This window comes from Stylophora pistillata, chromosome 4 (assembly GCF_964205215.1).
Source record: "Stylophora pistillata chromosome 4, jaStyPist1.2, whole genome shotgun sequence".
Classification (NCBI taxonomy): domain Eukaryota; kingdom Metazoa; phylum Cnidaria; class Anthozoa; order Scleractinia; family Pocilloporidae; genus Stylophora; species Stylophora pistillata.
In genome coordinates, this window is record NC_142522.1 from 3,481,690 (window position 1) to 3,551,864 (window position 70,175).

At 38.5% G+C, this 70,175-nt stretch overlaps 5 protein-coding genes and 1 pseudogene across 9 annotated transcripts in view; 3 read left to right on the forward strand and 3 right to left on the reverse strand.

Moving 5' to 3' along the window:
- Positions 1-300: 300 nt before the first annotated feature.
- On the reverse strand, positions 301-16,008 carry LOC111321681 (uncharacterized). 3 transcript variants are annotated; one of them, XM_022924632.2, is made up of 16 exons: positions 15,672-16,008; positions 11,568-11,678; positions 7,428-9,337; positions 6,973-7,113; positions 6,482-6,727; positions 5,028-5,840; positions 4,611-4,733; positions 4,169-4,375; positions 4,008-4,092; positions 3,865-3,926; positions 3,506-3,640; positions 3,155-3,286; positions 2,861-3,018; positions 2,049-2,214; positions 1,585-1,626; positions 301-1,257 (listed from the first exon to the last, which is right to left on the reverse strand). In XM_022924632.2, the coding sequence occupies exons 2-16, from the start codon at positions 11,668-11,670 to the stop codon at positions 1,255-1,257; spliced, it is 4,326 nt and encodes a 1,441-aa protein (XP_022780367.2). In that variant the 5' UTR covers positions 11,671-11,678; positions 15,672-16,008; the 3' UTR covers positions 301-1,254. The 3 variants fall into 3 exon arrangements, with proteins under 3 accessions (XP_022780367.2, XP_088613264.1, XP_088613263.1); XM_088757138.1 differs by having other exon boundaries at positions 11,940-16,008; XM_088757137.1 differs by lacking the exon at positions 15,672-16,008 and having other exon boundaries at positions 11,568-11,917.
- A 138-nt stretch (positions 16,009-16,146) lies between these two features.
- LOC111321682 (kinetochore protein Nuf2-A) lies at positions 16,147-24,718 on the reverse strand. Its single transcript, XM_022924633.2, has 18 exons — positions 24,553-24,718; positions 23,994-24,065; positions 23,166-23,248; positions 22,780-22,841; positions 22,065-22,092; positions 21,725-21,794; positions 21,138-21,211; positions 20,905-20,941; positions 20,763-20,819; positions 20,461-20,523; positions 19,556-19,645; positions 19,301-19,414; positions 18,919-18,977; positions 18,704-18,788; positions 18,104-18,210; positions 17,872-17,959; positions 17,675-17,749; positions 16,147-16,664 (listed from the first exon to the last, which is right to left on the reverse strand). The coding sequence occupies exons 1-18, from the start codon at positions 24,673-24,675 to the stop codon at positions 16,599-16,601; spliced, it is 1,353 nt and encodes a 450-aa protein (XP_022780368.2). The 5' UTR covers positions 24,676-24,718; the 3' UTR covers positions 16,147-16,598.
- Positions 24,719-26,373: 1,655 nt separating this feature from the next.
- LOC148732053 (uncharacterized) lies at positions 26,374-36,293 on the forward strand (annotated as a pseudogene). The gene is made up of 13 exons (XR_015999858.1): positions 26,374-26,381; positions 26,979-27,123; positions 27,315-27,446; positions 28,144-28,342; positions 28,575-28,679; positions 28,814-28,949; positions 29,270-29,532; positions 29,837-29,968; positions 30,234-30,356; positions 30,564-30,641; positions 30,765-30,839; positions 31,050-31,106; positions 31,463-36,293. The product of XR_015999858.1 is annotated as an uncharacterized LOC148732053 (transcript).
- Positions 36,294-40,342: 4,049 nt separating this feature from the next.
- On the forward strand, positions 40,343-49,672 carry LOC111321664 (uncharacterized). Its single transcript, XM_022924607.2, has 13 exons — positions 40,343-40,567; positions 40,972-41,106; positions 41,443-41,614; positions 41,833-42,093; positions 42,416-42,577; positions 43,401-43,475; positions 43,597-43,671; positions 43,782-43,843; positions 44,093-45,545; positions 46,017-47,689; positions 47,858-48,090; positions 48,552-48,758; positions 49,214-49,672. Exons 1-13 carry the CDS (start codon positions 40,385-40,387, stop codon positions 49,584-49,586), a joined length of 5,064 nt encoding a protein of 1,687 aa, XP_022780342.2. The 5' UTR covers positions 40,343-40,384; the 3' UTR covers positions 49,587-49,672.
- A 1,602-nt stretch (positions 49,673-51,274) lies between these two features.
- LOC111321752 (histamine H2 receptor-like) lies at positions 51,275-54,375 on the reverse strand. Of its 2 annotated transcripts, none has more exons than XM_088758482.1 (2): positions 54,213-54,375; positions 51,275-52,789 (listed from the first exon to the last, which is right to left on the reverse strand). In XM_088758482.1, the coding sequence occupies exon 2, from the start codon at positions 52,549-52,551 to the stop codon at positions 51,592-51,594; it is 960 nt and encodes a 319-aa protein (XP_088614608.1). In that variant the 5' UTR covers positions 52,552-52,789; positions 54,213-54,375; the 3' UTR covers positions 51,275-51,591. The 2 variants fall into 2 exon arrangements, with proteins under 2 accessions (XP_088614608.1, XP_022780453.2); XM_022924718.2 differs by lacking the exon at positions 54,213-54,375 and adding an exon at positions 53,107-53,276.
- Positions 54,376-61,835: 7,460 nt separating this feature from the next.
- The window catches only part of LOC111321766 (uncharacterized), an 11,561-nt gene continuing 3,221 nt past the window's right edge, over positions 61,836-70,175 (forward strand). Inside the window, exons 1-6 of the mRNA XM_088758337.1 lie at positions 61,836-62,019; positions 63,682-63,969; positions 64,717-65,031; positions 65,959-66,273; positions 69,440-69,496; positions 69,834-69,890. Of these exons, the coding sequence (XP_088614463.1) occupies positions 61,986-62,019; positions 63,682-63,969; positions 64,717-65,031; positions 65,959-66,273; positions 69,440-69,496; positions 69,834-69,890 (1,066 nt within the window). The 5' untranslated portion in view covers positions 61,836-61,985. The remainder of the gene's footprint in view (positions 62,020-63,681; positions 63,970-64,716; positions 65,032-65,958; positions 66,274-69,439; positions 69,497-69,833; positions 69,891-70,175) is intronic.

Here is a 70,175-nt window from a genome sequence, read left to right on the forward strand (position 1 = left end):
AAACAAAAACAGTCTTAACTAATGCATACATGTAGAGCTTTGACAGTAATCCTGCTTATTGTAATAACCTCAAAGACGGAAACGCGGTTGGAATTTAAGTTCTGTCCAGGCACGTTAAAGAAAGGCCGACCTAGAAGTATCGAGTAGTCTTGTTTCTGTCGGGGTGCCAATCATTTGTAAATATTTGTTCCGCCGGCACATTTAATTGAAATTAGGGACGTACACAACTCGACTTAGAAGTCCAACACAGAAAGCAAAGGGGTAAATTGGGTTAGAAAGGCATAAAAAACAACTCAAAGATTCGCTATCGAAAAAGGTTTATTGAAAAAAAAAATTACTATTTACAAGCATAATCAACCTCGCCTTAATGATGTCATGACGTGTACAAAGCGAAAAGTTTCTCGACAACAGCAACTCTTATTTCATGAATTATTTACTCTGCGATCACTACGCCTCGAAGTAATCGAGCTTTCACGTAGCATAACTCCAGGAACTTCTTGTAACATCGCAGATTTGTATAATGCAGTTTTTGAGGTTTTTTTGAGCAGTAAAGCAGTAAAGAGAAACTCATCAACGGAAATACAAAATGCGCGGTATGAAAAGACCGTTGACCGCGTGGCTTAAATCGTTAATCATAAAGTTTTTTTTTTATATAAAGGCTGATAGTTTCTAAAGAAACTGTTTAGGGCTGTGGGGGTAACGAAATAATTTGGATATTGGCGTTAGCTCCGACGAAGGGCTAACGCTCGAAACGTCAGCTTTTGAACGTCAGCTTTTGTAATCGTTACGGTGGCCAATTTACCATCTCAACTTTGTTGATATATCCATAATATTTTCTATATACATGTCCTGCTGCCTTATAGCAAAGCCAACTAAATGACAAAAATACTGCATATATTAAAAAGAAAAAAAGAATAAAAATAATGTGACACGAGTGACCTTGTCACTTGCGAACAAACTCTCGCGAGTCATCGAGTTATAAGTATTTCTAAAAACTATTTCATGGTTCTTCGTGGAGGTTAAAAAAACAAAAAAAGAAAACAAAAAAAAAACCAAAACAACTTATACAGCAGTTGTTATGTGCAATTAAGGCGATCCATGCCTCAAATAAAAAAGAAAATACGGAAATGGCACTCTCTAGATTGAATGCTACCGTGTATTTGTCTATCCTTATATGTAACTTTAGCGTCAGTTTGGAGGATGAAACTAATAGTTTTCAGTCCTTTTCCAACCAAATCCTTCAGAGGCAAAGTTTTACTATAATAAGAAAAAATGAAAACAAACCATTAGTCGGAAACTCATCTTGGACCAAAAAATTAAAATAAAATAAATAAAATCGAAGAAATTTGAAATTAAAGGCTGTTAAACCTTTCTGAAACCGCTCTCCCTAGATTATGACAGAAGGGACTTGTTAAATGACTTAAAACTCCTGACAACACATCACACACAATTTCTCAGTGTCAATAAAACATTGTTTCTCTTTCGAAGGGACCGGTGTAATTTTTTTTAATGCCCTTTCGGTAAGTCTTACAACCGACTGTTATGTTAATTGGCACCCGTTGGCAGGATAGCAACAAAGCTTACCTCAGCCGATTTGTCGTAGTTCACAGTGTACTCGTAGAGAGCCTAAAAATAAATTAAAATATGAATAAAATGCGTTCATTACCTTTAACAGCATACTTGTATCTCGCAATATTGTTCCCACACACTGTCCTTACGTAATTTGAAAATTATGCTCACAATCTGCACTTCATAAAGTATCATTAGTTAGACTTTCCCATTTCTTGTTGCTACTAAAGTATTCTGTAGACTAACGACACAAAAAAGAAAAGCACAAAGATAATTCTCCTAAATTTGCCACTTTGCTAGTATTGTATCTATTTACGCTCCTGCTCGAAGACAAGTGAAGTAAGAGCATAATGCCTCGCTGTAAAGAACTCCAGAGAACGATCACAACTCTCACGGTAACCCAGCTTTTAAAAGGGTATTTCACTTTTATCATTCTCCACAATAACTACCAACAAAAGCTTTGAAGTAGTTTCTCTTACCTGGTAAATGAAGTTATAGTGCTCTAAGGTACAAACAATGCCATGGCGATCACGTCTAAGGTTCTTGGACAACTCAAATACGTCAACAACTGATGTTTTACTTTCTTTGTGACTTTTAACACCGATATCCACAGCAATATACACACCAGTGAAGCCCAGGCCATCACTGCAGGAACAATAAATAACGTTTAGTTTGGTGCCAATAGTCAAGACTAATTTCTAAATGACTGCTGAAAGAAATGCGAAATCGCATAGGTTTTGTTTCACTTCGATCTCTTGGTGGTCCCGAAAACAAGGGGATCATATTCATAAGTAAAAGCAATCTAACATTTTTATTGTTACTAATTTCAGAAACGCTTTTAACCAGCAGTGTAACTTAATTTGTATTTTCAAATATTTTTTCATGTACCCACCTGGTGACAAACCCAAATTTTGATACGATCGTAAACAGGTTACTCGCATTTGAATCTTGCGCCTTTGTACGTTTAAGTGTATTCACTTTAAGTTCGTTGTGTCCTTTGCAATGTTTTTCTATGTCATAACTGGTCACCTAGATTATTTTGGTTACCGGTCTTTACGATCCTAAATTGAAAAGCGCAAAGCATCTCAAACTTGAGCAAGTGCATGTGAATACTGTTCGCTCTGGTTGCAATTGTCAGGTGCGCGGACAAACCGTTTAAGTCATCTTGTTTTCCACCAAAAGTCGACAGATCCTCAAAGTAGTTTCCTATGTGTGCCTCTAAGTTATTTTCCAAACAACAAAAAGCTAATTGATCATTATGGTTGAATTTCACGTCATTACCAATACCAACCTGCAGTGCACAAGAGTTGGAACCTTAGTGCCACCATACTTCTTCCTCGCTTCCTGTGTGGCAGTCACGAACCCAACAAACAGAGCCACGTTAGGCATGGCTCGTTCTTTCCACGAAGTGAATTTCAAGTGCGTAACCTCGCGCGAGGAGGCAGCATTCTATAACGTGGATAGACAACAAAAGTTCAAAAGCAAATTTCGTGTTCAATAAGCCATCTCTTGGACACTGTGCAACGGGAACATAAAATTATTATTGGGAAAAGGAAAAAATACTAAATAAAAAAGGTTTTCTTACCTTGCCTTCGGTAATGCTCAAAACAGTCATGAAAAAATCCGGTTTTTCTGTTATTTGTTTAACTGTAACGCTGAAGCCGCCAAATTGCCTGGAGGTCCCTTCTCCTTTCGGAATATAATCCACAAATTCAGCCTAAGGAGGATATAAAAAAAGCGAAATATTGTTAACACAAATCCGATACGGAGAGAGTCGGTAGTGTACTTCTGTGATCTCAAATGGTGAATATGGCCATTTGATTAGGCACTATATATTGCACGTGAAATACACCGGTTAAAACTGTTCAATTGTTGAAACTGACGTAACAAATGAAAAACCTGATTTGGGTCTTTGTGAGAAAAAAATCAGTCTCACCGGTTTCTCTTTCTCTTCGTCGTTCACCATAACAACCGTTTGAACTCTTTGGTCCCACACCATTTGCCAAAAATCCCTAACAGTTTCTGTCATAGGATGTTGTGTAGCAATGTAGCAGACTTGCCCCTTGTGGTCCTTCAAGGAAAGGAATTAAGAAAATGAAGTGAACAGTGACCAAAAAGGAATAAAAAGTCAGCCAGACTATTTCAAAATTAAAAGACAGTCACATTCGCATGTCACACTCCTCTAAAACATTTTCTTGCTTCCGCCACAATAATCGACATGTACTATTGATTAATCGATATTCAATCGACTCATATTCCCGGAATTCTAATGAGTTTTAAGTCACTGATTCTTACCCTGATCCAGTTAGCGTTGATATAGTCTGGAGAAGAGGATAACTTCACACGAGTTCTTGGTGCTGCAAAAGATATCATTCCAAACGAGAGGTTATTCACGATAACTGCAATGAGGAGTAAAAAGCGCTGAATACTTAACTCACCTGGCAGGACCTCTGGTGATCTGTTTTTGTTGGTAGTGTCCGGGGGATACTTCACTTCCTCCTTGGGAACGTCCTTGTCCAGGTTCTGGAGAGGAGAGGCTCGAAATAAATCACTTTATAAATTCGATTAGTGGTCATATTCTGCATCTTTTATGTCTTACCTTAAATTCTCTCTCCTTCTTCGTCTCATTTTTGTTCCTGAGAGCCAGAGCCACAATACCGACGGTTCCCGTTTTATGAGTCAGCGGTACATCTTCATCCATGGATGAACGAACACGTGAGCCTCTCCTAGCACCGTCTTTTGGACTGGTGTCTGTTTTAAGAAACGAAGTCGGACTGGCCTTGGACCCATTATAGCTGTCTTGACACTGTTCAAAAATAACGTGAAGAAGAATAATGAAACAGGCAGCTGAAATGTAATTGAAAGATGATTTTAATTTTTTTTTTTTTTTTAATGAAGGCGGTATTATTAGTTATGTTTAAATTTCTTTCAAGTTCTTATGGCTTTTTATTTTACTGTTCGACGCAGAAGGGTTGGCCAATCAGTCCTGGAAAATGACAAGAGCCGTAATTCATAACACATTCTGATTTAATTTTCCTTACCTCTCCATTTTCATAAGCCCGGGAAGAAAAACCATCGGCATCCTTATTACCTGCATTTGCCCCGGTCCCCCTACTTCCACCACCTGTTAGAGGAGCACTCGTGTTTACCAACGGCGTAATGTCCTGAAAGGAATGTAGCGTTTTCTCTATATCATTTTCCTTCTTTTATTTGAATTCTACAAAATGCTTTTGTTTCAGTAGTTAAAACATTCTAGGCAATAGATGTAAAAGTGGGATCAATTACGATCGAAAAGGGACTTATTTAAAGAATTTGTTGTACGTGCAAGACCAAAAGAAAAACATTATCAACTCACTTCAGAAACTGAAACTAACACTAAGCATTGCAAGCTCTGACGGTATCGTTCCTGGGTGTCGGTGAATGTTGCATAATGTGGATGCATTTGCTATTTTTCTAACCTTCTTGTTACCAACGCGAGAGGAATTGTGATCTGACGAACCACCACTTTTATTCGATCCCTTGCCACCTCTTCCTGTACTTTTATCACCACCGGTGGAAGTGGCACTAACTGTAGTAACATGCGCTGAGTACATGTAACTGTCTGCTCGCCGAGTATAGAGATCTGGAGAAACATCGCTTTTCCCCTTTCCATCGCCACCACTCGCTGTAACTTCATCACCTCCAGTGGAAGTGGTAGTAACTGTAGTAACATGCGCTGCGTACGTGTAGCTACCTGCTCGTCGAGAAATGAGATCTAAAGAACCCTCACTTTCATCTTTTCCATCGCCACCTTTCGCTATGACCTTCTCACCTCTGGTGGAAGGAGAGGCAGTTACTGCAACCCCATGCGCTGCTTTGCTTCCAGCTCGCCGTGAACTGAGATCTAAAGCATCGCCCCCTTTCGCTATGACCTTATCGCCTCCGATTGAAGGAGGAGCAATCACTATAGCTGCACGTGCTGTGTTGTTACCAGCTTTCCGAGAATTGATATCTGAAGAACCACTTTCACCATTTCTGAGGACTTGGTTAGTGTCAGAGGATAAATGAGCCATTGTTGCGCTTGCGTTGTTGTTTTTGTCGTTATCACTTTGGCTTGTTGTTGTTCTCCCGGACTCTCCAATCGCTTGGTAGGTGTAATCACCTACACTATCAGTGTTGCTCAAGGATTGGTAAGTATTTCCAGTGCCATCACTGAGGCTTTTGGTTTTACTTTGTGGTGATTTGCCTTCGTTTCTTTCATCGCTGGAGCGGTTGTCATTCCCGTCGTAATTCTGTGTTATTCCGAAGAAAAGGACAAAGATTTACTATTTTTTTAAGTATTTCTTTGTTTTCGTTTTCCATCTTACTTTCATTCTTATAAATGAAGAGGGTGATTTATGTTCAATTAACTGTAGGAATAAATCAGGGGCTCTGCTTATGCTTCACTACGCCATGACTACATGCTCAAATGTTTCAAAGTCGCCTTTTGGTAACATTAAGTCATGAACTGGTCGCTGGATATACTGTTGTTCCCTGTATCGTTTGCATGTGCAATTTCTGCTGTTCTGCTTGGTTACTGACTAAGTTCTTCTAGGCTTAACAAGATCAATCAAAGTAAGATCTTATACCATTTAAACACGAACAAACAAACAAAATGAATAAGAAAAAAAAAATGTAAAACAAGTGGCAAACAATATCAACTACGGCATTTGTCGTAATACATGCTTAGAAAAATGTTTCAACATCTTTGTTGTTACTGCTGTCTAGTGCTGCTTGCTAGATTGTTGAGCTTTGGGAGCAAAGTTTACATCTATCCTAAGTTTAATTCGTTACAATCTCAAGGGATCAGAACCCTATGTAGCCTCTGACCGGCAGTAGGAGCTTGGTAACTACAGTCGCAGAGTTCCAATGTACGTTTTATATGACTATTTACCTTGTTTTTCGAATCACAATCGAACCCACCATTGTAATATCCCCCTTTCTCGCTATCGTCCTTCAGGTGTTTACCATCATCATCTTGCGCTTTCGTAGTATCGAATTCAGAGTTGTTGTGCTTACCATTTTTCTGTTTATAGCGCACAGACCCATTGCTATCAACGTGGACAACTACAAGTGCTTGAGGCTGATCTGCATCATACTCCCGCCTTCTCCTACGCCGTCTTCCACCGCAGCAAAATAGCTGTGAAGCAAAAACAGTAAGTCCACAAAAAAATATTTTTCTCCAACAACTATTACCTTGGAGAACTACGTAACGCTTTGTCAGATGTCAAAAAGAGGGCTTTTCACGATTTAAGAGATTTAAGAGAATTTAGGAAAAGTTGTGATTGAGGCGGCCAACAATAGTATAATTGAGTAAATAGATGAAAAAATAAATAGATAAAGAACTAAACTAATGAATAGGTAAATGATTAAAACTTTACTTACACAACAACATGCCAGTATCATAAGAAACAATCCTATGGCACCAGCCACAGCTAGAAGGATTAGCAGCCACAAAGGCCATTTACACTCTGAGTCCTTTTCGTATTTAGAGGCATGACTTCCCCCTAGCTCTACATGCAAAACCTGTAACATAACACAAAAATAAGAATAGTAAGAGATAGTTGGAGCCTAGCTAGTATAGTCAAGACCATTCCTGATGTTTTTTGGGGAAAGAGGATCACAGAATATAACGTTGGAAACGGCAATGCTCCACTCCAAGAGCCATCACCAACCTTCAGCCTGTAGATAACAAACCAAGTTTTAAGACGACAACCTGCAGGTGGGGGAGGGGGGTGGGGGGTTTTGAGTCAGCTTATATACTTGAGATTTTTGCTTTGGTTCCTTTCGTGGACACAGCTTTTCGTCTTCAAAAATAGTAAAATCTCCTCAAGGATTACCTTTTCTTGAAACTCCGATCCCAGCTGTTTGGTGTTCCCATTATCAAAGAACATTTTAAACAGGCTGTAAACCTTGAAAGTAAGATACTCGTTGATCTGACTGGAGTCAGGCTCAGACACGTAAAACCACACCTCAGCCTGTGTCTTCTTATTACTTGGGTCCACACAGTTTCGCTCCACATTGATATAGATTATTCTGTCGGGAGAGACCCTGGAGTCGTTTTTGTCGCGTACGTTCCACGCAATGATCTCCTTGAAAGAATCCTGCTTTGAGCAAAATTCTTCCCAGGTCATTCCGAGCTTCACCTTGGCGTATAACTCTGTTTTTGAGGGTAACGTGGGAAGTATGATTTCGGTTGTTGGCGTGCCTGTGGTTTGAGCTGTAGTTGGTTTACCAGTGGTTTGGGTAATACTCGGCTTGCCTGTTGTTTGGGCAGTAGTTGGTTTGCTGTTGGTTTGGGCAGTACTTGGTCTGCCTGTTGTTGTACCTCTGGTAGTTGGTGCAGGTCCATCCGTCGGGTTTGTCGGCTTTGGCCTTAAACAGGAGCCACGAGTCAACGACACGCCGGCCAAAGACCAAGACCACGTTCCCTTCGCCTCTGGCGTTGTTGGAGTCCTAAGAGATATTTTCAACCCATTGTCGTAGATTCCTGGCTCTGTGTTACACTTGTACAAAGCCCCGTTTAAATTCGCTATCTTATCTTCAGTGCTGGGTTTCATGTACACGTAGCTATAGCCCTTGACTGATGTGGAGTTTTCACATTCCAGTTTGGTCACCTCATTACTCAAGTAAAATTTACTGTTGAGTGAATGAGCTTTCATATTGGTGTGTATAAACTTGGTAAATATTTGGCCGAGTTCTTTGTAATGCGAACTGTTGGTATCCGTAAGATCTGCTTCGACACAGCTTGGAACATACTTGATGAAACTCACTTCGAATATTTTTCGCGTTAAAGATTGTATGTCGATGGTGACTCTGTTCTGTTTTTTGTTGACTTTGACGCCCCCAAGATTTCCTCTGGACAATTCGTTTCCAATAGGAGAGAGTGCCATGAAAAGAATCGGTGACGTGGAAGAACGCATTCCAATCTCCAGAACGGCATGATTGCTATCCGGCATGACAACATGGACATACCTAAAGTTACCGTAATCTCTAAAGTCGTTTTCTATAAACTTCTGAAGTTGTTCTTTGGTTTGCGTCGTATTAGTAGAAGCAGGCTGTAACTCAACACTCACGTAGAATACTTTTTCTCCAGGGATATAGGATCTCCATTCAGGAATCACAGAAAAGCTGCCGAGCTTACCAGTGTCAACTTGAGTTTTCAAACTACTTAACTCTTCAAATGGATTGGTTGCCGACGAATCCTTTATCTGAACTCGTGTAGTTACCAAGGTGATGTTGTCTGCCTGAGAGCACTCGATACTATAGATGGTGGCATTGAGAAAGCCAGCGTTACCAGACATCACGCTGTTAATGGTTTTCATAAGTTCATCTTTTTGAAGAAACCCTTTGTCTGGTAAAGACTCATTACAAGGGAATTTCATTTTGAGAATGACTTCAAAGATTCTTCCTGAATAAAGAATAGGATCCACAGAATATCCTCCAAGCTGTCTGTCTTTCATCTCTGATTCAAGTAGGGTCTTCATGGCTTTTTCATCTGAACTCGATGCGGTTATTTTGATTACAGCGATGACACTTCCTGGTTTGAATTCCAGGACTTTAACCTGTCCATTCCCGACCTTTTTAACGACATCAAGAACCGCTGTCTCTAGGTTTGTTGCCAAGGAAATATACTCGGTACTCCTGTTATTGAAGAAATCTTCGGACCATGGCGTTTGAGACAATTGGATGGAAATCTGAAAGGAGTTATTCAGCGAAAGACTACGTCTTGTCCTCGAGATTGCTGCCGCTATTGAAAACGAACAAACACACCAATTGGTCAGTTAACAATTTACGGGGCAGTTTTCAGTTGAGCGTCGAAGAAACCAAAACAAAAATTATCACAGCGATTAGTTAGAACAAGATTAACACCATCCATAATCTCTTGCATCATCATAAGCCAATGAGATCTAAATACAGCAAAAACAGGATAACTGCAAGAAGCTGAGGAAAACGCGGGTGAGTTATAATTCGAGGCAAATGCTCTCAATTTTGAATCCGATTGGCTGGGAGGCTAACGCGGGTCTTCTGGACCAATCACAGAGCGACGTAAAGTTAAAACTTAAGTAATTCAAAATTACCTTCAATTCTCAAGCGAAAATTGCTATTAAGCAACATAAATGTAAGTTTATTGAAATATTACTTAGGAACTGATTTCTGAACACTTCAGATGGTTTCCAGACGAACATAAATTGCTCCCAGGTGAAGATTAAAAAAAATTAAGGACTTCTCTCGAGTGAAAAATAGGATGAAACGTACCCATAAAGCCATTTAAATGAACTACTTTCAAAGAGTTAGCATGCGTTCATCGTCTTTTCCTGCTCTACCTTGCTCTCCGATTAAAATTACCCAACAACTTAACTATTAATATATATATATATATATATATCAGGGGAAACAGGCTTGTAAGGATGAACTTGTAGTTTTTTTGTTACTTTTTTCCCCCCACTATATATCCATCGCTCTACTCCTATGTATTGAGCACTGTTTTACGAAAGTCAAAATTTTACATTTTCTTATATATATGTTGTAGTTCAATTTCATCCTTGGTTCAAATTTTATTTTCCTTTGTTCTCGGTCATGTTAATGTATGATAATGAGTTTGAAACAAAGGAAAATAAAATTTGAACCAAGGATAAAATTGAACTACAACTTATATATACTTTATTTTCAAACCCTAGGCACAATCGCCAGACCCTACAGTCGCTCCGATGGCAAGGTCATAGAGAACCGGATAGAATCAAAAAGCGAAAACAAATCATAACCAGAAATAAATGGAATAAGGTTCTAAGGAAACCGCGCTGATGCTTTGGCGAACATCATAAGATAATTGTCTTCTTAACTGAGAAAAGAGTTTCTGAAGCTGACATTTCGAGCGTCAGTCCCCCGTTAGAGCGTAAGAAACAAAAAAGCATTTTACGGTAGTTAAGCTATTTTGGCATAGACTGTTCGAGAACAAAATTGAACATATTTCAGCTCATTAAGCAAAAGAAACAAACAAAAGAAAATCAACACGTTTACGTCAGTGATAACGGAACATGCAACAACCTGTCTAACAAACGCAAGACGAAATTAGCCTCATACAAACTATACAAAAATAGAACGAGTAAACAAAAGGCTAGACAGCTATTCACTAGAAAACTCGCCGCTTTTTAAAGTCAACAACAAAACAATACATGTTGCCGATATCAACATAATCGTAAACATACTTTTCGATCGTCGGTTAGCGAACACAAAGGTTCCAATTAGCCTTATTTGCAGATATTTCTGGAAGACTGAAAAAATACACAAGTTTTCGTTTCTAGGCTGATTCGCAAATGGTACCCTACAACCCAAAGAAACTGTATGCGCTAAAAAAGTTTGAATTTAGAGGGCTTGTAAATTAATAAATCATAAAATCTCAACCCCTAAATAAAGTGTTGTGCCCTAGTTTACATATACCTATTCATGTTTAGGAGACCAGTGAACCACACACCCTCTCTCTTCTCACGATTGATGTCTTAGTCCAAACATTCAAGCAAGAGGTACTCACCTCAGCTTACTTTCCGAAAAAATAAAATGACTTGAAATCATGTAAGGCTAATTTCGAAAACCAAAACATTAAGATCCTGTTTGCTACGGCGATGCTGAAATGCTAAAGAAGAAGGGTTTGTATACTCAACCAGTTCAATACTGGGCATAAACTTCAGTTAAACGAACGGTTCTAAATAAAAATGTGTCGTTCTCAATGAAGCTGCTGTATTGTTTTTTGCTAAACCATCATTTATTGTCTATTTGGACATGCACGTTAAGCCAAAGCATTCGCTCTTTTGTGAAGATTTGCCTGTTTACGTTTGATTTTGCTATGGGAGTGGTAAGGCTCGAGCAAACCTGCTCTTTGTGGCGTTCGTCTTCTATATCCCGCATACATACTTCGTCCTGTACCACTTTCTATTCCCCCCCAAAAAAGTAGAAGACGAGAAAAAACAGATGATACTTACAATGTCCTTTTGCCGCAAGAAAACTGAGTAGCAAAAAAAGAAAAGCTTTTCCTTTGACCGATTGGACTGCATAGCTCTGTAGTCCTGTCCTCGAAAGCATCATCAAATCCTCTGAAAAAAAAAAAAAACACGAATAAAGACATCTGCTCACAATTCCACTCATCAACTCGACAAAAGAAAATAGTTCGTCACTAATACTGGTTTTTCTTGCTTAACAGAATCTTGAAACGGTCACTTATATGAAATAAAAGCAAAGCAAATTTGAAAATAATAGTAAATTAGTAACTTTAGTTACGGCAACCTTCACTTTAAAACTTTGCAACTATCATGTATTAAAAAAGGATGTCCGTTTTCAGGCAATCACACCATTACCTTGTTATAACAGTTCTTCACTTTTTCTTTCCAAAAGACCTGTGCTCTTTTCGATTCGACCTAATTGCACAGAGGTTTAAGCGTATGCACTTTTTGACGTCTTTCCTGTTCAATCAGTAGCGTGTTTACTTAAGCCCAATGTCTGTTGACTTTCCCGAGTTCTGCACCGTAATAAATTGTTCTTTCACCGGTGTGTGCCCTGGAGCCCGCTTTGTAGTAACAGGGTCTAGAAGAGGCCTTAGGTTTCACCTACTATGCATTTAAATTTAGCTGCAGCCACAAATTTCCCATCCGCGTGAAGGGACCTATTGAAGCACTTTTGCCCAAACAACTTGCGTCCGAAATGTGCAGAAAGCCATCGCTGATAGACGGAAAGGACAGAATGGACAGGTTCAGGTTAAGAGTTATCTTTATCTTTGCATTGAAGAAAAATGGAATGCGCTTATTCCCTGCGAGTATTTACTTTATTTTAATTTTTATGAAAGTTTCGAGTTGTAACGTTATCACTAAGAAAACAAGACCTGAATGAGCGCTGAATGAAGTGCGGAAAAGATCGGATGGGTGGAAGTTTAGCACAATCCAACCCGTGAAACAGTTTGTCGCAACAAACTTAGAAGTAAATTGATTTAACAAAAATTGAAATTAGTAAGCATGTGATTGAAACGAACGAGCCATGTCGACTTCAATAAAAAAACCAAAACAAAAACAACGGTTTCCTTACTAAGGTGCGGGAACTACTGTTGATTGGCTATTGTATTGAGGTGAGGAAATTCCTTTTCCTCTACATTCCTCAGTCTTAAGTATCGTGAATTCACTTGGCAGTCGCACAACCCGCAGAACTGAGAGAGTATCAGAAACACCCCAATGTATTAACTGATTAAAAAGCTCGGAAATCAAGAGAGACCTGAACAGCTTTTTCAATCTACTTGTCGATCCAACTATTCACATTATATGCAGAGCAAAAAAGAAATTACCATAAAACCGTGATTGCACTTCTTTTTATTTCTCTTTCAAAAACAAGTCATAGGTCAGGGTAATTGAAGAAGAAAGTGCTCTATTTTTTTTTTATCATCCTTTGAAACCAAACAAACATTTTGTGTCGAGTTCGGCGATCAGTCTGGAAGGAAACGTTCCAAGAGAAACTTATATTTTTCTTTTAGTTCGATATAGTATTCTAAACCTAATAAAATACAGAAGCTTTGCGTATTTTCTCATTAACGAAGCTTTAATCCGTTACTTCATGATGTTTTCCTTGTGCCAGACAAAAACATTACTAGTCTGAGAGTCTTTATTAAAAACTCGCTCAACGGTTTTTTTCTCGCGAAGTCGCTAATAGGCTGTAGAGAGCGTAAAGTAATTTAACCATAGGATGCTCACGAGCATTATCTGACTCGTACAAATGATTAAATCTATGCATGGTTTTCCAATGTACCAGTGTTTTTGTTACTGACACCTGACATTCAACTGCTGTGGTTTGAAAATAGTCTTGTTGCTCTTCACCTAGTCAGCTAACAAGCGCGTCCAATCAAAATAAACCCGTGCATGAAAGATTTCGTTTTCGATTTCTTCTCGTCATTTTCTATTGGTGCTTTCAAATTCTACGGCTGAAAGGCATCTAAGCTATATTGAACAAACGTCGGTCATTTTTTTTTTTTTTCAAAAATACTGTAATTAATCTATTATGAACAGTTTATGTTGCCCTTGATATCATCAAATTTCCATTTGCCACACAAGATCCTGTCAATAACTCATTCACCTCGCCCTATTTCTTGCCTTTTTTTCGGTGTTGCTGCCATTTTTTCGCGCAACTTACGCCGAGTTTGTTACAGAACTCAAAGATTTTTCATCGCGGTTAGAACTAAATATTTGGATGGCTGTTACCCGATTTCATGTTTGCAGAAGGGTGAAAATCTCAGTATTCCCTTTTCGTGGTATATGAAGGTGATTATGGGAAGTGTTTATCGTCATATAGTTTTCGAAGACTGCAAAGAGATTACATTTTTCCTGATTTTGTGACAAATAGTTTTCAAGTTCCTATAGAATTTCTATCCTTATCGGGAAAATCAGCGAAAACTCGGCAGTTCAAAACTTACCTTGCGCTTCCTGCGAAGGAAGCTGAGATGACAAAAACGAATTCCAAAAGTTCTTCAAGTTTTAAGTCCTGCTGACTTGATGTATAATTAATCTTTAGAGTGCTCTTAACAGCTGTTATATAGCACACTGGAGTACGTCATAAGAATGGTATGTAACTAATAGCAACGGTTTTGTGTTATCATCCGATTAGCTCTTGAATGTACTTGTCGACTAATCTTATTTGCCAACGACGAACTTCATCTCGCATCGCAAACGCTATAATAATGTTGCTTAACAGCAATTATAAAGTTGAATGTAATAAGATGAATTGCTCCTATTTGATGAAAATGCGATTATGTAGTGATTAGGCGAGTAATTTTCTTCATCGATTATTTACGAAACTTCGTGCACGATTTGTTTCTGAATTTTTTTGCAAAAGGGCAGTTAGTCTTATCAGTTTCACCTTTAAGAAAAAGGTCCTCGAAAACATCTTTAGATTTAACAAATAAAGGAAAAAAAACAATGAAAATAATAAAATACAGGTTTATTACCATAGTTTGCATTAGCTCGCACAACTGATAAACCTCTCTATATACATTTTTATATCTTACATTTAGCGAAATGATAGCATTGGAATGGGAACGAACGGTCGCATTTTAAATCCAAATATCTGAACTACGATTTAATAGAAATGAACAGGTGTCTTTTCTCTGAATCTTGCCAGTTTCCAAGGTTGGTTTACGTTCGTTTAGTTCGATTTTTGTCCTCCTGTAGTTCCCTCTGTGAAATTATTTCCCAAGGTAGGGTCAGTGGGCTTGGCAAGTTTGTTTTGATCAAAAAACTTGCTCAGAATTTGGGTCAAGAATGCGCCTGTTAACATCCCTTGAAATCCTTCTATTTCACCTGTTGCGCCACACAAACATATAACAAGGACTCAATGTACTTGTTCGGGCTACCTGTGATATTACAGACAGTCCAAAATTATACCAAATAGTTACGTAATTTGACATTCTCGCACCAATCGTGAAGCAAATAAATGCGCGGAAAACCAATAAGATATTTGCAACAGCTTTAATTGAGTACAAAAACCAAGACAAGCATTGCACTTTTGACCAAATTTCTTGTTACTACTTTCTGTTTCGAATAGCTGGCTACCCGTAAAATTACAATGCACAATTGCACAATCTTGTATAAGAAAAATAGCGTTCTTCCTCTGCACCTCTTGACACAACGTGCTTTCACCGCGCTCACCGTGCGCGCCACACGCAACATTTCGTGCGACTGTCGAACGCGGCCTTCAATCTTAGCAAATTAAATTTCATGCCTTTTGAGCAAAGGAAAACAAACGTCGTTTTTCGCAAGTTACGCGAACAGTGTTTCGTAGACGCGACGAAAAACATTTCACTCGGAATCTTTACATCATTAGCATCGTTGTAATCATATTAGTATTCTTCGTTTCCAATTGGTTCTTCGCATGTTTGTCAAGAAAAATGACGCGCATTCTGGGATCCATTTTAGAAAGACTGATTCCGCCTTTTTTGAGACTACTGCGCATTTCGCACTTTCTAGAAGTAATTAGCGTCCAAGAAAGGACAAAATGAGACGTCAAGTTAACATTAACGTGGACAACAAATTAAAAACAATTTTTCCGATACTTACCAGAGCAGTGTCCTCTTTACCAATGCTTGGAGATGCTATCCTGAAAAGGAGCAATTTCATACGGAACTCTTTCCTTCGCCTTACACGCATCAATTGAATAAGGTTAGCAACTATTGCATTATGGACCCTTGAATGAAACGTACTGCGCGGTACGTCAGGAGTCAATACTGCACGCAATCTTTCATGTGAGATGGAGCCTTGCTATTACAAAACCCTGAACTTGCTAATTAAGTTTCAAAGAGACCTGCTTTTCAGCGCTAATTTTTTGAACTGTTAATGAATCTTCTAGTCGTCTAGTCGGCACTTGGCTAAAACTCGATATTTACAAAAGAAAACGGGGTAACCAAGTAATCATTCTTTTACATTGCTTGGTTTAAAAAATAATAACTAAGGCTAAGAGGCAACAACATAAGAAATGCGTGTTACTAGTTGTTTGACCAAGACCAAAATCATTAAAAATCAGCTCAAAGAGAAGTTGCTGAACTCAATGTATTTCAAACTTTTCATATGTTACATAAATCCGAAGTCTAATACATGTAGATCTACAGAGATATTACATAACACCTTCAGACTGAAGAGAATAGCTGAATTTGTGTCCAAAACACTGCACTTTTTCTCAGCTATGATTTGCGGAAAAGACGTTCCTATAAATGTACAAGTGGTCCTGTGAACAACAATAATCATGAAACTATGCATTGTAGCACTTTCTTTATAGCACCACATTCCTTACGCGACTGTGATTCTAATGTTGCACTGTTTGCATTCTTTACTAGCGACACAGTTCTTCGAATTAAGCTGGTCTGGGCATGTGCATTCCAACACCATCACTAGCCGTGTACAACTAATAATACGATGTTTTAAAAAGATTTGAAACAATTCAAACTTCATAGATTAGCGCTTTTTTTGAACAGATCATTGCTGTAAAGCTTATCTGCTACTGGCTTTTATCACTTTGTCCCAGCCTCTATTGAGTCCTTGGTGGTAGCTTTCAAGCTGAAAACAAGTTTGATAAACAATGTTATGAGATAGCAACAGAACTTCTGGTGGCTCAAAATAATCTCTTTATTTTAAGATGAACCGATTTATAGCACTACAAACTTACGTTTACTTCCTTAAAAATGGTATCAAAAAATGCCCATTCTATTTCATTTCTTAAAAGTCGGGATTTCATCACATATTGTGGACATGCCAACATTCCAGCCTCTTAATTTTGTGTGAAGTCTCACTCAAACACGGAGATGAGAAAAAGACTAGTGAGATTTTTCTCCGTCACAACGAAGCAGCCAAGTTGCTAAGCACCGATGCCACTGGTGGCATCGGTGGATAATTTTTACCACATTTGACGACAATTTTCGAAAAGCTGGTAACCTCTTTGGGATCTCACAATTCAGCGAGGGTCATTCTTTTCATATTTAGATTGTATTTGTATAAATTCCATAGCATTCTATCATAAGTGCTGCAGTCTGACGTTGTCACTCGCTGTCGACAAGTAGCGACTCAGGGGAGTAGTCTAGCACAAAATGCATTTGAGAACAAAAGAGAGAAAAAAACACGAGGATGTCATGATGTTACTTGAACATCTGTAAGTTGGACAGGTAAGTAAGGTAAATGGGTTTTTTGAGCTTTGTCAGTTACCCATTCGCTCTGACGAAGGGCTAACGCTCGAAACGTCAGCTTAAAAATTCTTAACGCTGGCAAATTTACATTATCAACTCAGTTGTTAAACCAAAATTACACCTGAAGTTGACTTTAGCTTTGCCATCATCTATTATCACGCAGTAGAAATCTCGAGTTTATATTCTGGTTGTTTTATACTGGAGATGGAAAATACAAATGTACATGAATTCTGGAGCATTCACTGTACTTCTCCTTTGATCGAACGTTATGATTCTCTCAACAGATTAGCAAGGAAATGAATATCAGCCGGGAAGGAGAAGTACAGATAGGATCACTGTACAAAATGGTTGACATGTACACGTAATGACGTACACGTACTGACATACCTGTGCTAACAATTGTTGGTATGCTGTGCGTAGCTTGTTCATGTCTTGTTCATGAAGATCTTCCTGTTCATTGACCTTAGGAATTTTTAAAAGAGCATTTACATGACCATCAATTGCAGGTTTATGTCACCGTATAAAATCATAGTTGAGTGGTTTGGTTGAACTTGAATACATAGGTAAAAAGTGAAAACACTAACCATTTGTATTAGGTTGTTTATCTGGTTGTCAAGTCCTTCCAAGTAATCTCTCTTTTCTGCTAATTGCTTTTCTAAGTACGCTTGTTCCCTTAAAAAGATAAATTCAATGTAAAAGATAAAAACATAGTGAGTGTCTTACTGCATGGAACTACGGTCCATCGGAAAAAAACAAAACAAAACTGTCAGTAGCAATTAATCATCGAAAATTAATGGAATTTTTTAAAGTTTTTACCTTTTTATCTGACCATTAGCATCATGTGTAGCAGTAATCTTCTTATCATGCTGCCGCATCAGTCTTGAAAGCTTCTCCTGTTTGGAAGCTAGCTGTCGGCGTAGTTGCTGAAACATTAAAATTGCATTAGAAAACCTAAATGCATATTTACATTTTTTCATTGTTTGTCCCTGGGATTTTAACTTTTTTTTTCTCTAGAGTACATGATGATCTAAGAAAATAATAATAAAAAAAAAATTCAAGCAAAATCCACAACAACAAAATGACAGGCACAATAATTATTTCTACGTGAAAAAACAAAAGAACAAGAAAATAGTATTGTCCTGCAAGGCTGTGCTCTAAGGAAAATTGAATGGAGCCCAGTGCTCTGAAACTGTGAAATCCAGGGTGCCCAGAATAATTATGCTTTGTATGAAAAAACTAAAATTTCCGAGTCGCCCAAGAACAAAAGTAAGGCGCCAGGGGTCACCGGGCGCTGCTAAAGCACAGCCTTGTCCTGGAATTCATTCACTCATTTCGCACTTAGGCTACAACTAAGAGATGAAATATCGATTTTCCATTCACTCAATTATAGGAAGTCACTAGCTGTAAATGCTTTACCTCAATCTTGGCTGTCAAATCTCTCAGCAACTCTTTTTGGCTGATGTTCTTATCTTGAAGTTCCTCAAGCTTGGAGGTCAACTCACTGCCAAAACAAAAACAAGCCATGCAAGTCAAGAATATCTGTATGCACAACAGGCTACAAGATCAAAAATAATTATGCAAAATTAATGTATACACCATGTAGAAGTAAAGAAGAACAACAATTTATTTACCGCAGTTTATCCATGTCGCCACCAATCCCACTGATCATTTTTATGGCTGTCTGTCCATCCTGTTGGACATTGAAGGGAAATGAAAAAGAGAGCATTTACTTGAAAGACCCTTGCCACAAAGGCAGAAAAATTAGTGCTTGCCTACACATCTCCTCCAAATCTCAATTAATCACCCTCCTATGCTACTCTTATCACCCCAAATTTAAAATGAGCAACCCTTCTTAACCAAATTAAATGGAAAAGTACTAGGACAATGACAGTACGTTGTAAGTAGCGAGGGCAGTTACATAATTATTAAGTATTTCTTTACAGGTATGTATAAAGGGTCGTATGACGGCAATAAGGACTGAGGAGTCAAAAGAGTGGTAAAGATAGAACTGACCTCTGTATACTGCAAGTTGCTATCTTGCTGTGTGCAAATCTCTTGTAGTCTAGCACTTCTTTCATCCCTGGCCTCTCTCACAGACTGCAATGCAATTGTCAGACGAGCCAACTCCTAGCGAGGAAAAAAAAAAAAAAAAAAAAAAAAAAAAACCAGAAATGATAGGAAATTCATGTGTTGGTCATAAAATTACTGAAAGTGCAAAGTAAAATGAACCTGTCGAAAAATATGAAACTATTTTAAAGTTCACGTTACCCCTTTAAATCTCTCAGGTGACTGGACTATCTTGGCTGCAAGATTATCCGTGTCTTGCTTTAGAGCTGCTATTAGCGCTTTTCCCTCAGCCTGAAAACAGTTTGGAAAAGCACAATTAAATGTTAACATTATTATAATAATACAAATTTTCTACATGTAATTGAAACCCTAGGAGAATCAACTGATACAAGTTTGCAACTCGTTAATGTAAATGATGTAGCTAATTAAAAGTAGATCTATTTCAAATAATTAAATAGCTTGCCTAAAAAGTTTTTCCTTATTCAAGGATTTTGGTAAAGTACAGCGAAAAAGGGAAAATAATTTATATTAAGTATAATTACATGTTCTTTAACCTCTTCTTTTACCTCCCAAGATCTCATTAGTACATGTAGTGTGTAATTCACTTTGCTATCAGTCTGCCATACAGTACTTATCATGTTTGTTTGAGAATTAGGTTTTGGATCAACTGATAATCTCCTAATTGATACTTTCTTTAATTTTCATTGCTTGTGTGCATGATATCATTAACTGTTAATATTGTAAGGAGAAAATGATAATTATCTTGGTCACTCTTAGGACTTACAGCCCTGGTTAACTTCATACACTCCAGGTACAGTTAATATGTTAATGTTTCATAGAGTGTTAAAAACAAAATATGTAGCACAATTCAATACACAGGACATACCGTACAATGTACCTACATCAAGGCTGTGGTCTAACAGCGCCCGGTGGCCCCTGGCGCCTTACTTTTGCTCTTGAGCGACTCAGGAAGTTTAGTTTTTTCAATAAAAAGCATATGCTGGGGACCCTGGATTTCACAGTTTCAGAGCACTGGGCCTCCTTTCAATTTTCCTTAGAGCACAGCCTTGTGCATGGTTTCAAAATCTTGCATCATAAAAACCTACCTTTTTGGAACAGAGTTCTGCATTATTGGTCTTCAGTTTTTGAAATTTCTTCACCTCAGTGGCCTTTTGGAAAGGCAACACAGTAGTTAAAAAGTGCACCAGTGATTTTTATCATAAAGTGAGGAGTTCTTCTTAACATGGAAATGCAGTTCTCCCTTACTTTAAGCACAAGTACAAGAAATTTCCAAAACAGAAGTGCAATCACTTTACTTGAGAGGCACTACAGGCAGTAAATTTTACCAGTTATCGCCTGAAAACGAGAACACTGAGAATGAAACAATAAAATTTCACTTTTGATATACCTGTTGTTTATTCAGTTCACTGACATCATTCTGTAACTCTTCCACTTCACTCCCGAGCTAGTTACAAACAAAAAAGAAAAATTAAATCTTAACAGAAGTAGTTTCAAAGCAAAGTTCAACCATAACTTTTAAATAATGTCACCTGTTGTACTTGCTGTTCCTCCTCAGCTTGTTTTGCTCTGTGGTATACAAATCACAGACAAAAAAATTAAGGTTCACAGGGCTCAAAAGTTCTTAACTCACTAGCCAAGTGGCTTCGCTCCGACGAAGGGCTAACGCTTGAAACATCAGCTTTTATAATCGTAATGGTGGCCAATTTACCATTTCAACTTTGTTGATATATTCAAATTATTTCATAAAATAATGTTGTCTTACTTGAGCTCTGAAATCTTTTTCCTCAGTTCCTCGTTTCTTGTGAGCAAATGTCGTTGCTGCTCAGTAGCTGCATCCTTAAAATTTAAAAAAGTTAAAAAAAAAAACATTTCCACAAGATTTGTCAATGAATGTTAACAACCCGTGCATCTTTGATTTGTTCAAGCATTCGCTAAAATGAAATTGCATGCACTATGTGGAAAAACATTCTGTCTTACTTTGAAATGCAGACAACCATAGACAACAGAAATAATTATGGAATGTGATAGTGCTTCGAGGATAAAGCTAATCAGGTGACCGGGGCTCGACACTAACAATAAACAACTAGCCACAGACTAGTAGAAATTCAGTTTTGGCTGGTGGTTTTCGATTTCAACTGGCCAGTTTGGCTAGTAAGCAAACTGAAATTGTTGTAACATCTAAGTTTTCACTAGCCACTTTGCTAGTAAGTTGAAAAGTTGGTGTCAAGCCCTGGTGACAGAAAGAAAAATATGTTGTAAACAAAAACACTAATAAAATAATACCTTTCTGAAGAAACATCAGGATGAAATGTTTTAACAATTAAGAACTGTATACTTATTGATTCTTACCACTTCTGCAACAGCATTTTCATAAATATGCTCCCTTGATGCCTTGAATTTGGTGTAATTTACAATGGCACTGAGATACAACAAAGCAGCAAGGTTTATCAGTGTGCTTCATGATGAAATGCAAACTAAGTAATTGAAGAACCATCAGCATCATATGTAAGTTTACAGTCATGTTACAAATGTGAAAATTTTTTACAAGTACTAAAGGTATGACCTATACACTCTCTTACTGAAAATACGCTTAAAACAATCAGCTTAAGATAGCTGTTTGCGATGGTACAAGCAGGGCTGGGGTAATTGCTTTACAAGATGTAAAATGCAAGAAGAAAGAACTACCTACCTCACACAATGGAGAGTACGCTTTGGTTCTGAAAGTAATCAGTTGAATAATTTTACAATACCATGACAACAATCAAACAATGTAGATATTCACTATGTACAGTGTTCTTTACCCAAGGACATTTAATTCTACTTCAGGACTGGGTTGTTCAAAGGTGGGTTTAGGTAATTTGGTTGTATCAACTGAGTTGAAATAGTAAATTGGCCACCGTAAAGAGTTAAAAGCTGATGTTTCAAGTGTTAGCCCTTTGTCAGAGCTCTCGGGCACTAGCCCTTTGTCAGAGCTCTGACAAAGGGCTAACACTCAAAACGTCGGCTTTTTAACTCTTTATGGTGGCTAATTTACTATTTCAACATAGTTGATATTGCCAAATTCCCTTGTTACCCCCACTGATGCAGCACCACCATAGTTTCTTTAGAAAGTTTCTCCCTTTATGGGTTAAGATAATCCACAGTTACTGTGAAATTTGATATCAGATTTGAAAGCTTTGAAAGAAAATTAATCCATTTGTCTACATTTGATTATTAAATGCTCTAAAATGGATTGGGAAAATTTTCCCAAAACAACTTTTGAACAGAGAATATAGAAACCTGGATTATAATTTAACCCTGGGTTAGCACTAATCGGCTTCGATCAACTGGGCCCAGATTTAAAACTAATAATCATGGCATTTTATCGAAGAGAACAGTCATACATATCTACATGAAGAACTTACTTGGTGCAACAATGTCAAATATAGTGAAGTTTTCTACTCCACAAGCAAACATGAACCGCTGCCTAAAGAATAAAACATAATTATCCCTGTTTAGCCTAAGTAAAATTTCAAATTTTTGTGGATAGGGGTTGATAGGGATGTTAAAAATATGTTCTTCAGGACATGGTTTTCAAATCAGTTTTCTGAAAAATTGTTCTTCTTCTTTAAGAAAACTGCAATCTTGGGAACATTTTGCGATGAATATGGGGCAAGTGTAACAATTCCAGTTTCCTCTTACAGCATCCCCTAGATGCAATTTTAAAGAGTGCCACTATGTGGCCTTTCATACCATGTAACAGGGGGAGGTAGAGGGTGCAAAAAAAAGGAATGTCCCAATTAATACTTACATGGCTAATGCTAAAATTACCAATGGAGCACTTTCTTCATGAAGTTCTGGGAATTCAAAAGAGTCCATGGACTTGAAATGTGGCTGTAAAAAGGAGTAATTCAAAATATTTAAAAAAAAGCTATTAATAAACAATGGCCATGCAGTTTTGTTAATGGAGTTAACTGAGAACTATGGGTGCTTAATCTTGGTTTATTAAAACTAAAACAAAATTCTTCAACGTGATTGATTATTACCAGCCTGATCTGAGCACTAATAGGACAGTGTACAAGTCATGCTTGTAACTGGACAGCATTATAGGACAGTTGATATTACATGTTTGCGTAAGTGTACAGTATACATCCTGTGTGTGTGCTGTTGTTGCTCATTCCATCAAGTTAATTGCTGCTGTTGTTTTTTTTTTGTCTACCGGTAATTTCTTTCTCAAATTTTCAGGGCTTGACACTAACTTTTTACCATACTAGCCAGGAGGCTACTGACAACATTTTTTATAACAATTTATGTTTTTTTCCTAGCCAAACTAGCTAGTGGAAATAAAAAGCCAAAAGCTAAAACTAAATTTCTACTAGTCTGTGGCTAGTTAGCTATCGTTAGTGTAGAACCCTGAATTTTGTCATAGTTTTAATGGGTAACAGTACTTCGTGTCATCCAATTCTACCTGTAATCATACTTGTGATCAACAAATTACGATTCCCACTTTGTGGTCACCAATACTATTACTAAACATCCATGTGCATTGTTTTACCAATAGTGCAAAGACTGCGCTATTATTAATTTCTTTTCAACTTCCAACTTAAGCTTGCAAAAACCATTTAGTATAATTCAATACCTGCGTAAGCTGTTCTGGGCAAACACCAAAATTTGTAAGTACTCCGATGTAGAAACGTTTCATCTGCTGAAACTAGACAGTCAGAATTTTAATTATTCATAATAATGCTTAACGGGATCACTCTGTTAACGTGCATCAGCTACGGTTATCCTAGTTCAGCAACATGCGACCTTACATTATCTAGGAAATACCAAAATTCTATTCTTTTTCCCGATTTCGATCTATCATTTCAGCTGACCCATAACAGAACTGGATACAAGAGGAGTCAGCTACACGATGAGGCTCGGACATTTTGTCTGCATTTGTGGATCATTGAATATAAAAAAATGCATAAATTATTTACAAACATTTTGGTAAATTAAAAAAAGTATATCGATTTTGTGCAGTGTTGGTATTATTCTTTCATTTGAGAGCTTAGATGATAACCGGTTCTCAGTTATCACTTCAAAAATCTGAGGGAAAAAACAGGAGAAGCAAAAAAATTGTTGATCAATCTAATTTTGGAGCTCTCACTGTCGATTACAAACTTACGTATGAAAAATTTCAACACAAACGATACCTGCGGTCGTAAAAAGTCGTCTGCAGTTAATGAAACTTGTGATCCAAACATTGACTTGCAATTTGCTACAGCCTCGTCAGTTGTTAAGCTGGGAAACTGGAACTTTTTATGATCGACGGCCATGATGCACAGCTTAGAAATAAAATGGTGGAATGCTTTGGTTCAAATCAATCCGCTTTTTTGTATCGGATGTTTTGATTGGGTCTTCGGCTTTGACGTCATCTTTATCTTCCGCGCGCAGTAGACTGGGAACAACAGCACAATTGACTGATTAATTCGAAAACTTGATCATTTTGATTGACTCACATTTATTATTTTCGTTATTTTCCTATATTGGCCGATGAAATTAGTTGTCAAGTATAAACCCAGGGAAGGAAAGGTCTAAAGTTTTTGTTTAATTTTGATTTTCAGCGCGCCAAGATCTTCGCACTTTACATCCAGTTTCACACTTGCATCTTGATCGTGAAACCAACATTCAAATAAGATGAAATTTAGGTAGGCAGTGAAAGCTATCCCCTGATGTCCACACACTCGGTTGGCTTTAACACTTCCCGTTGATTGCGAGGCGAGCGCGATGGAAAACTGAGACACGATAAAGTTTCACGTGCGTCCTGAGCGGCGCGTGGGAGAACAGTAACTCGTCACTCTCGAAGGCTGATCGTCTAGCAGAGAAAACTCCGCCTAAACTACAGACCGGAAATTCTTAAGTGTACCACCCTGTAAAAACGTGATTTACATTACTTATTGAGTGGGTATAGGGAGAAATTTTGAATGGGAAGAAGAGTTATTAAAAAGCGAAGACTGACCCACTGGTGCAAGTAAAGGCGCGTGGGAGGAGGACTGTTTATCTCGTGTCACACTCATCTGATTGCACAAGAACTCAGCTCTCTGAGGATTTGTTACGTTGTTAGGTTTCGAATTCACATTTCATAATTCCGACAACTTTGTGGAGAATTTCGCTCCACGAACTCTTGTTTTTTGTTTTTTTTTTTTTTTTTTTACTTTTTTGTTCTCGAAATGATATGGGTAGTATGGGTCGTATAATAACACTAACAGTTTAATTTTATTTTGTGAAATATTATCTGTCTGAAAGTTTAATTTATCAAGGTCAATCTATAATTCCCGTTTCACTCTACATATCATACGAGGTCAATTCAAAGGTTCTTTAGTAATCATGCCAAGTCTAAAGAAGTCTAAATCTACTGTCTTCCGCAACTGGAAGTTATAATAAAGTCACGAGAAGATGACGAATTCGAAGAAACCTTGCAAGCCGAAAAAGGAAATAGATTTAAAGAGGGCAGATGTCACGCGAAATTGATTGCAATAACAATAGAAATCTCCATTTCCGGTCATGCTGAAATTTCTCCACCCCGGCAACTTCCTCAACCCTGTCTATTTAAGATACTTCCTTCTGTTGACGGGAAGTACAAGGTCCGTCACTAGTGTAATGTCAAATTCACGATAAATGTTAACTTAGGATCAGTTTTGTTTCAAGGTATCCGAGGATAGAATTAATTTAATTATAATGTTATATCAAAGGTATAGATCCCAAATGTTTAACCTAAAAGAAGGTTGCGCTAATTTGCATGTGATATCACGAAAGATCTCGATTTATTACTCGAAAATATCTGAGGATAAATGATGTAATGACCTTATTTTGTTGTCCTAACAAGGTATAACTAATCATCCGTCAGAGTTGTTGAGAGGGGTGTCGCACTCGGAAGTCTTTAAGATATAATTACTCTTTACGTGGTGAGTATCTTGCCAATAGCAGAACTACATCAGATCGCAGGACAACAACTTCAGAGATTCCAGGCCATCATGAACAGGTGATGTTAACTGAAATGTTATTACGTACATAAGCAGGGTCAGTTGATCGTGTTAACTTTGCCAGGAGGTTCATCAGTGTTGTTCTCGTCGGATTGATAAGAAAATATGGGCACAAAATGCGCCTACAGTTTTCGCTCTTTTCCAATAGAATCCTTTACGCGAGTTTAAAGAAATGGGCGAAAACAAGACATTTGCAGGGACCGTCTGAAATATGAGACATAATGCATTTGCAAAAAGTTTTTGTTTTGTTTTGGTTTGTTTGTTTCTGTTTTTGTTTTTTTGTTTTTGACTCGCGTGACCGGCTACACCGTCTGCCTGTACTCTCATGTTAACGCAGCATCCTAACGAAGAATTTAATCCTCGAAATATTTAATTGGTGACCCCCAAAAGAAGCCACAAACTGGTCTATTTAATTCAAATTGAAAACGTAGAGACTTTCGTTTATTTTAGCTGTCGTAAATCAGCCATGCTGCGAGCCGTAGACATCGTTCAGTAATGTTCAATTTATTAATCACGGCTTGATAGCAGGGTTTAGGCTTGTGTGGCAAGCATTAGTAATCATTGTTTTCATGATATTTTGTTTCGATTTCGTTTAGGTGGTTCCTGTTTCTGTACTGTTCCATTGCACCACTAGTCAACCACTCTTCAGCCAAAAGCGGAAAAGTGATTCAAGTGGAAAACTTTCTAGCGAGTGTAAATGTAAGCGAACATAAAGCGTTCTACGTGAGAAATAACTTAGAGGTAAGTCGATTACACTAATTTTAAAAGTAAGGATTGAATTAAAGCACTTTTATCAAAAGAGAATGGTACTTCAGAGGTGAAAAAAGCAGAAGAAAAGCAAAGCGAAAAAAAAAACATACAAACATACCAGGACAAACAGACAAAGAGAACTGTTTTTGCGCCATAATAGATTCTGAACTTTTGGATTCCAGGGTGACATAGAATTTCAAGATAGTCAGAATGCTTCTTTAGAGATTTACGTTTCTGGAGAGGACAAAGATTTGGAACGTTTAAGAATTCAGTACGATGTTCTTCATAAAGAGGATATTGTTAACATACAAGTGGTAAGCTAGCTATTGATTTAAATTTGACCACTTTTTCATTGCAGTATCGTGACTCACCAAAACCAAAATCATAGAAAACACAAAAACCAATTGGAAGAAAGGAAAACATCACCAGGAGCCAACCAAACTTGTATATCTCCAAAAAAAAGCGCGGGAAAACGTTTGTGTCTAAGTCGTAGTTGGTTTTAGTCTTGAACATGATTCAATCAGTGGTTGAGGAAATCGCCTGGGTTTTCTGGACCAATAACAAAGAGAATTAAAGTGACGCCAAAGCAATCCCAAATTATCTTCAATTGGAAACTACTCTCATATCGATCTTTTGTGAATTCAAATCAAGAGGCACACTAACATTAATTTAGTTTATTACATGGGCCTTTTTAGAAATTTTCCAATTCCTGTCGAGCGCACTGAGCATTTGAATGATTCATGAAACTGTAGATATATAAGTCGTAGCATGATCGATGCGGTGGACGAGATGTCGAACTATTTCCTATCTACTTCACACGACTGCTTTCATGTAAATTTCCGACTGTTTCTAGGAGTTGGTTGTTGCTGCAAGCGCCAGGTCCCCTTGCAATTGTAAAGCCGTATTTGGAAATATTTCTCCCTGCCTAATATAGTCAATATATTTCCCCAAAATGATTACATTCTTGCATTTTACCTGTCACAACACTGACAGGTTCTCTTTTTCTTGCAGTTCGTTTTGCATGAGACAACAGAAAACTGGTCAATGGTAGGGGGTCTTGTCGCTGGGGTCGGAATCTTTCTAATAGCCGTTGTTATCGTATTCATTGTTTGTGTGTTCAAAAGGAGAAAAATAAAGCGACAGTGTACTTTGACAGGAAAAGAACGTGGTGAGGAATTTGAGATGAGAAACCGTGGAACAGTTGTAGCAGGTATACACCTTGCTTCTTCTTAATGAACAGTGGAGTCGACTGAATGTAGAACTATATTAGATATAGTACGTAGTAGTTCGACATCTTCGGAAAATCATTTGAAGTAAAAGTGACAAGTAATCCTATCACCAGTCAAATTTAAAAAGAAATGAATAACGTCATGAATAAATTGGTAAATAAGCAGCAGCTAGCCTCAGCCTCATGAGCGTATGTTTTCCCTTCTTCTTACAAGAAAAACTTGCAGTCTTTGAAGCTACAAAGAAAGAAGAAAGGATGTTCGACCAACAAGACGGCAAAGCCTACAGACAATTAATAAATCGAAGTCCCTGGATGGAAAGTGAGTTCTTGTAGATATTGCTTCGTTCCACTGATTTGAGGGTTGCATTTTTAAGCAATGGCGGAGAAAGTTCAAAACAAATAGCTTTTTGAATAAAACCTTATTTCACAAACCAGTGTTTTCCTTTATTGAAGGAAAAATTGCTGCTTTCGAAGTGCCACAGCCAGTTGACGAAGATGGTGGAAAAGCCGGGAAAATTGAAGTCTCAGATACTGTAGAGAGTGTAAGACAACTTCAAAAAGAAGGTAATTCTGAGGTGAAATAAAATAAGTGTCAGCATGATGTTTGCTTACACATGCCGTCGGATCAATGTTAACAGGACTCACAAGTATTAGGTTGTTAACAATCACATTTGCTTTTCCATGTGGCTTAGAGGACGGTGAATGTCGGCTATACTAGCATATTACCACATAACTTCACCATGTTATAAACTGAATGACATGTTAGCCAAGTCTTAAGTGACAGGGTCATGTACAATATTAAAAAAAAATCCAAGTCCCAGATGGGACTTGGATTTTTTCTTATTACATTAAATTGTTTCATCTTTAAGTAGAATATTGAGTCTTTTACTGACGCCTTCCAGGGAAAAGCCATGACTCAAAAGCTCCTCGACGAACAAGAACTCCACCTACCCAGTCGTCGAGCTTGGTATCAGTACGAACAGCTTTTCTGGTGCTCACTTTAATCGCAGTAGCCTTGGCAACGACCAAAGCACCCTCAGCTAGAATCGTCATTCGCATACCTGTAAATTTTGTCGGAAACGGCTCAAAGATCTTCTTCAATAAAGATTTCCACGGAAAGCTGCTATTATGTAAAGAATTTAGAGCAAAAATGAACCATTTTCAACAATTTGGTAAGTTTATATTACTGTACTTTTGAGAGAAGTAAAAATTGATCACTGCGGGGACAAAATAAGCATCATCCTGCTCTTTTCGCCTCCAAAACTTATCGATTAAAAACCATCATGCTTTACATTACCTAATATTTACTGCTTACCTTAAGCAAAACTTGAAACACAGATAAATCGACTGCATGGAATCCTCAGTCGTTAAGCAACTTTTTATTTTTGAAATTAAAAACAATAAGTCAGTTATAATCTGGTGGAATTCTCCAACCTTTGATAACCGTCGTGATCCTTATTATTTCTTTCTTTGAAGCTATACCATCAGCTTCAAACAAGGTGTCATCCTTGAGTAAATGCCCCGCCTCGTGCCAGTTTGCTTGTGACGGACAATCAGGGGGGTGCATCTGTCCGAGAGGATACGAAATGAACGGAGGAAGTTGCCAAGGTGTGTATCCCATGTCAAAATATCACTTGATATCAGTGGCAAAAGAGTTTAATAGTTATCTGGAAGATTTGAATAGTTTTTATTTTCTTAATTTAGGGGGAGAGAGATTTAGTGGATAATTTATCTCTGGCATTCAAGCAAGGGAGAATAGTTTGTCTTCTCTTGCCTCTTTGATGAACAGGCGGGAAAGTGTAACCATTTTTCTTTATAATTCGATTTCCTCGTTTTCCTCTGTTTTACAAATTTCATTACTCTTCTTATATAGATATAGATGAATGCACCAAAGAAAAAGACAATTGTCATATGCGATCCACGTGTAACAATACCATTGGCGGTTTTCTGTGCACGTGTAATGAAGGGTACTGGGGAGATGGAATCACGTGCAAAGGTATTTTCAGATGAATCTATTTCCCTTTAAAGTCATGTGCAATGAGCTTTTGAGAATGCCAAAAGCTTCGTAAACAAGTTGACAATTCTTCCGAGATTGTTCACATATGCTACATACGTAACGAAATTTTATTTATTGTAAAATGTGAAGTTTTTCAGGTTCAAAAACTAGTAGTTCAACGACTGCTTACATCGAATTTCGGTTTAGCTTGCAGAACCACTCCTTGTCCAGAAAACTCCTACCAATCAGAATCGTGCACGAGGACAAGCGACCGGGTGTGTACGGGTAAGTGTCTGCTATAGACCCTATCATTCACATATCGACTGACTTCTAATACTACCCCTACTGACGCAGCACCACAGTTTTTTAGAACGTCTAACTCAAGCTTAATCGATTTCCGACTTACAGCGTGTAGCCCGAGATGCGACAAGACGACATATCAAGCTTATGGCTGTGGGTTAACCTTCGACAGGAAGTGCGTTGGTGAGTGAGCTGACTATTGTTTTCACCTTACCTGATCTTCACTAGTTTTAGTATGGATATCCTTCTTGAGAAAGCGTTTTTCTTTTCTCTAGCCGTGAGAGACTTGCTTGACGCAATGCACCTTGGATAAGGATAGGTAGACAATGTTACATAGATGAATTATGAGCCATTAATAAGACTCAACTTCTTTTCTGAAAATCTCTATAACAGATATATCCAAGCCCTTATCGTTGAGCAAAAGGTTTGATGCTAAAGAGACCCACAAAGGTAAGATTGTTGATCAAAATATAATTAGTGCGGACTCTTTAATTCTAGTTGGAAAAGGTCATTTTTGCACTGAAAGTGAGCATTACACTGTCACAATTGTTGAGACGACGCATAGCTAGCGTCAATCGTTGACCTTCCTTCGCTCCCTTCTGCCTATTGAACTAATTCCCGTTACATCTTTCATCGGCTTAATTAACTTAACAGTTAGAACTCAGCAGATTTCCTTCACGAAGCAACTCAGCCCATCTTTTTATCCTTCTCAGCATGTCTGCAGCTGATGATTTTTTTGGAACATTACGCATTCCAATTTCTTGAAATTCATATTCTAACAACTAATATTTTGTTTCCTTTATCAGCTCAATCAGGCAGCAAAATTATTGTGCTTTCACCATCGAACGAATTTGTTCTTCTTGAAGATCGCCTCTGGTTAAACAGGACGAGTGAGACCTTTTTCCTCCAAGAAAATTCGTCAAAGCAAGCTCGTCTGCATAGAAATTCAAACTTTCACGTAGACGTGATAATTGATAAGGCCAACCTAGTTCCAACGTACAGTGATTATGATGCAGGGAACTCCAACGGGGAAAATCTCGAATTTTCAGGAGTGCCAGGATTCTCTGAGGTATTTTACAACTACTGCAGGTATCCAGCACCAAATCACTACACCATCCAGCATGTCTTGCAGCGTAACAGGCAGACAAAGGTATATCTCGCTAAGTGTTTTCACCATTCACGACGACTATGCCCAGACGACGTCGCACCAGGTGACTTGTATCATTACAGATCTTTGAATGACGCTTGTGAAGCTGCAGAAACTTCCACCATCTGCCCAAAGCATAACCAGAGAGACTGTGTACTTCAAACAGGGTTGGACAAACTATATTGTACAAACTACACCGATATTCTTACCGATTTGTTTGGCTTAAACAAAACTGAATTTAAAGAAAATCCTCTGTTTTGCTTTCCATCCGAGTTTTGTGCACATGCATATCGAGCTTGCAAAATGTGCAGAAGTAAATGTTTACATTGCGACCAGACTGTGAGTCATGCAGACAGCTCATGCTCCTGTTGCTACAAAGACTGCCTTTCTAGCTGTTCTGATTTCTACAGGGAGCACAACTGTACCCAGATACCAAAGCAATGCGCTAGAGGAGACACCAGCCAGTTTCAACTGACTATGAATAAGCCTTCAAACTTTAAGTTACAATTTAACTGCTACCTTCAGCGTACTGTCCCAAAGACCTTGTATACTCTGCAGTACAGAGTACAGCATAAGAGTGGACGCTTCGTTTCGCAATGGATTTCAAAAACCTTGGAAACCACGCCAGGAAAAGATGTTAATTCAGTGATGCACCAAGGAACTAATCACTTAGACTTCTTGGAGGTTTCTCACGCAGTGAATTTCGATCTTCCTAATTCACTTTATCTTAGAGCCCGGAGGATCTCTGAAGATGAACCCTACAACTACACGGTAGCTGACTTAGAAGGAGTAAACGCGACGTTAGGTAGAGCTGGCGCGGCAAGCATAATTGACATTCAGACCAAGACACCATTTTCAATTACTACTAGAACTTGGAGTAGTAGTGGTAACTGCCAGAGTCTTTCTGATTGGTCAAAGATCATTCGTAGTCCTTTTTCGGAATGGAAACCTGCAGAACTGGAGCATCTTGGTGTTCAGCCCCTGGGCGAGTTTGCATATCGTTTAAAGAACCCTCAGCGATCGCCAACGATGACAGTGACCATTTCTGGAGAAGAATCGATTCTTAAACACGTCCTGACTAATGCAACAATTCGTAATGACGAGACATTCAAAAGTAGTTTAACCCGAACAAACACCAGTTGGAATGCTAGGATAAGTGGATTTCTGACGACCTGTCCTGGTTTCTTTACTCTTGAAGTAATCGATGAAGTGGATAATTCGAGAGTTATGCAACAAGACGTGGTGATACTCTGTCCAGCGATACAATTCAAGATGGACATAAAAGTTCCAAGGAACGGTTTACAGGATAAGGAGCGACTTTTTACCCTTCGTTTCTCTAACGCTAAACAAAAACTGGATCTGACCTTAGCCCTAGTTGACAAAGCAGCTAGGAAAGTGAGAGAACCAGTGGAGAAACATAGTGATCCAGAGCCAAACCCTTGGATGATATTGATGCCACTCTTTGCTGTTACGGGTTGTGTGCTTGTTTCTTTGGTTGGTTTGGTAATCTACGCACAGGTCACTCAAAAACACGAACACATCTCAACGGATAGAAATCACTATGGGTGGAAATTTATCAAGAACAAGAAAGTATCTGTTGGTAAAGCTGAGGCTGGGGGGGAGACTACTCCGCCAAAAGACGAAAACAGACTCAAACGAAGGCATCTTATCTTGGTCGCCTTCTTTGTTGTATTTAGAATTCTCTATAGTTTGGTGTTCACGTTTTCGATGGCCCTCGCCATTTTGACGCTTCTTCACGCCAACAATATGAAAATAATTCAAGAATTTCAAAACTTTGTGCAGGACAGGATTGAAGAGAGTAATACTATTGCTTTACGAATGGATCAACATCGTGAAAGAGAAATCAAACGTCTTCTTGACTCTAGCGAAGACATACAAAGATCTTGCGACTACTTCATTGGACTACAACTGCAATGGCTGAGGTTCAACAGCACTTGTCTGATACAAGAAAACCACCTGAAAATGTTCAATAAATTAAGTAAGAAAATTGTCAGCAAAGTAGAAGAAAATGTTTACAAATTAAAGAGAGGCATTGACGAGCGAATAAATCACTTTCGAGGGAGCACCAAGAGACAACTACAGGAGGTCAAGGAGAGTTTGCGGAACTACGCCAGAAGGGTTTTCAACAATGGCTGGTTTGCCTTGCCGAAAGGAGCATATGAAATAAAGTTGTCAACATCTCGAAAGAGGAGAGAAATCTCGGTTAATGGTGACGTAACGCGACCTTTCTATCACCCAAAAGATGAAAAATTCAGCGTTAACGAAAAGAATGACACTGCAAGGCCCAATAAGAAAAGCAATAATGGGTATTCCACCAGAAGAAAACGGAGCCTAGCGGATAGTTCTCTCACTGGATTTCTTGATTACGTTGGGGTTGTAGATCAAGAAAAACTCATACAAGCGGAGAATAACATCATTTCCGAGCTAGAATATGCAAAACAAGGCCTAGGGGACTTTACCGAGGTCCTGAAGACCGGCAAGTCGCCTGAACATCCACTTAGCACCATACTCATGTGCCCTCTGAGGTACATGCTGAAATCCGCAAAGAAACAAGTACAGAAAGGTATACGTAAGTTGACCAACGAGGGTGAGGAGTGGGCAAAAGGCAAAGCCGAGTGTTTTGGAAGGAACATCAGTGACTTCTTTGCTTCGAATGACTCCGTAGTAGATTCAGACAAAGGCAAAACAGACGTCGAATTCTTCTCCGAACGCATAGTCTACGAAGATATTTATGGTCTAGACACAATTTCAAACGTTTCAAAATCGAGCGAGTCATCCATCATCAAGTCTGCGAAAGGAGGAACCTTCTACAACATCGAAAAAGGAGATATTATGGAGGAAATGGTCGACGATCAAAAGGAAGAATTAATTGAAAGGCAAGCAAAGATAAAAAATACTACCAACATTTACGACGTAGAAGTTTTCATTACAACTAGAAAGGCCGTTTTAGGCGTGCTCTTTATGCTCGATATTCTTCTCTTCATTTATCGGGGATCGAGGACCTACCACACTGCTTTTAAATTAATCGAAGGATTTGATGAGATTGTGGACCATGATGAGGATGAATTTGACGACAAATCACCCAACGTCAAGGAAAGAGCAGAAAAACTTCTTCGAAGGACGTTAGACTTCCTCGCTGAGACGTTTTCGAGGTTTATATCACTCTGCAAGAGTCTTCAGAAACGTCTCATGCGCACAAATCTACTCCCGTTGAGCATGATAATCGCAGCGTCTCTTACGACGCTATACCTTACCGTTGCTTTGCTTTACAGTGTTATGAATGTGACCGTTATTGAAGAACTTGGTGGGTACGACGTGATAGCTTCTCGTCTGGACACAGATCTCCGCTTCACGAACCTCGCTATAGAAGATCAGGTTGATTTCATCAATAGCAATGCACTGGATCAGTACAAGGAATCCATCAGTGCTTCCATCACTGAATACAATGGCATGATCCTGAAACTCAACAAAGAACAGTTAGATCGTATGGAACGACTTAACAGACAGCTCTGTTCCCTGGAGAACGATACAAAGAAATGCAGAGGGGAACAAGCATCTGTTTTGAATTTTAACTTCCAGTCTTGTATCATCCCGACGCTGGAAGGAACACCTTATGAGGATTACGATAGTGACGCTTACCGCCAAAGACTTAAGCGCGAATCAAAACGGTTTGTAGACGCCATACGAGATATGATATTGGAGACGATTTACTTCATTCTGTCGACTGCCTTGTCGATTTTGATCATATCGGCTCTTGCCTACGTAGTATTTCTGTTCTTTAAGTCAAGAGGGATGGTGCGAGTGAAAAAAGTGCACGTGTATAAAGCCCTGCCCGCTGAAATTCTGGAGCAATTTCATTTAAAAGCAATGGAATCGGAAGACGAGCAAGATGGTAGAAACATGCCTGAAAAACACGGAGATCATCGTAAAGTAAAGATTCCTAAAGTTTTTCTTACGGCTTCCTCAGAAAGCATGAATAGTTCGCGAGACTCTATTCAAACCTGCTAAAAAATATGTAACAAATCAAGAAGCATACATTGTAAATATGTTTATATAATTTTCATGGAAAGTGCGTGACGAAAAGAACTAGCTGAGACCAACGTTTGGCAAAATAAAAGGAAATCTTGGGCTTTATTAGAAGTGTATAACTTGGGCTCCTTTTCTCAATCATGTTACCATATCTATTTCGGTACTTTTGTCACAGCTTTCCAAAGAATTGCGATTGTTAGGACCATGAAATATTAGTTACTGAACATGACCTTGCAAATCGCTCGGCTAGGAAATATTGGTATAGTACTGAAGTCAGTAAATAATATTGTGTATATAACGCACTGAAATTATCTAAAGAAAGAAATTATGAAACAAGCAATTTAAGCTAGCTATTTGAGACTCATTAATCTTTTCAGCAGTTGCATGTTTAAAACTTTTGAACTGAATTTACAGCAAAGTTTCACTTTTTAAGTCAACTAATAAAAAGAAGTGCAAAAGAGGGTCATTTCGAATTATGGTTGACAGAATGAATTCCTCACCCTTCCGTGTTCCTTACTTAGTCGTTTCTCCAAAGCACGGTTCTATTGGTGCCATAACCCTGGCCTGGCCTCTAATATGAGCACAAGACAAATAGAACCGAAGTGATCTACATAGTTTAAGAGCTTACTTCGTACTTCCCGTCTTCAACGTCGTCGGCAAAGAACATTCGACCTACCGTTATAAAACACTTTCAAAAACTTGTTTATTAGATAAATATTGAATATGTTACCTTAGAAGAGTGTTTCACTGAAAAGCAGAGACAACTTTAGGAGGACTCGACCCCGACCCCCCTCCCCTCCCCCCATATGTTAACTAAATTTAGCGGAAAATCATTAGACTCAGTCGTGAATGAAAGAAGACACTGTGGCACGATTTTTCTCGGTGATTATTATCAAACAAATGACATCGTTAGGTAGAGGGATACTGAAAGTATTATGCCATAAGAAAAAATTATGCATCGATCAATTCAAAGCTTCAACATCGCCTCCCTTCAGGAATTCTAACTTTTGAAGACTGGTTCCAGCCCCCCTGGGCCAAAATCACGTTCTAATTCCCTGCCCAGGTGCTAGATCTTATTAGAACATAGCTAGCAGAGCCACGCAATCAAATTCAGTACACGTAAGCGTGCTCAAAATTCCGATAGTGCACGCTGATAGCGCGAGCAAATCGCTTGGCCGGAAATTTTTTATTTTTCGCGCGAGCGGCCATTTCTAGCGCGGGGAAAAATAATATATTTCGCGACAATAATTGATACAAACAGAGACTCGGCCTATTAGTCCAAAAACGAAGACAATTTTTCGACCTTTTCCCTTGGCTAGAGAAAAAGAGAAAATTAACGGAAAAGGAGACTCGGCATCAGCGCCGTCACCATTCGCTTCAATTGATATTGCTGTCCGTTTTTCGCTTCGGATTTGATGCACAATTCCACCGGGTATGTTCTAAAACAATTGGTTCATGCTTTCAGCTACGCACTATCGAGTTATGGAGGACGTGGGAAGTTTTGAGAGCACTCAAGAAGCTAGAGTTGCCCTCGGCTATTGCCTCGGGCAACTCTTACGCTTCTTTCGTGCTCTCCAAACTTCCTGCGTGCTCCATAACTCGATAGTGCACGCTAAAGCCTGAACCAATTGTTAAGTGGTTCTTAATGGGGTTAACTATAACCCGTAAAATGGCAAAAATTAGCCATTAGGCGTAAAAATTGACAACTTTTAACCATGAGTCCAAAAAATAATGTAACCGTAAAAAAATTAGATTTATCCATGTAAAATGGCCAAAAAATGTAACCGCATAGTTAGTAGAGTAACTTATTTCTTTTCAGCCAGTCTTCTCGTCACTTCTTGTAGTCTGCGTTTCGCGGCGCCGGTAGCTTCCAGATTCCAATTCCTTTACTTCTTCTGCACGTTCCAGAGCCAAATACTAAACATGGCATTATGTCCACTGACTTGATTAATGTTTTTAGCTATATTTTGAAGGTAAGACGTCGCTCGATCACGGAGAAAATCCAAAGCCTTAAACGCTACGTGACTGTAGAAACAAGCCAGCGGCGCCATTTTGGATTTATGTGTGCAGGGTCATTGTCACGTGACCTCGATAAAAACGAACAATAACCTATCCGACAGAGGTTTGCCGCGATTCCTAACCAGTCCCCTCTACTAACTATGGTAACCGTTAGCCGTGAAAGCCACATTTCCACTGACATCCTCACTACATTGTCACATGTTTTGTAAAAGGCACGATCAGCGACTGATTTCACTACTCAAGCTCCAAAACCTAGACCTTATAGACCCTATATTCTGAGCTATCCGCTTTAAGTACCTCCAGAGTAAAAGGTAAACCGCTAAAATGACAAAAAATGTAATGCGATCCGTTGAACGGCTGTCACGCAAAAGGTTGGGTATTTGGTACATTCCTGGCCAAATTAAAAGATTGGCCTCGACCTCTTGTGTGACAGTCATATAAAGGGTCGCGTTACCTTTGTTGTCATTTTTTACCCAAACTCTTTTAGAACTGGACCCGCCGCCTACGGCGGGCCAAGAAAGAAACTTAGAGGACTTAGACTACAAAGATAAAGCTTTAAGATGATATATATTTTGGTCTGTAAATATATCATACAAGACCTTTTAATGGCCTTTGAATGGGTCGTGACAGGTGTTCAGCGGTTCGCATTGCATTTTTGACAAAATAGCCCAAACTCTTGTAAACCTGGACGCGCCGCTTATGGTGGGCCAGGATAGAGTACTGGAGGATTAAAATACAAGGATAAAGCTTTAAGTTGATGTACATTACCATTTGTAAGTATATATGGCAGACCTGTTCATAGGCCACTGAAGTTGACCTTTATTTTACCCCTGCGAAAGGGACGCGAAGTACTTTACTTCAACGGGTCGCTATTCAGACTTAAACGTAACAAAATAACAAGAAATACTTTCCAAGAGATTAACAGACCATCTGCTAGCATACAAAATTTAAAAGCGGAATTGCATCGCGTTGTAGCGTAGGAAGTTGCCGAGGTTGCATAATTTTTCGTTGCTTTACGGGGGCGGGGGGGGGGGCGGGGGGTGGGGACAACGGTCGTTTAGGCGTATTTCGAACTTTTCGATTTTTCGGAGAAAAAAAGCGCGATAGAACTTTTTGATATAATTTTCGAAAAATGTGTAACAAAAGGGTCCGAAATTTTGCAACTGTCGGCGGATTCTCGATATTTAGGTCAGTGGCTCTTATTATATTGCGTGACTTGTTGTTGAGGTAGCCCACGCGTGACCAGTTGGAACACATTCAAACATGCCAAAAGTTACATAATACGTTGAGAAGTTGGTTGAGAGTAAGCTTTTGTTTAACAGAGTCTTAAATAGAGAGATTTTACAGCAAGAAACTCCAGTCGAAGGTCATGGAATTATTTCACTCTTTCACCATATTAGACGAATTGGCTTGAGAATATTTCACTGTGTTCATATAAATTTTGAAGTTGAGTAAATAATCACGCCCTGTCAGTGTCTTGTTACGTCACCATCCACATGACTCTTAAAATAACTCCCAAGTATCCTAATGACCTCTTAGGTTATGTTTCCTTTCCGTTCGCTGAGAATATAAACAAACCTAGAGATTGACCTTAAATGGACAAGTAGTTTTTGGTGGAGATTAGTAATATGTATTTAAAGCAACGATTTCTTTGACACTACAGAGGATGATGAACAGGTTTTCCTGAGGAGATATTAGTAAAAGGTAAGCTATATATGCTGTTGTTGAGAAGTGACAAGTTATGAGGGGTGTTCAGCAAGTTGCTATGTGCGACACAAGACTCTTTTCTATAGACAAAAGTTCTCATTCAACCAGCACGTCCAAATGCGACAAACCATGATTTTATCGTCTATTTTACTTACTCAGTGTAACGTTAAAAATGAAGGATATACAAACACTGCAACTCTTGAAGTGTAGAAGATTTTATTGCCAATAAGAAAGGTTTATTACCCGAGTATGACACTCGTGCGTGATGTTTACCTGTCATGTCTAGTATGAATATATATATATATTTTCTTTTTTCGTGAGAGGTTTTCAAAAGAAATAAGTTGATAAACACAAAACTATCGACTGTGATGTGAACATGCTAAACGCCAATTTTGTGAAAGCGGAAACTGCAAACACTCAGTTTAAGTTATTTCATAAATCGCTCCTCTTTTTCGGTGTTTAGCATTTACCGAAACAACTCAAACTAAATTTACTGTGGAGGACGAAATCTACTGCCCAAAGACATGCACAATTTGTACCTATACTTTGAGCTTGAGTATTAAATAGACCGGCTGCGGTTAGTGAAAGGTTGATAATAATGTAAGAATAATGCTGATGATCAACATTATAACAATAATCAGTGGGTCGTTCAGTGGTCTCCATTTTCTTTTGAATCATGTTATTTAGTAGAACCCTTCGTTTACAAAGCTTTCTATTGAAGTATTTGTCTTTAATTTCAAATTAAAAGCTACCGAGACGTTTTTGACGGCATCACCAACGATATACTTGTCTTCTTTAGCGTAATATGGCGACGCAGTCATCAATTCCAAGCCTGGTTCCGTTTTTGTATTCAGTCTTCATTGCTTCAACTACGTTAGCAACAAAAGTGCATCAAAGATTGGTTGGCCTTCCAGAAACTGGCGAGAGAGTAAATGGCAGTAACGCCAGTGAGCGCAGCAGGACATTGATTCTTCGCCACAATTTACCGGTGAGTGATCAGTGACCTGTTAGGTTGAGGAAGTAGTTAAACATTTATCAAATTCTTGCCGTTCGTTGACGACTGTCAAAAATTTGGAATTTTACCCTTTTCAGGATCTTTGGGCTTTTGTTTTCCTCTTTTTGGATTATTTTGGTCTTTGATTTGTTTTTTCTTTATTTTCTCCAAATGTTTCAATTTCCTCTTCCGGTGTCTTTTCTGCTCTTTCTCTGTCAGGATGCACAGGCAATAGAAAATGGTTTTGCGTCTCAACAACACCGAATTAAGATTGATTTTTCAGAGAACTAAGGGTCTCTAAATGACACCAAGGCGGCATTGCTTTCTATCAGGCTACGTGTCTTCATTATCAATTGTTACGAATTCTCTATGTAACTGAAATATCTTTTCTTTAACAGGGAAAAATAACTTTTTACGAGAGCAATGAATTATGGATCGAACTTCTGACCACAGCCCCAGAGGACGAAAATAATTCACTCATAAAGATATCTTACACAGCACTCAAGGATAACACCTCAATATTGTTAGAAGTAGTAAGCCTTGCTTTTTTTGTTTTTGTTATTATTATTATTATTATTTATCATTTATTGACTAAAAGTGTTTGAAAATGTACGGAATGGCTTTACAGCGTGTTTAGATTTTCAAAATTTACCGGGAGGATGCCCTTGGATCCACCTTCTGGGATAGTCGTTCGGCCCATCATGAAACTCCTACAGCTGTGCTATCCATAATGTTCGCTCAGTTCAAAATTTGTTCCTACGGGCCTGCTACTTACTCCAGATCCCAAAGATGCAATTTGGCGTAAATGAAGCTCAGGCCGTTTTTCGCCTGTTACATCAACATACAAACGTTTCCATTTTTTTCTACAGTACAAGCCCAGAATCGAGCTTCCAGCTGACACGAATGGACCAGATAAACTATTAATCATCATATTCAGTGGATTGGGATCACTTTTCGTCCTTGGGCTCATGGTGTCTGCATTGTGTTATTTTTGTTACTGGAAAAAGCGGCAAAAGACGGATGCGAACGAGTCAGTTGGAGGTTGGTTATTTAAATGACGAATTATCTCCAGCGCTTTTGTATTTACTAGCTCCCCAGGTGATAAAATTCCGGATGAATTGTTCTGCTCAGCTTTAAAACAATCAGAAGAAAATATTTGAGGCATCAGTAAAAGTTGGCAAATTATTTTTAGTCTAATCATTATTATCATCACTGATAAGATAAAATCAAAACATTTTTCTTATAATTTTCTCGAGCAGATATTTCAAGAACCTCCAGCCCTAATAGTTCCCGTGCTAGTCTAAATAGTGCTGGGCCATCTTCAAGCGGGACGCAGTTCTTGGTAGTGGCCATTTGTGCATGTGCGCTACATGCTCAGCTACAAACAACAAACGTGGAGATTATTATTTACTTTCCCAGAGGATTTATTCATTCAGATTCCAGAGTTTTTTTGAAATCAGAAAATAACAATGAAGTGAGAGTTGTAACCAACGATACAAGGCTAAAAATCAATATTTTTGGTGAGTACGTATTTAAACTTTGCCTTCCATGTCTTCATAATTCCTAAAAAAAAAATGGCCTGTGAGGGTAATACTGGTGACTATCAATTTATGTATTGGGAGGAGCTTATCACTAAGGCCCTGTTTACAAGCAGGTAGGGTAACCCAAGTGCTAGGGTTACCCAGGCAGGAGGGTTACCCTAGCTAACACTCCCACATTTCTTCTTTTTGTTGTTTCTGGATAATGAGATTTTCAAAATATATTTCGTCTTTCCTTCATTGATGAGATTGACTTTTCATAGAAAAGAGATTGCGAGTGTTTGACTTTCTTGAATTTAATCAGATGTTCCTGACGCTGGATCCATTCCTGAGAATCGATGTTCTGATGACATTACATGCATTAACGGTGCCTGTGATCCTCTGGTGGGAAAATGCATCTGTCCAAGAAGAATGCGACCCATCAGACTTGAGGAAGGGAACGGAGAGAACATGCAATGTGTTTTCAGTAAGTTGATCTAAGAAACTTATAAATAGATATGAGAAAAGGGGGTAAGTTTCTAAAGAAATTGTGGTGCTGCGTCAGTGGGAGTAACCAGGTCATTTGGGTTTTATCAATTGAGTTGATAAATGTAATTTGGCCACCGCAGAGTCTCAAAAGTGACGTTTTAAGTGTTAGCCCTTCGTCTGAGGGAATGTACCGTTGATATTAACGTGGATCTAGTTCTGTTGTACATTCATTTAGTCGAGTCTGGGAGACGCTCACTCTTCGATTGCTTTCTATATTCTGTCTTTATGGTACAATCATGTTACTTGATTACAGTACTTTCACATCGTTCGGTAGTTAATATTTAGTTCTTATTAACCGAGCGGGAGGTCTGTATGGGAGAATCTTGACCGAGGTCCCCAGTACAGACCGAACGCAGTGAGGTCTGTACCAGCGACCGAGCTCAAGATTATCCTGTACAGACCGACCTAGCTCGGTTAATAAGATGTTTATTATATGGCTGTGTCTTATATGCCATTTTTTATATACTTTGTACCTTTTTTTATAGACCTGTCTAGATGCCGGTCTAGGTGGGAAAATCTAGACCGCTTTCAATATTGATTTCAGTCAATCAAATTCGTGAAAATGGTAGTTCCCAGTCCTTGTGAGACACAGCCATATAATAATACTAAAATTAGTACAAGTACTTTCATTATGTTCTCAGTGCGCTACAACTTCAAACTGGCAAGACTTTTGCAGACTTGCCAAGCATCAATTTTGTTCTTTTAGGTGCACTGCAAACATGATGCAAGAAAAATTAAGATTGATTTCTTTATTCTCAAAGGATGTGATCAAAAGTGCGAGAAAGGTTTCTTTGAAGTGTCTTCTTGTAACAGCACGCATGAAGCTGTCTGCCAAAGTAGGTTGACTCATAATTATATTTTTGACTTTCAGATTTTTTCATTAACGAGTTGAAATATGTACATGGATACGCCTAAGTACTTCACTCGAATGACATATCTTTTGGGTTGTTCTTTCAGAGTGTTTTCCTCAGTGTAGTTTTAAAGAATTTGAATCCGTTCCATGCACCGGAAAAACAGACAGAAATTGTACAGGTACAGTAACATTTTATTTACGTGTGATGCCGTTGATATTGTTACATATAGGTGTAATGCATACAATGACAGGCGTCTTTGTCTTAGCGTTCTAATTTAATTTCTTCTAGACATATCCCACCTGCCTCATATTCAAGTTTCCCCAAACATTGTCTTTGAAGATGTTTTAAAGGTAAGAAAAGACTGAGCGCCAGTATTGTAGTTGTTCTTTTTGTTCAATATCGGTGGCCATATGCTTAAGTAATTGGTTATGATCACTTACAGGGAATTTTTCTTAAGACTATCCGATCTGCAATTACCAGGGTCCAGTTGTTCATAACGTTGATAACGCCATCATTTGTGTGAAATTTTTTTACAGTTCCTTGAGGGTATCCACTTACAACAACTTGCCCGAAAAATTCCTACTTTTCTCTTTTTTTAGGTTAAAGATGATAAACCACTAAGACAAAGTTTCAGCGATGAATCACGCTCTTCAGACCTATGGTTAAACCGATCAAGTGGTCTAGCGATTAAGCTTCAAATTCTAACCATCGATCACAGCACGACTTTTCAAGAGGTCAAACACGACTCTAACGATAACAGTAAGCTTCCAAAAGACATAACTTCGCAGACTGTCCTAAGGGATTTATGTAACTCCCCAGTCCCAGACTATTACCGTTTAGATTTACAGGAATCTTCTGACAACGTGCGCATTATTAAAGGACAACCGAACACTCCTTGCCCTAGGTATGATGGGAAGTTGAAAACTTTGCCGACGCAAGGAAATACACTTTCGTGTAATGGAGCTGAAAATCCCATCCTTAAGCTATTTGGTGTGAAAAACGCGATCCAGGAGTTTTGGAGAGAAGAAGCTTCCACAGCGTGTCACACACTAAGGAACGATTGCAACAAATGTCGTAATGAATGCACCAATACTTCCTTAGAGAACCCTGTTTGCGCTTTTACTAAGAGCAATGCGCAACACGACTCCAAGCAAGAGTATGGAGAGCACTTTATGTATTGCTTTGATTGCTGTTTCCGAAAGAACTGCACTTGTTCGCATTGTTCGTGTACGCGTTACAAATCTTCATGCATCGATTCACAGGTCACCTGCGTTGGAGAAAAACAGTTCTCCATTCCTATTACACCAGTCTTTCTCAATGGGGGATATTTCAGATGTCACGTGAAGTTTTCGAGAGGTCCCGTATTCGAGTTCGAGGCGTCTCTATGGAAAGATGGAAAGCTTTTGAGAAGAATTCAAGAGAAACGCGACAAGAACTACACCAAAGAAACTGGTAGAGGAACGACAAGATACGATTATGGCTACATGGTTCTGAGACATTCCTCCGAGATCAGAAATAATTTGAGAAATTTTCTGATGATAAGTGGCAAAGTTGGAGAATCAAACTTCAATGTGGGTTGGTACAAAACCAAACGACAATCCGTACCACCCAATACGAATAAAAAGCTTTACATTCAACCTACAGAGCCTTTTAAAATAAACACAAACAGTTGGCCACAAGAAAACTGCCAAACCTTAGACACGGAAAAATTTTCGGTTATCTCATCCAGAGCATCAATAGATGATTTTGAGGAGCTAAAACAAGCTTCAGCAAAAGTCGCTCATGAGGATAGCGGACGAGTGTATAAAGTCTTCAACAGCTCAGGCCCCCAAGAGGTCCATGTTGAGGTCCCGTCTGAACGCTCCATACTGCAGCATGCGTTTCCAGGGACAGTCATATTGAACGATAACACGTTTACAGGCAAGCTTTTGAGAAATAGGACATTCTGGACCATACGTTTAACTGGTCAAGTCAGCACATGCCCAGGATTCTTTGCGGTGAGGTTGAATGATCGAGACCGACCAGACGTAAACGTTTACCATTATGACATTGGTAAGTTTCTCCATTACTCCCTTACCTACTGAGCAAAGTTATAAACATGTAGGGAGGAGTTGGATGCTAACCTAATTTCAAAGTGAAACTTTGTATGAGTATCCACAAATCTCTCTTTAAGATACTTAATTTCCATTCTTCTATTAGAAAAATTCCGAAAATGTTTGGGAGGTAATCTTCCCCTTTCATACGGTTACAAGACTCAGAGCATTCTAAGTTAAAGTAGCGCAAAGTCAGAGCATGATCATGGCGGCAGTTTCTCTGTGCACAGGTGTATCAACACCAATTCCGTTGATGCATTAATGTTCAAAATTCAACACGAATCCATCCCCTTACAGAGTACATGCTACTTTCAACAGTCTTAGAATTCCATTTCGACTGGTTCTGCAACGTACGGTCAAAGTTGCTTGAATCGCTGTATTTGACATTTAATAAATTTAGACCCCCAATTATTGTTATTTCATTATGCAGCGATAACTAATGAGGACTGTCTCTTCCAAGTGGAGTTCAATCTTCCTTCTGATGGTGACGCAAACCTGATCGACAAACAGTTCGTTGTTCGCCTAGCAGACTCCCACAAGACATTAAAACTCATTCTAGTCAGTCCAAGGAGGATACCTGAATTTGAAGCACCTGACATTGACGAAACATTTGATCTGCAAAAGTTAGAAGTATTTATTCCATTTGGTGGAGCAACGGGAGGGATGTTTATTTTACTTGTAGCAATCCTTATTTACGGTTACAAAACACGGCCAAAAGATGACTGCCACCGAGATCGGGATAATGAGCTGCATTTCAGGCATATCTTGTTTGTCGTCTGGTTAGTTGGGGTAAGAGTTGTTAAGAGTTTCCTGTTGACACTGACTGCCCTGTTTGTTATTCTGACTGCCATTCACCATACGAATGTAAAGACGCTCGAAAAATTCAAAACCTTTCATGAACAGCAGGCAAAAGTGGAAGAAACGTTTCTTCAGGAAATGGATAAACACAAAGCGCAAGAAATAAATCGCCAATGGTCGCTTCTCAGTGAAGGAAAAGCTGCTTGTGAGAAAAATTTGAAAGAGCTAAACACGTTCTTAGAAAAACACTTCAGGGAAATGAGAGAAAGACAGGAAGAAGAGATGAAGCGGAAATCTATTATGTACGCGGCAGAGGATCGAATCAAGAAACAATTTTCTGCGTCGCAAGCAAAATTCGAAAAGGAGAGGAAGCGACTTAATGAGCGACTGGAGGCCTATAGTAATGAAATAAATACCAGGATTTCACAGATTCAGACAAAAATAGAGAAAAGCTTTTGGTTAAAGGTTGCTAAGGGACTTTACCAGTCTTTGGACGGTCTTTCGAGAGCTTTTGGCGGAGGGGGTATCAAAAAACCTTTCATCGAGTGGGTGGGGCTATCAGTCAATTTTCCAAGAGTGAAGGCCAAACTTCCTTCGTTTGACGACATTTTTCAAGCTTTTGACCGCGAACTACCTATCGCCTCAACAAGAGCACAAGACATTAACCTTACAACATGGCAGAGAAAAACTCAGATAAGCACAAATATAAATATTCAGCAGTTATCTGCTCCAAATGTTAACATATCACGTAAGCTGAGTATAGAAAGAGCACAAAAGTTGTTAGCTTTAGAATGGGTCGTGCGGCTCTACAGGAGCGGGATTTTCACGGCTGTTTTGATTGTTTTTGACGTACTGTGGTTTGCCTATCGGCATTGTAGGACATACCAATTAGTGATTGTTCTTCTACACGGCTATCCGAAAGTGTTCAAGCTGGAGGAAATACAAAAAAAAGAGGAGAAAAAGGAGGTAAAAAGGAAGAGGAAGAAAGAAAAGTCAAGGATAAATGAACAAAAATACGAAGCAGAACGAAATGAAAACGAGGCAGCGGTTGATGAATTAAAAATGAAGTGTCAGAATATCGAGGAATCTTCCCGCCCGCCTCGATTAACCGACTCCTCACACGAAAGTCTATTAGATCGAAGTCAAGATTCGCTTCAAAATGCTAGAACTGATCAACCTGACAGAGATATCACTTCGGATGAAGCAAAAAGCAAGAGCGCCACTCGACTTGGATTAAAGGGACTTGATAATCTCAACAAGGTTTTACTAAAGTTTTTGGTCAAACTCAAAGAGCTTAATTATCAGGTGAGCAATAATTCAAGTGCAAGATAATAAGGTATCGATTTATCACGATCAGAACTAATTTAATTTGCTCCTCCTTAATTTCTCGATTTTGCATCCCTTTGCTCTCCTTAAGCTCTGCAGGAGCCTACAAAATTCTTATCCATCTGGAACTTCTATTTTTCGTCATAGATCAACAATACAAATCTGTTCCCTATGTGTTTGCTGTCTGTAATTGCCATTTTGTCGGTGTATGTTGTCATAGTAACCGCTAAACATTCCATGAACGTTGAAACTTTGGGAGTTGTTGGATATTTCGACCTCAAAATGGCACCGCTTCTGACCATGAGGAAGATTGTCAACACAAGAATAACATCAAATGCTTTTTTGGTTAACGATGTCCATATTCCCTACTACGAGAACAGGTAATTAATCATATCATATCCAGCCGAAAGGCATAAAAAGGAAGAGAGACTGCGCAAGCTAACAGACTTTCCCACATATTGCATCGTTTTGCTTTCGTGCTGGAACTGAATGCATTTTTTGCAATTTAGTTGATTGAAAATGGAAAATGGTCATTAGAATCGAGCAGCTCTTCATCTATTTTAGTTCTCTTGACACCCACGATAGCAGAGCGCCATGCATTCCCTTCGTCAAAGAAGATGCCTAGTTGCTTTTAATATTGACTTCGGTTTAGTTGACGATCCTTAAATTGAATTTGATTACTGAAATATCACTGCTTCCCATAATAAGTTACATACTTTTCTGCGGGATCTTCTGTTCCTTCTAGTAAGACAATCCAGCCATAAATCCATCCATCTGAACCTTTGGTTCGAAAGTATGTTGGTTGAAAGCATTAATCATTTTTTTTTTTTTCCCATTTTAGAGTGAATGCAAGGATTTCTTTCTACAGAAAGAAGGCTAAAATGTACCAGGCGTATCAATGCGCAAAAGCTGACCTGCATAACGAAGAGTATTGCTCGTGGGCCCAGGAACCTGGAATGGATTGTGATGGAGTGGGACCGTATAACAAAGACTTTTTGAATATGTTGATGCAGTTTGAATGTAACTTAGAACCGGTTATTCCACAAAGGTGAGTAGTTATCCAATCATCTTCATGAATGTGGGTTGGAGAGCACAAGTCTTGTCTCTTGTTGCTCTCAGTAAACTCCTGTTTCATACCTTACTCCATGTGGATCACAATCGCTTGAGTTCATTAATATAAACTTAGGGGATGGGGATGCGGCTCCATCCAGGGTGGCCACCAATATGGCCATTGTGGCTTGTTTGTTCTTATGATTGGAATTTTTGGTAATTTTAGCAAAACAATAAAGCTATTCAATTTCATGCTTAATGTTCGTCTAAATGGAAACCACGGACCTTTCTCTTATTTTGAACGTTCCACCTCTTACTTCGGTAGCCGTCCTCCACCAAACTTTATGAAATAATTTTGATTGATGCTAAAATGAAAACGTTGTTAAGACGATGTCAGATACTGTTGGAAGGACTCGAAACCAATCTTTCACGTGGAAATAATTTTTTTTTCAGATTTACCAAGTTCGACCGTTTTCGCTACAAAGAAGTCCACAAAAAGGCTCTGTCTCCTTATTTGGCGGCCCTTCGAGGAATTATCTTGGACACGTTTTACATGTTTTTAGTCATCACGGGTATCGTCATCCTCTCTAAAGTACTGGAAATCGCATTGTTTTTCTTGCTTAAGAAATTCGATCTCGTACGCCAAGTTAAACATTATCAAACACACCGAGACCTTAAGGGGGAGTTCACTGTTCCGCATTGTATCAAATATCCATCAAATGACAGTATCATTAGGCATGTGGGACCTATTCACATGTCAAACGAGATGATAGCGGCGTTTGGGCCGAACATCCACGAAGGAAAAAGTATCCAGTGGGTCAAGTAAGAAATAAAAACGTTTGCCCCCGATCTTTTCTGGCCACTGGACTACTTTAAGACAAGATCTATTAAAGGAAATGCTGTGGTTGCAAATATTTTCCAAATTTCTGCTTTTTTCTCAGAAGCATTTGAAATGAAGTGTTATTCCTTTTCTACTTTAGATGACATCGCTAGGCAACGATCGGCATTAATTTTGTAAAGAACGTTTGTATGCCAAAATTGTGCATTTTTAATTGTTATCTGGAAGGTCTATTAGTAGAAAAATTAGAATTTCACTTTTAAAAAATTATGTGAAGAAAACGTTAAAAATATCGTAGCATTAAGGTGGCTCGTACCAGTTTCCTCGCGCGGGGAACAGGTCACTCTTGCGTGACGCGCGCGAGAGAAACGTGCGAAAAAAGCGCGAGATCAAAAGATGAAAATTCAAAACAAAGATGGCGGCGCGTGGAATTTTTTCTGCTTTTGTGAGAAGTTTACCTAAGAGCTTGTATTTGTGTGTGTTGAGTGGCCACTGTGAATGCAGGAGATAGAAAAACTAAGATAACGAAGACGATTTTCGGAGAAGTAAAGGTTGCTTCACTTCACATTTAAAAGAAATATTCAACCTATATGAAATGTTGCGACGGCGAAAAAAGAAGAACTCAAGTGAAGGATAATCTACCTGAAGTGGAAGAAGACTTTGAAACTTCAAGGAAAATAATATGATATAGCCAGAAGTCATGTGTAGGATTTTTAAGATGAGCTCGGGAGGCTGTCTTTGACGGCTGTTTAATGATTTTCTTAGCAGTAAACGTCTGTAAACATCAGATCGTAGGTGCTCGCGCGAGCACACGTAATTGTCAGCGGTAGCTAAAACAGATCATGAGCAAATGTCGATCTTCAGATTTTTAAATGCGTGAGAACGCGCGTGGAAATTGCTAAACTCACGAAAGCTATTGCATTAAAACAAGTCCGGTGACCCCTTCTTTTTATTGTTCCAATATGATAATAACGTCGAAAGGAATCATCAGAAAAAAAACTAGAAAATTCTACGGAAGGAAACTTGCGATGTGTGAAAATTGCCCTTTTTGTAGATTTTCTGAAATTCCGCTCCGTAGAATTTTTTAAAAATCTTTGTGCGTTTTCCTTTTCAAGTGCCAAAAGCAATCACTGAAAAAAAATCAGGGGGTCACCGGGGGTTAGTTTTCGAATTATTTAAGCCACAAGCTAAAAAATGCGTCTGAATAAGCCTGTGAAAGCGTTGCCATGGAAACTGCTAGTGACGAAATGACACTTGTTTTTGGATAACCAATGATTATGTAATTCAACCCCGTAAAAGTGTTCAACTGGCCTTGGTCAGTCTTTCTGTTGTATTCTTTCAAAGTTACAAATCACCAAAAAGATGAAAACCGGTACGAGCCACCTTAAAAGAACATTAACCTTTAACAATTTAGCCTGCAAGCCCGTATCTTGCATTGGAGCTTACTCAAAGACTATCAACAAATGGTTAAAAGAAAAACTTTCTGCACGATGTGGTAAGTGTCGGTGAAAAAATATCAATTAAAGATTGAAATATTTTTTACCCAAACGATTATTTGCTAAGATGTTTCCGAAAATGGCAAGAGAACCTTGCGGCAGGGGAATTAAGAAAGAAGAATAAACGACTCCTTCACTTGAACTGCACCAAAGAACAATCCGTAGAGAGTGTAACTCTCAAGTATCCATGAAATTTAATTATGTAAGCCCCCCTTACTGTGACAGAAATAAGAAGTTTTAACGGGTTGTTTATATATGCAGCCTAACCTTTTGCAGTGAACTGTTTCCTGCAAGAACTGAAAGCTGCGTTCTTCATACGTCGTCCATTAGTTTAGATCCAAAGTTTTACAACTCAAAAAGATTTATCACGAAAGGCTAGTCTAAACACAAACCCTTTGGCAGTTTTATCAGAAATCATTTATTTGTTTACAGTCTAACAATGTAAACAGTAAGATATAGTTCTTGATACATTGCTCAGTCAACAAAATGGGTCCTTGTTAAACCTTTGTCGAACGTCGTAACGCATTCGAAAAGGATTTCAAAGCGTCTAAAAAGTCTTGCTTAATGAATGTGCAAAGAAGGGGATTACACAGCGCGCTCAAAAAACGAAGGAAAATTATGATAATGACAATTATGTTCAGTGTGAGTGGCGTTATGTTAAGTAGCCCTATCACTTCTAAATCGTCCATAATCGCCCATAAAAAATACAAGAACAGGCCAAATATGAAAACCGTGATCATTGCAATAAACAAGGAAGCAGTTTTTTTTTCATTTACATTTCGTCGCCGCGCATTGACCCGAGACACTGCGTGTGCAGACAATTCGCTGTGGATCTCGTTACTTTGCCGACGAAGGTAAATGAAGACTTTTGTATAGATACTGATCATCAGTACGAGAGGCACCAAAACGAGGACAATCATATGAATGAAGTCATATCCCAGGTCAAAACGAATCATTGTGTCGTCGTCCATTGTAGGTTGCAAAACCCAAGTTAGTTGTACCAATGAAGCCATCAGTGAGAACACCCAGGTAAATGCCAGCGCCCAACCAAGTCTTACTTCCGTGACGATGGACGGATATTGGAAGGGCTTGATTATTCTGATGTAACGGTCGACAGATAAAAGAATAAGGTGGCCCACTGATGAAAAAGCTAGGAAACGATTTGAGATGTCCATGGCGATGCAGACATCCAGTATCAACGTTTCTGAACAAGCGATCACCATCGGCACAGCCACTAAGCCTGTGAGAAGGTCGCTTATTGCGAGACTGGCAAGAATTGTGTTGGAAGTGGTACGGAGACTTCTCTTTTTCCAGATCAGAACCAGGATCAGGCTGTTAGCAATGATGGAAAATATTGAAAGCATTCCGTAAAGAACGAATGCTCCTCTGTAGTGACTTCTGTTCGTATCCTCCTTGTGGAGGTTGTCTGTTGCATTACTACCATTGTTTTTATCCATATTTTATTTTTAAAATTCACTCGTTCTCACCTTTGTGTAGGTACTTGCGCCAAATGAAACAATCGAAATAAAATGAAACGGCCGCTCTCGTGATTTTGGCTTACTCAGAGTTCAGGACCAACAATGTTCTGTCTATGGCGAGGAACTTCCACAAAACCCGTTTAAAACTCAACGTTCTTGCTTTAATTATTGTGATTCTGGGCTTCCACTTATTCAATTACAGCTTTGTGTCTCACCGCTATACGGGATGAATTGAAATAAAAGTTATTAGTATGCAACAACTTACGTTTTAACGAACATTTAAATATGATTGCTAATAAAACAGACAGAGACGCACAGCTTAAATTTTGCGGCGATAATTACTAAACCAAATACCAAATGCAAACTAAAAAGAAGGGAATTAAAGCACAACTCGTCTGAACATTTATTTGTGACAAGCAATTCTGTTAGAGCTATGTACCAGCTACCATCGATAGGTTAATCACGATTGATGGTTAGAAATTGTGATCGATGCACAATATCATGAAATGATGTATCACGCGAGCTTTAAATCACCTTGGATCAGCCCCTCGGACTTTATACTTCAAATCATCGCTCGAATATCTTCACTAGTCTCTTTTGCGTTAAATAGCACTGTTATCAGTACACCCTCTCAATCGTTCTTCCAAGCTCTATCTGAGGTTATCATAATTAAGCGTCCTTCATGATCGTGTTTCGTGGCAAAGTTGTTAATAGTGCCAAGGGGATTGGGAAGGGGTTTGCAAGAATCCTAACCTGCGCATTAATCAGTCAGGGTGTTGTGTGTGAATAATATGTCCAAAACTGCAATTACACTGTATTTTATAATTAAATAGGTCGTTTCATCTTTAATACGGCTTATTTATGCTATTTTTGTTAAAATGTTAGTAACATTTAGCGACAAATATTCCCTGCACAAAGTTATCTTCAAGTAGAAATTATTTATATTTTCTTGTTTATTTCACGTTTAGAGATAAATTACTTTTAAACCTTTTTTCTCTGTATTTTCCCTTTTTCCAGATATAACTCTGTATTTATTTTATTCATGAAAAATCCTTTTTCAAAACAGCAGATGCAAAAGACAAATACATAGATGTTTAGTCAGTTGTTTAAGCATTTGAGGCCATTTCGTGCTCAGACAAACAAAGTTGTACCTAGCCTTTCCATTCTTTTCTTTTCGTCAAAATCCCTTAGTACGCGTGAGACTCAATTGTGAAAACGGATTTTAAATGCAATCATCTCTCTTGACCTGTTCATTTATAACACACTCACTTGGTAAAAGACGAGGTTGGCGGCACATGTTAAGAAAAATTGTATCTGTTTGACTCATCAAATAAAAATGCTAATGCACTTGTTCCTTTGGAAATCATTTGGGAAGAATATGACGCATGTTTGCATTTAACGAAAAAAAAAATATGAGAAAAAAAGATTGAAAGCGGATAGGAAAGAAAAGTGAAATTAGTGCTTGTTGCAATGTTGTAGAAATAGATTCCCTGTGAAACTGTGAAACAGCATTTTTCATGCTGTCATCCACCTTGTTTCATGATATGTTCTGACTGGTAGAGTTTTATTATTATGGCATTGCATTCATTTTCTTGTAATTATATGGGTTCATCTCACAAAAACAAGGAAAAACCACTTACTGAAGACGTATCTGTATAACCGGCCAGCCTTGGAAACAATGATTAATTCGCGGTCAGATTATGTATTGACGGTTCCGTTCTCCCTAACTTCCTCTGAGAAGCATCGCGATTAAAGCAAGGTAAAATCAACGCTCCAGCAGCTCTATTTATTCTTTTGACAACAAACCTTGATTTTTGTGAATCAGATTGTTCGCCTTTGTTTTTATGTTCCGATGCATTCCGGAAAATCATGGCATCATTGTCAACTGTTCTAGATTTTAAATTGTGTTTAAATCAACACAGCCTCTAAGAATATACAAGACCTTCCGTCCAGGATCTGTCTAACCCCTCTGGTGTCAACTTGCTCTCTTAAAATAAGACAGTTTTTCAATCTTAATTATACAAATTCATTACAAGTGTTTAGGAATACGAAGAGAAGCTCAAGTGTGGCGAATTTCTGAGTTCGTAGTAGGTTCTCTAACAATTCACGTGCGCCTAGAATGCTGGCAACAGTTCAAAATCTCGATAACCACGTTCCATACAGGAAAAAATGAAACAACAGGAAAGACCATAAAATCGATCTTTCACATTCTTGAACAAACTCCTATCTCCCATCAAAGACAGCGAATAACCTTAAATTTCCTTACATCGTTAAGCACGGACCCTTCTTTATTTTTTTTCTCATTGACCAAGACAGACACCGACATTTTCCCAATCTTAATTAGACATTGGTATTGTTTCCCAATCTTTACAAAATGATGTCTTAACTAAAGCTTTCATTTTATTCTTTTCTTCAAAAGATTGTTTCCCCGTCATAATACAAAAAATAAACAACAAAAAATTGATAAAACAATACCAAGTTGGGTTCTTAATTGAAGTTCTCAGCGCGTAGTAATTTATAACTGAGGATTTTCACAGCCAAGCATACGTATTCTACTACCTGTATCTGGTTAGGAACCTTTACTCGTCCTTAAATTTATCTTTATTTTTATTCAAATAAAATAGGCTACTTTTTTTTTTACCTGTGATCTCTTTCTGGCGCAGGGCGTTGGAGCAATAGCTCCAGTAACTCAGTCGTGGGCAAGTCAACAGCAATACTAAAACAGAGATGAAGACGCCAACCCAAAGGGTTGATAGTTTGCAAAATGCTGCGATCAATGAACGAGCGAACGATCTGAAATCGCATGACCCCTGAGATGGTGCTTTAACAAATGGATTATAACATGACACACGACCCAATTTTCGGCCGTTAATTGATATAACCGCCTGATGGTCTACTCAGCTTCTCCCGTCTTTAATGCGTTTTACTAAATAATTCATGAAGAAATTTCTATATTCAACTCTAAACTTTAAAAATAACACCAATGACTAACAATAAGAGATATACGTTATCGACTGGATAATTCACAGCTTTGAAACTACTTAATCAGGAATCCCTTTTTATTTTTGAATGGCTTGGTCACTGTTGGTCACTGACACCAGCGAAACGACAATTTAAACACAAAGAGACAGCCTTCGCGCACACGTTACTCTTTTCTTCTTTTTCATTTACGAAGGATAAGAAGATAAAAAAGAAAAAAAAAGGACACTCAATATGTGTCTTTGTAGCTCAGTTGGTAGTAGCGCGGTCCGACAAGTATCTAGGGGGCATGGGTCATATCCCATCGAAGCCTTGATTTCTTTTTTATGCTTAGCTTCTTTTCTGTGGATGCTTATATTGCAGCTCACTTGCTTCGACGAACGGTATCAGAAAAAAAGGACCCTTGCCTGTAGTGAGAAAGGACTCTGATTTCTTGGGAGGCAAAAGATATCCGTCAATGCAAAAACTCTGGGACTATCGTCATAATTTTTTTTTTCGTTTTTCAAATTTTTTGAATAAATAAACTCTCACTTGAGCGGCCCTCTTAAAAAACCATAACATAGTTTCAAATCAAGCGTTGGATGTTGTCCTTGAGTAGCATAGTGTTATAAAGTCAGACCTGTAAATCAAGTGAGGCCTGGTATGCTACTATAATTTAGTTTTTCGAGCTTTCGTCTAACTACAGCATCATCAGGGAATGCTGTAGATCGGCGAAAGCTCAGAGAACTAAATTGTCGTAGCATACCTGGTCTCACTTGATTTACACGTCTGACTTTATATTTTCAAATATGATATATCACTAATTCCGCAAAAAAAGGTGATTGTTTTTTCACATCAATGTGAAAGCAATAACAATATAATACATCTGAGATAAGGTGCTTCAAAAGCGTTGTTACCTTGCATTTAATTACAACAGCCATCTATGCCAATACATCAATAAAACTTCAAAATTAACATATATAGATTATATAGAATGGCGCCATTGCAATAAAAGAAGTCAAACAAGTAATACAATAGGGTTTAAGCCAAAATCAAACAGAATAAATAACAAAAATGTCCTAAGTTTTCTTTTCCTTTTAGAATATCAGCGATATCACGCACTTTGGTGTCCTTTAGTGTCAGAGCAGTTAAGTGATTAAACTCTGAGTGAAAAATTTTGAACAGACTCCTGGCTCCTGAAGGACAATTTTTTGTCTTGTGAAAATAAATGACGTGATGTCCTAATATCACAGATGATAATGTTTCACAACTGCTTAGTCTGTCGAAGCGTCTGCAGATGCGTACCGATGATAAGTCAACAAAGTCATAACAAATTCTGTTTCTATTGCTTTCACATACGCTACTAGACCACGCCATTAATCGAAAAGGGAAAAACACGATCTGTAACTTTAGTTACAGAAAGAACCTGCCAAACGAAGTTAGAAAGAGTTTGTCTTGTCATCAGCTTCTTTACAGTCTGCGGACATGCTGAATTTCTCTTTCAATTTCGTTGTAACAAATACTTCCCTTTCCATGCATTATAATTTAGATAATACTCAAAGAAAATTCGAATATAAATATCTATGACATATTGAGAACGCAATCCTACCTATTTCCTCAGTTAGAAGCCACTATGATAGAAATCTCTAAGTTCGCACGGCCGTGCATCCGTAAGTTTCAATTCAACCCTCTCCGAAATGACTCGAAGCACAGAGTTTTTGCTTAAAATATCTGTACATTGCCTGGTAAACAGTTTAAAGGACTAATCAGCTAGAGCAGCCTATTCTAGCCGTTTTGTGGGTTAAAGGAAGTGCTATACTGAAGCGGAGGCTTGGGTCGGGTAGTTCTTTACCCGACTCGACTCAAGTTTCCCCCGGTTTTTCTCTTCGCCGCCACATCCTGCGCTGTTAACTGCTACCTCCCTCCGTTTACCTACAGAATGCCTGGAACAGGCTTAAGTCGGAGGGTCTCAATTTGACATAGCACCTAAGCCTTTTCATTTATCATGATTCACCCTAAAATTAATAACTGGAGGAGTATCGCTATGCAGACTTGAACCAATGAAATATCATAGTGCCGCGATTCCATCTGCAATATACAGGAGAAAAAAATGCTCCTATATCCAAGCCATAAATCCTCCCAGACTCGGAGAAAATCCATACTTTTGGTTCAGCCGAATATTCAGACTCTACTCCGTTGATGAGCTCGTGACCTTGTGTTGAACATCTTCACCTCATGATGAGAATTGAAGCACTAGGCTGCACCCTAATCAGAGAAAACGGTAAGATCACTCACAGGAATGAAATGCATTGAAATGGTCACTAGCATTAGACAACTGAGTGGATAAAAGTCTCTGAGGGTGAGTAATTTATAATTTTTTTATTTTTGCTGAGATGAAACCTTATCAAAAAACTCCGAAAAACCCAGAAACGGTGACCTTATTGACAACAACAGCTATTCCGGCAAATATTTTTTTATTGTTTTAATTGGCAAGGAAATACTGTTTTACAAAATGATCTGTTAATTTACCGTTACCTTTTTTTTATTTTTTTCAAAGGGAAGAAGGCGAGGAAAGCAGGGAAAGGAGACGTGTACCTTGTATGTAAATAAACTTGTCGATCAAGTTTAGAGTAAAGCTCCTTAAGTCGTGGGTTGGGAGAGTATAGCGACCAGCATTCAGCGAGAAACGATCTTCCGATTTCTCAGCATTCCCTAAATACTTTCAAGTTGATATCGATAACAGTGTGAATGTAACTTCTGAGCAGTAGTTCCCCTCTACTAACTATGTTCTGAGCAGTAAAAAAAATAAATATGATTGTTTTCGATTTAGTTTGCATATGTATTCTGTTAAACCGCAGGTAGGAACTTGATAGTTATCATAACACTTCGCTTCATAACCTAGTAACAGCTGCTTTCAACTAAAAAATTCAAAATTGCCAGTTCAGTTTTATGAAGAAATGCACCAGACAGGAGATGGATGACTCGATTGCACTGAGTTACTAGAAATACAATTCATTCCTTCAGCCTTAGCGAGAGTAACGGGCGAATAAAAGGGAGTTTAAAGTTTTTAGTAGGAACATGCGGCTCTAGCTGTTTTCATCCGTTCTATTTATAAGGGACCAGTTTTCTTTGCACGCTTCAAAAGCAATAACGACATGAATCAGCGGTTTTACAAATGAAAGCAGCATGATATCACAGGCCAATACGAGTGTAAGAGAGACCGGTATATTTTCCAGCCAGCGACTCCAACTCACTCACTTAAAAAAAACCTGTCAAATTTCTTGTTAGGTTATCCTGAGTATTTGATCAGCAGGGATTTGCTAAAGCAAAGGCATAGAAAAAACCAGGAAAGATTTATTACTCGACGTTTCGGGGTCATCGTGACTCCATTATCAAGAGACTAGTTTAAAAAACATGCAAATAAGGAAAGGTACAAGAATAGCATAAATTAGACTGAACGGCTTAAACAAACACCTTGGCGCGGATGGAATCCGTTTGCACGTTCAGTGTTGGCTTACGCATGCGAATATACAACATTTCATTGACAAGGCAATCAAATTTGCCGTTACATCAACGTCATCACGAAATGTAACGGCAAATTTGATTGCCTTGTCAATGAAATGTTGTATATTCGCATGCGTAAGCCAACACTGAACGTGCAAACGGATTCCATCCGCGCCAAGGTGTTTGTTTAAGCCGTTCAGTCTAATTTATGCTATTCTTGTACCTTTCCTTATTTGCATGTTTTTTAAACTAGTCTCTTGATAATGGAGTCACGATGACCCCGAAACGTCGAGTAATAAATCTTTCCTGGTTTTTTCTATCCTGAGTATTGATCATCGTATCCGTTTCTGAAGTTTAAAAATGAATTAATTAATGGTTTAGAAAAACTTAGTGATACTAGTGCGGAAAGTGCACATAAAATATTAGAGAACCTTCTCCGAACTCAGGAACTCGCCAAAATTCCCCTTCTTTTTTTCATCTTTAGAAAAATTTCCACCTAGTATACATTACCATTGAAAGATGCTAAAATGTTTTTTGATATAAGTTGCTCTGGTAACAAATGATCGATATAAGACAATTAATATCTGGGTTTTCCGCGATCTCTTCTGGCTGCAGTGCAATGCGTTTTAGCGTGTTAGGCTTATTTTGTTTCACAGGAGAAACCTACGTACAAGTCTAAGAGTCTGCTACATGTTGCTATTGGGCGAAATTGTATTCACTTAGTTGATTTAGGGGCCGACCATTTAACTTTTGAGGGGAGGGGGTGGGTGATTTTGAAAAAAATTTTCTGCAAGCGCTTGTTGGAAGAAAAAAAATTGCATGCAGCGCAAATGTAACAAAAAAAAAAAAGGCATTTAGAACGGAAAAAATATCCTGCACAGCAGATTGCCAGAAAAAAATTTCTTGATGACCAGAAATCCCCCACCCCCCCTCAAAAGTTAAATGGTCGGCCCCTTAGTAAATATTCTTAGAGTTTGCATGGCAACTAAGGCATTAACAGTCAAAGGAAGTTGGAGTCAAATGTGGCTCTTGTAAATGCTGCATTATTGAATTCGAGGCTAATTGATAATGTCAAAACTGATCAGATGTCAGCTCAATTGTTTTTGAGCGGGAACTTACTTACTCAAAACTAAGGCTCATTTATAGGAAACTGCGTCATGTGCTTTAGAAAACATCCAAGCAACAACTTGATCACGTAGCATTTGGTGTTGCCCAGTTGATTTAAAAAAATGAGACAATAAGCACCAGTGTATGATTAGTAAGTGATGAAGGGGACACTAGTTATGTTAGTTTTCGATGAATAAGTTTTCCTTAATCATAATGAAAATGCACTGCAACCTTGATATGTAATGTTTGTAGATACCTTTGATATGTAATGGTTGTTGTCATTTCTGCTTTTAAATTAATAATTTAATATTTAATTTCTGTTTCTTGTATATTTATTGAATCTTTTGTTGAACCGAAATCTATGTAAGATGTTTTAGCGTCCACACACTGCCCGCCGAGACTAGCTATGCTATTTGTGGGTAGTGGTTGATTATGTTAAGTTAAGTTTAATTCCATTAAAAGAAAATAAAGGAATAAAAAATAAAGGATCGTTTGGTAATAAAGCTGCTGAGCTTTTTTTGCATTAACTGCTCTAGAATCCAAAGATCTACTTCCGAAGCGATCTATGAGATTATCCGCGAATCTCAAATCGTAAACCGAGGTGTTTTAATGTGTAAATTTGGTTTTGTAGAAGAAATAAATGTGACATATGTTTTTAGCATCTACCAGCTTGTTGATGAGAATATGCATGAGATTTCAGTTGGCAAATAAGGCGCGAGCGTCAAGAAACTTAAGTTAGGTTTGGCCAGGGTGAATGTTGCATTTGAATTTTTAAGGTTCTTTTATGGTGTCAAAAGTAATCAGACGCCAGTTTGTTTAAGCAGGAACTGATTGACGCTATAATCGGGTCCATTTGAGAAACTGCGTCACATTTGTGTGCTTTGACAGACATCAGAGTAAAGACGTTCTTTGCCATAACTATAATTCCTGTCATAAGAAAGAGTCCATGACAGTTGCCTTCGCTTCTTTCTGTCTGTCAGAGTGCTGACGTATTGCTGCACCAAATGTTTGCGCCCAGACTATCCCATCATCCTCTGCATGCCCTGTGGTGCCATCGGTACATGTGGATACCGGTATGGCCAACAGTATCGTGGCGCTCTCGGGCGTACAGGATACCAAGACTTTGGGTTTGTTTGTTTTTATCAACTAATTCGATCATGTAAATTGGCCTCTGTAAAGGTTTAAAAGCTGACTTTTCGAGTGTTAGCTCTTCGTCAAAGCGAATGACAAGGGGTTAATGCTCAAAACGTTAGATTTTCAACCTTTACGGTGGTTAATTTACATTATCAACTTAGTTGCTAGAAACAAATTACCTCGTTATCCCCACCGAGTTTTGCAGCGCTACAGTTTCTTTAGAAAACTACCCCCTTTATTCCCAGTTGATGGTTTGTTTAAGTGATTATTTCCCGAAGCCTCCATCTCAATATCCTATTCACTCACCTCACGACGCAGTCGTAAAAAAAAACCCAGCATCTCGCTCCCCTCTTACTCCAATCTCCCGGATCCCGACCTTCAAAGTACGCCGAATCTCGGATCCCGAAAAAACCTGTGGAGGACCCTCACAAAATCGTGCTTCATCAGTACATACAGCGGACAGTCAACACTATTGAGACCCTCAAAACGTTCACAAAAGACCTCTTACCGCCCTGACTGTTTGGAACCCGTTCCAGTGTCTCATCTTTTCTGCTCTTTACAAGGAAGTTAGAGGAGGAACCTGGGTACAAGGCGTGACGCCGGTGAGAACAGAGTGAGCGGTCAAATCAGCACGAAAATTATCGTTGTGAACGGGTTTGTGCTTAAGACTGATACAAAACCATAGATTTCTTATCTATCAAGCAAACACGATGTCTAGCCAATACGATAAACCCCTCTCAATAGGTAAGATGAATTGAATTTTGCATTGGATTTTTCAAAGCGTATATTTAAAGCGGAAGGCAGGCATGCTTTTATCAACAAGTGCCGTAAATTCCGCATCGTTCATGTGTTACGAATTCGAAGTACATACAGTAACAACCTTGTCCGCGAAGGTAATCGATCCCAAGTCTCAAAAGAACCTTTCGGTAATCGAGACGAACTCGTTAGTCTAGAAGCGAGTTATCTCAAAGCGCAACAGTTAACTGACCATGCTTTCATAAATGACGGGATGTTCTACCGATTTGTTTTCCTTCCGTATTTTTAAATTTGTTGAGGAGAGTGTATTGCAGTTAAGTGCATAAGAACACCATGTAGTTCTTAAATATAGTTCGAATTGTAGCCATGAATATCAACTGTTGTCGCTCGCTTACATGAGGCAACGCAAGTACCGAAGGTGCAGAATTTAATTCCCAGAATTAAGCCTATCGACAAATGAAATTAAAGTCAGTTTCTACCTAAACACGATGAAAATTTTATCACGAATTGTTGCCGAGAATTTGATACTAACTCTTAGTTGGTTTAAAAGCGGTAAATTGCGTTTATTTACTACGTAATGTTTAAACCAAATTCTGAGAATATTGCAGTTGTGCGTGACAAATTGTTTTCTGCGAATTGACAAACACGACTGAAAAGATTACTTTCAAACTTGGATCCAAGGAAAGTTTTTCTCTGAAATGAAAATCCGAGGTACTTTGATAAAGAAGTATTGCATGGTGTGTTCACTGATGATAATAGCCTGGTGAGTAGAGCATTTTTAGTCATGATTCAATCAGTTGAGAAGATTTCGAAATGCATTGGCGCGTGATTGTTGTTAACCTTGATGTTACAATTTGTTTCTGTCAATCGATGTTATAACTAAAACCGGAGCCACAGGGATGATAACCGAGATTGTTTGACTGAAATTAAGTCGTTTATTTGAATCGTAATTAACAACAACACCAGATTACGTGACACTTTCTAAGTCCCGGGACAAAATAAACTTAGCTCGACAAATCATTTGAGCGTATCCACAAACACGATTACAGGAAATGAATCTAGAGCCAAGACGTGTATTAAAATCTTGTTAAAAAGTGGAAGAGCTTCTGGTATTTGTGTGTGAAAAGCACAATGGTGCAGAGTGTGCTTCTTTAAGTTTGCTCGAAGCCATTTTAAAGCTACTGTTGACCTTCGGATGCATTTGGGGGGCTGGGGATTGGATCCAGTACCTCCAGAATTATAAACAATATTATTCAGTCTGAAGGATTTTAGATAGACAATTGAAATTCAAGACAACTTCCATTCAGGTGTTAGTCATGGTCATTGAAAATTTGGTAGGGATTGATTGGTTTTATAGATATACATTGATGTGGAAGTGACTTGCCCAGGATTTCTTCAGCTCCTAAACCATTACATGCGAATGCTGCGAACTGTTAATTAGTAAAATTTTATTTTAGATACCTTTAATTTTATCTGAACTTGTATGTTAGACAGCTAGCTATCCATTGATGATAAAATGTTTTTTTGTTTTGTTTTGTTTTTTCAATTTTGAAAATCCATCGAGAGCCAGTTAACATGTCCTTAAGAGAAGACATTAAATAGAGGCGCGGTTGTGTTATCATAATATATGTATTTTTCTTTTCATTTTAGAATCTTTGTTCTCTGAATTCATGAAACGTAAGCCGGAAGAAATGGCAAAGATATACATGATGTTAGACTGGGAAATATCAAGGGTGGTGAAAAATTGGAGGCATTTTGCAAGAGAGCTCAAAGTTGCAGCAGGACTTGTAGAAAGACTAAGATGGTACGGTACCTTTAGTCCAACCGCGAACATTTTTGATTACTTGGAGTCCTCTAAACCAGACCTCACAATTGAGACGTTGAAGTTTGTTTTCGAAGACATCAACAGGAATGATTTGAAAGATTTGCTGAATGGAGGTATTGTGGCAAAACTGTGCTTCTTCCTTAATTTGCAAAACAAACTAGTTGTATATACAACTCTGTTAAGTTTTCAGCTCATCCTCGGTGTAGAAATCTGTGAAGCTCACGAGTGACGTAAAACAAAGACAACAAAACATTATAAACAATAGCGTACAGCAAAACAATACCTCATGAAACAAAGAAAACATTGTCAGGTTTTTACACCGAGGATGACCCAAGTTTTCTCACTATCACCGCCATTGACTTTTTGTCTATCTGATCGATATACATAATACTGATAAACACTTTGCTTTAGTGTCTTATTAATCCAGAATTCATTTGAATTTGTACAACTTACTCGAATTGTAAGTTCCTCGTGATATTTATTGACCCCCAGCTCTTATGACTTACGAATTTGAGGAAGAGGCAAGTAAATTTATTTCATTAATGAATGAGTTGAATAAGTTCCTGCACTTGCTGATGTTGAATAGGTGGTTTGCACGTTACGTCATTGCCGCCATGTTGGTGGACGTAAACAATAGATGTCTCATTAGCTCCTTTTGTTCGTCCCCAAACATTTATTTCTTTCACTATTGTTACCTGTGTCTCTAGAGATTGGTTGCAAAACACCTACAAATTCACTTGCTTTTTGCCAACAACAGTACATTAATTGCCGCAGTTTCAGAAAGTCAGACCCTGGCCTGAAGATGAAAGCTTTCTTAAAATGTTTACCATGACCATTTTTTTATGATTTTTTTAAACCAGTTGACAACAAGTCGTACGTACGCACTGCCTTAGATAAAGATAAAGACCTCTTGAAAAAAATCGCTCTGGGACTTGACAGATTCAAAGGAGCCACAGCGAACTGGAAAGACTTTGCCAGTCATGAATCGATTGGTATAGTAGCCAAAGGCGAGTTACACCAGTTTGGAACACCACTGTCAGAGAACCCAACAGCAAAACTTTTCCAGTATCTGGAAACAAATAAACCCCAGTTGAAATTAGGAGAACTGTATGATGTACTCAGGTCTGATGCGGTCAAGAGAGTTAACACCGCTCATCGTCTTGGGGATGCAAAAGGTATGAATTTTGTGCCTGTGAGGTTATTACTGTTTTAATTATTTTTATCACTTTTCTCCACCTCTATTATAACTGGTTTCTAGGAATTGCAAGTATTATAGTTCATTAAAAAAAACGGACAAGGAAAAAAGAAGAAAATGCAATACAAAACAAAGTAGGAATGGAGAAGAGCCCGATATAAATGTAATTAACAGAGTTCATTAAGTCCTTTTTTAAAGTATGAATTACATAGTTCAAAAGAAAAAGAAACACACACATGTACACACAGACACAAAATTACATCGATGTTTAATTTGTCCTGTGACTGAATTATATGTAAACGCTGGCGGTGTACAATGCATTGCATGTTGGTCAGTCTCACAGTGTATCTAGAATGTGAGATGGTTCGCGTTATGTGGTATGAGCATATATTGCGTTGCAAGAGATGTATGTTTTGTGGTGAGTCATCTGTTACATGGCATGAACTTAATGGAGTGTGCTTTGCGTTGTGTGTTGTCTTTGGCTGTATGGACTTTGCAGTGTGGAATGCGGAAGGTAGTGGTGTCACGTGTTCTCTGGTGGTACGAGAGCGCATTACGCTATGCGTTCAATGGTGATATTTCAACTTGCTTGTTTTGATGGAAAAACATAGAAACAGTAAGATAAAATCGATGCAAGGAATACATAGGAAAGCTCTGTTTATGTCACTTGCGTCAAAATGGAAAAAATATAGATGACTACCATTTATGGTCTCAAATCATACCTGCGATTTCAAACAACTCGCCCTGCTCGCTCGTACAATTTTAAAATCACGCATAGGATTTAAATTTGCACTCTATTCATTTCAATTAGCATTATATATTTTGAACAATTTTTCCCCCACTATCGATATCGATAGAATGTAAGTCAGACGTCAGACAGGGCTTAATAAATATCTAACTGTTTCAGTCGAAGAGTCGTCTTGGCGTGGTCGATTGGTGAAAGACGTTATAGTGCCAGAATCAGAACTACTCTGGAAGATATGCAATGACCTCAACAGAGAAGTTATTGGAACGGGCGGCTGGAAAAATGTGGCAAGGGGTCTTGAAATACCACGCGCCGTTTATCAGGAATTTGAAAAACCTAGAGAAAAACAGAGCCCTACTGAAGAAGTCTTAAAGAGGGTTACTGCTGACCAACCTCACATCACCATACTTCAGATTGTTCAAGCACTGGGGAAAATTGAGCGCAACGATGTCGTTCAAGTTATTGGCGAATCTCTAGGTAGGTAAAATTTGATGCAATAACTACAGCAGCAAGCGGAAATATTTCTTAATCAAATGTCGCGCCATAAGTTTCTGTGCCCTGCTTTGAGATGGCGATGACGCTGACGATCACGTTGATAATGACGACGCTGACGATTACGTTGACGTTGACGATGACGATGACGATGATGACGGTGATGAAGTTGAAGATGATGACAGTGACGATAACGATGGCGTTTATGATAACGACGGCGATCACGATGACGCTGATAACGACAATGACGTTTCGATGGCAATGACGTGGATTTTGACGATTCTGATTACAATGACGTGGATGATGGCAGTGACGTTTCGATGAAAATGATGTGGATTTTGACGAGGCCGATGACAATGACGTAAATGATGACGGTTACGATAACTAAAAAGTTGATGATGATGACGACGAAGCTGACGTTGATGACATGCGCAGCGGCAGTGACAGATATACATACATACGTTAGTTGACCGCTCCCCATGGGGGCTTTTCAGGACCCATTCCCACCCATCCCACCCCACGGGAGGACGTCCACAACACAGTAATCTCGTGCGTGGGAAATTAACGTCTCCTACCCCTAACCCTGCAGGAGATGGAGCCTACGATTCATTCGCCCTCATCCGAGAAGACTAGAATATTTATCCATTTCTTGATTATAGAAAGGTAGCAAATTCTCCTCACTTATTTTAAGACCATGAGTATCGGTCCAGCCGGGACTCGAACCCTCGACCTCCCGCACAACACAATCCGGCGCTCTAACCAATTGAGCTAACCGGGAGGCGGTCGACAGAGACAGTGAAACTAATAGAGACCATAGTTATGATAATAAAAGGCGATAAGATAGTAACAATGACTGTAGCAATAATGCTAATGCAAATGACACCTCTAGTCTTCTTTGCATAATGAAATCACGGCCTGATTTTTCTGTTGCTCTCAATTTCGACTTACTGACCTGAGAATATCTCTTTCAACATAAATTAGTCATTTATTCATAAGGCACATAAAGACGGAAGGAGCATAACAGTATAGGTCGCGGACGTACTCTTTGAAATACCCATTCGGTCTCCGTAATTATCAGCTTTTGGAACAAAGCCAAATGATAATTCGCGCTCTGATTGGCTTATATTTCATGAAAAAGAAATGAGTGTTTCATAGAGATGGCGCAGGCTGACGTCATTCTCGGTGAAATATTAGCGTCGAGTTAAGCCTCGAGGTTTTAAACTTTTAAGATTGTTTTTCCGTTATATCACGAATGAGAAAGACCTTTTAGAACTCAAAACGAAAACAAAATATGCTAAACAATACTCGTTTCGTAAAACGACGAGCGTGTAGCTGTTTAAAGCGACGAAACTAGTTTTGGAGTTGACGACACTTCATTGGCATGCGCGATGCGAATTATGCATGGCTGAAAACAAAACTGAGTTTTCTGCCTTAAACTGAGGCTTTGCCACTTTGGGAACTCTTCATTCCAAAGGTAATTGATTTGAAGGGATGATGTATCCGAAAAGTGGTCTTTTGATAACTTTCGATCCAAAGCCACGCAATTTGTGGTCGTAAATTCTAGTAAACAGCAATTCGAGGAGGGTAAACCGACTCACGGGTTTTGTAAATGCAAGAAATTTGTAAATTTTTTTGCTTCGTTTTTAGAACGGTTGATAACATTTTTAAAGTGCTACTGCGACGAAATTTTTGCATTTTATTTTCCCAATTTTCTGGTGTTAACTTCACATTTAGACCCTAAACTGTAAGAATAAGTGTAAGTTTCTCAAATTTGACAACGTTATTCCTTAAAAACAGCGCCGCGAAGGCATTAAAAATTCTTCCGCCATTGCTCGAATAACACACTGGAGAGCCCGCGAAAATAACTACAGCGGTTTTAGTTGTGACGTCATCGACTCACTTCGACAACGTCGCGAAGGCATGCCTTTACAAGAAATACGCAAAAGAAAGCTGGGGAACAATTCTTTCGAATTTTATTCCTTCTTTCCTGCGGAACCAGAAAAATAACTCTCTCTCGGCATACCAAATTAGCCACGTTTGTTGAGTCGTTGACCTCACTTCCGTTCTCGACCCAGTTTCTTCTTCGCGCGGAGTTCTGTAGTTCGAAGAACGGCGGCCGTTTAGATCGCGAATCTACAGCGAATCTACAGGGAAAATAATATTACTTCTCGATGGAGTTTTGCCTTAAGATTTGGCAAATTTGTTACTTAGGGTAAGTTCTTTCAACCTCTGAGAAGAAAAGGAAAGGTGCAGTTTTGGTCGCTGTAGTACTTTAATTGTTGATATTTCCGAAAAGTGTTGTTCAATTGAAGATTTTAATTTTAATTAAAATCGTGCAATTTCCGAATTTTCAAAATCTACAACAAGCCTGTGCAATTTTCTGTCCGTGAATTCTAGTAAACAACAATTCAAGCATGCTGAGCCCCATTATACTGTTTCGTATACGCAAGTAAACAACGATTGAAGCATGCTTAGTTTACTAAATTGTTCCATACACACAAGAAATTCTATGATATTTCGTTTTTCGCTTCTGAACAGAAAATATACTATTCTCTGAAATATTCAGTGATCGTTTTTTCCTTGTCATGGTTTTCATAGTTTACAGGTGGAGCACGATTAACTGTAAACCCTACAGAATTGTAATGAACTATTTTCCTTTGTGCACAACTTGCGTCTGCATTCTATGTTAGAAAAGAATTGGTTTATGCTTTAGCTGTGCGTATATCGAGTTATGGATGCACTCGGAAAATTTGGAAAGGACTGACGAAGCCAGGGTTGCTCTCGGCTGCGCCTCGAACAGCTCTACTTGCGCTTCTCTCGTGAATCCATAATCGATATACCCATGCCAAGTATAATGAACCAACTCTTTAATTTTTCGATTCGGAAGTAGAAAGGACAACTCGATTTCTTGCTCCTTTATCGCTGTTTTTGGCCCTTTTGACCTATCTTCAATAAGTTTTATTTGACCTTCATCTTAACTCATCACTTCCTTTATGTTCCTAACGTTCCAGAAGTCATTAATGCCGTCGTAAGTTAGTGCTTCTTTAAATGGAAGCCTATATAATTTAGTTATCTATGGGCGCGAAACAGTTATATCATCATAATGTAAATATAATACCCTTGAAACTTATTATTTACATATGCTCCTCAGGTATCGAGGATATTGATGGATTCATAAAAAAGCTTAGAGAGACGAGGGATGATGAAGGTCAGTAACGGTATTTTAAAGAAAGAGCAAATTTGCTGTTAAAAATTTTCGAATGAAAAACTCGAACTTTCTAATTGAATGCCCTCATTTAACTGTTCAAACAAAGATGCCTCCGTCTCCTCCCCTCTTCCGATTTGCTATTCTTTGAGTCACTTAGGAAATAATGTCGTTTTAAAGTGTTAGTGTAACGTTGGACGGGTTAATCGACTAAAATCGTAGATATCTGGTGGGTCTGTTATCGCTGATTCATGGAAAAAAAAAATCCTTAAAAATAAGTTGAACTATTATCGTGCAAAGAAAATATCCTTATAATTCATTATTTTCATTTGTTTGTCAGGTGTGGAAGATTCTATTAAATCCATGACAAACCTTAGAGTGAGGATGCCTGATGAAGGTCAGAAAACGTTACTTAAAAGAAAGAGAAAATTTGATTTAAAATATTTTCCAGGTAGAAACTCGGAAACTTTCCAATGGAATGTCCTCAGGTGACTGCCCTCATCTCCTTCCCTCTCCCCTTTTGCTATTGTTTGCGTTATTTAGGAAATGAGGTCGTTTTGAAGTGCTAGTTTAAAGTTGGACCGGTTAATCAACTGAAATCGTCGGCCGGTATTTGGTGGGCTTGATATCGGTGATTCATGAGATTAAAAAAATACCTTGAAATAAACCAGCTTGCCTGTTT

Excerpts from the sequence above, each read along its gene's own strand:
- LOC111321681 (XM_088757137.1), bottom strand. The coding sequence starts at position 11,730 with ATGAGTGGAATTGTGAGCAGATGTCTTTATTCGTGTTTTTTTTTTTTT. Across the intron at positions 7,114-7,427 it reads GATCGGAGTTTCAAGAAAAG|GTTTTGCATGTAGAGCTAGG; the intron begins GTAATCCTTGAG and ends GTTATGTTACAG. Across the intron at positions 3,641-3,864 it reads TCAACGCTAACTGGATCAGG|GACCACAAGGGGCAAGTCTG; the intron begins GTAAGAATCAGT and ends CTTTCCTTGAAG.
- LOC111321682 (XM_022924633.2), bottom strand. The coding sequence starts at position 24,675 with ATGGCCGTCGATCATAAAAAGTTCCAGTTTCCCAGCTTAACAACTGAC. Across the intron at positions 22,093-22,779 it reads ATTTGACATTGTTGCACCAA|AACCAAAGCGTACTCTCCAT; the intron begins GTAAGTTCTTCA and ends GATTACTTTCAG. Across the intron at positions 21,795-22,064 it reads CGTACTCTCCATTGTGTGAG|TGCCATTGTAAATTACACCA; the intron begins GTAGGTAGTTCT and ends GTTGTATCTCAG.
- LOC111321664 (XM_022924607.2), top strand. The coding sequence starts at position 40,385 with ATGGCGACGCAGTCATCAATTCCAAGCCTGGTTCCGTTTTTGTATTCA. Across the intron at positions 42,094-42,415 it reads GCTAAAAATCAATATTTTTG|ATGTTCCTGACGCTGGATCC; the intron begins GTGAGTACGTAT and ends GAATTTAATCAG. Across the intron at positions 43,672-43,781 it reads AACAGACAGAAATTGTACAG|ACATATCCCACCTGCCTCAT; the intron begins GTACAGTAACAT and ends AATTTCTTCTAG.
- LOC111321752 (XM_088758482.1), bottom strand. The coding sequence starts at position 52,551 with ATGGATAAAAACAATGGTAGTAATGCAACAGACAACCTCCACAAGGAG.